Source organism: Capricornis sumatraensis, chromosome 16 (assembly GCF_032405125.1).
Source record: "Capricornis sumatraensis isolate serow.1 chromosome 16, serow.2, whole genome shotgun sequence".
Classification (NCBI taxonomy): domain Eukaryota; kingdom Metazoa; phylum Chordata; class Mammalia; order Artiodactyla; family Bovidae; genus Capricornis; species Capricornis sumatraensis.
This window is the reverse complement of record NC_091084.1, coordinates 17260626-17332714: the sequence shown is the minus strand read 5'-3', so window position 1 is coordinate 17332714 and position 72089 is coordinate 17260626. Positions and strand designations below refer to the sequence as shown.

General features: G+C 45.8%; 1 protein-coding gene across 1 annotated transcript; it reads left to right on the top strand.

Annotated features, from left to right (window-relative positions):
* Positions 1-12228: 12228 nt before the first annotated feature.
* Positions 12229-43853, top strand: ENDOD1 (endonuclease domain containing 1). Its single transcript, XM_068988707.1, has 2 exons — positions 12229-12528; positions 42651-43853. The coding sequence occupies exons 1-2, from the start codon at positions 12229-12231 to the stop codon at positions 43851-43853; spliced, it is 1503 nt and encodes a 500-aa protein (XP_068844808.1).
* The last annotated feature ends 28236 nt before the right edge of the window (positions 43854-72089 follow it).

Sequence of the window (72089 nt, the reverse complement as noted above, 5' to 3'; positions counted from 1 at the left end):
AATATGAGGTAGGTATTATTATTCCCATTTTACAGATGAGGGATTTAAGGCTCAAGGAGCTCAAGCAGCTTATAAATGGCAGAGCTTAGATTTAAAATCAAAGTCTCCTCATACCCAAACCTCTGCTTTCTCCATTTATCTGCACTTCTGGAGTTCTTTTGCAATTGCCAGATGCTGTTACCTTCAGACTAAGACAGACACACATAGACAGAGAGAGGACTGCATGTTTTTCTTAATATTTTCTGCAGTGAAAAAAATAAACAGCAATTATTTTAGATATATAAGTAGTTACAATGGAATAGATATTTAGACACATAGATTTCTGAAATGAAAGCTTAAAGTTCCATGTTAAAAATCGAGATGCCCTGGTAGAAAGCTGAGATTGTGATCTCCAGGACAGCTGAGACCATGTTTTATACACTCTGCGCTCAGTCGTTCAGTTGTGTCTGACGCTTTGCAACCTCATGGACTGTGGCCCACCAGGCTCCTCTCCACGGAATTTTCCAGGCAAGAATACTGGAATGGGTTGTTATTTCGTACTCCAGGGGATCTTCCCAACCCAGGGATAGAGCCCTCATCTCCTGCACTGGCAGGCGGATTCTTTACAATTAGTGTCACCTGGGAAGCCCCTTGTACGTCGTGTCCCCAGCAATTAGCACTGAGCTTTGCCTATAGTGGGGAGAAAGGCACTCAGTGTTTGTTGAATGACTAAGTAAGTGTTTCCTCTATCCACATCAGTATTTGGAAAAAAAGAGACCATCTACTTAATTTAAATGGACCTCCTTCACATACTGAGCAGACTGTTGCCTTCAGCAATACAGCCATAGACGGAATGTCTGTGTTCCTCCAAAGTTCATGCAGTGAAACTTAAGTGATGGTATCTGGACAAGGTGGAGCCTTTGGGAGGTGATTAGGTCATGAGAGTGGAGTCCTCATGAAACAGATTACTGCCCTTATCAAAAGACCACACGAGCTTTCTGTTCCTCCTGCCATGTGGGTACACAGCAAAAATACAACCACAGGAGCCAGGAGGTTGGTTCTCACCAGACTCTGCTGAACCCTTGATCTCGGGCTTCCTAGCCTCTAGAATAGTGAAAAATAAATGTTTGTTCCTAAACCACAATTATATTTTGTATATCATCCTGAAAGGACTATGACAAATACTAAATGATATTACAGGGTAGGCAAGAAAGCCAAGCCAAGCAGTGTATCCATATCTGAAAAAGGTGGATTTTGGTCATCTTACTTCATCAGAACCTCCTTTTCCTGTTTGTATTATGAGGAAGTTCATGGTTCGTGTACTGTTGAAGCCTAGCTTGGACAATTTTGAGCATTACTTTGCTAGCATGTGAGGTAAGTGCAATCGTGTGGTAGTTTGAGCAGTCTTTGGCATTGCCTTTCTTTGGGATTGGAAAGAAAACAGACCTTTGCAAGTCCTGTGGCCACTGCTGAGTTTTCCAAATTTGCTCACATATTGAGTGCAGGACTTTCACGGCATCATCTTTTAGAATTTGAAATAGCTCAATTGGAAAAGATTGAAGGTGTGAGGAGAAGGGGACAGTAGGGGATGAGATGGTTGGATGGCATCACTGACTCAATGGACATGAGTTTAAGTAAACTCTGGGAGTTGGTGATGGACAAGGAGGCCTCACGGGCTGCAGTCCACGGGGTCGCAAAGAGTCGAACACGACTGAGCTACTGAACTGACTGACTGATTATGAGGAAGAATGACTCTGTGCCTTGGTGATCTATGAACAACCAATGAAAATGAAATACCCTTGTGAGTTTTTCTAAAATGTACACAGAATAAATCTACAGTGGCTTCCAAATTTCAACTAAATTTAACATCATTTGCTTTAAAGAAGAATTTCATTTTTTCTCTTATAAGATAGTTTCTCTGTTTAAAATTTTAAATACACAAAAATAAAATAATTTTATTTACCTCTTATGCAAAGGCAATTATTGAGCTTTCCTCAGTCTTTTATGAGCCTTTGCATATGTTCGCACACTATGATCATACCATACATAATATTTTTATTCTGCTTTCCTAATTATTCTTTATATTATAAATATACTAGTAGAACTTAATTCTCCATTTTTCCTGGAAATTAAAAAAGCCTTTCATAATACAAAGGCAACATGCTTATTTGTTCTAGTTAAATAAAACAGTACAAGTAAAAAATACATGGATTATTCAAAATGACAAAAATGTAAAATGTGGAAGTTTAAACCAGAATGTTCTGCTTTCTCCCATTTTCAGTTGAATACATTTTGAAAGGGAACATGTACTCAGCAAGAAACGAAAATCCAGGGAAGCTCCTTTTGATCCCCTGTCTAAATATATAAAATTCACTCATGTCTGTGTGTCTCTCATCTGAATAAACTCCTTTTGTAGCCCATAAATGGAACTGAATTAAGGTTCTCTAAGCAATTTAGGGGACTTCCCTGGTGGCTCAGTGATGAAGGATCTGCCTGCCAATGCAGGATGTGGGTTCAGTCCCCGGGTTGGGAAGATCCCTTGGCAACCTGCTCCAATGACCATTCTTACCTGGGGAATTTCGACGACAGAGAAACCTGTCAGGTTATAGTCTATGGGGTCACAAAAGAGTTGGACATGGCTTAGCGACTAAACAACAAAAGCAACTTAGGAGACTGGTTGCTTATAGAACCAGTCTCCAAGGTTCATTAGAGAGAGCATCACTGGAAATTTGATGATTTTTTTAAAAAATGTATAGTGAATCTTCTCTTTGGTATAGTGTAGTCTGTGATTGGAAAGCAAGACTTTCATTAGCCTCCTGGGGAAGTGTAGCCCAATAGTCACTGTCCTCCTAAGAAGAGTGATTGGTTAATCTAGGGCGTTGGATTTGCTCCCTGGTGTATGCAGGCTCGGGGTGAGAACTGGATTTCTGAGCTTCATCATCAGAGGTCCTATTTCTCTGCTATGTCCAGAGCAGCACTGTCTCTACTAAATGAGTAGGAGAAGAATATCCATTTAAAGAGACATCAAATTTTTAACCTGCCCAAAGTACCCACATCTCAGTGGGTCTCAGTTATATCACCTTTCTGATCTTGGCTAAGATAAAGGGAAAGCCTCCTCCAACTCCAAGCCCAATACTAAGAGCAGCTTCTCTCTTTTCTTGGAAATGGGTCAGTCATGTTACTATTTACCATTGCTATTTGGACATTTGTTTAAAAATGAGCTTAATGTTGGCACTGATGAGGTCAGAAGAGCTATATATGTATATTATCTCTATATCACCTAGTAAATACTAATTTAGTACTGTCTCAGTTCAGTTCAGTTCAGTTCAGTTGCTCAGTCGTGTCTGACTCTTTGCGACCCCATGAATCGCAGCACGCCAGGCCTCCCTGTCCATCACCAACTCCCAGAGTTCACTCAGACTCACGTCCATCGAGTTGGTGATGCCCTCCAGGCATCTCCTCCTCTGTCATCCCCTTCTACTCCTGCCCCCAATCCCTCCCAGCATCAGAGTCGTTGCCAATGAGTCAACTCTTCGCATGAAGTGGCCAAAGTACTAGAGTTTCAGCTTCAACATCAGTCCTTCCAATGAACACCCAAGAGTGATCTCCTTTAGGATGGACTGGTTGGATCTCCTTGCAGTCCATGGGACTCTCAAGAGTCTTCTCCAACACCACAGTTCAAAAGCATCAATTCTTTGGCACTCAGCTTTCTTCACAGTCCAACTCTCACATCCGTACATGACTGCTGGAAAAACCACAGCCTTAACTAGATGGACCTTTGTTGGCAAAGTAATGTCTCTGCTTTTCAACATGCTATTTAGGTTGGTCATAACTTTCCTTCCAAGGAGTAAGCGTCTTAATTTCATTGCTGCAATCACCATCTGCAGTGATTTTGGAGCCCCCCAAAATCAAGTCTGACACTGTTTCCACTGTTTCCCCATCTATTTCCCATGAAGTGATGGGCCCGGATGCCATGATCTTCATTTTCTGAATGTTGAGCTTTAAGCCAACTTTTTCACTCCCATCTTTCACTTTCATCAAGATGCTTTTTTAGTTCCTCTTCACTTTCTGCCATGAGGGTGGTATCATCTGCATATCTGAGGTTATTGGTATTTCTCCAGGCAATCTTGATTCCAGCTTGTGTTTCATCCAGCCCAGCATTTCACATGATGTACTCTGCATATATGTTAAATAAGGAGGGTGACAGTACACAGCCTTGAAGTACTCCTTTCCTGATTTGGAACCAATCTGTTGTTCCATGTCCAGTTCTAACTGTTGCTTCTTGACCTGCATACCGATTTCTTAAGAGGCAGGTCAGCTGGTCTGGTATTCCCAACTCTTTCAGAATTTTCCACAGTTCATTGTGATCCACACAGTCAAAGGCTTTGGCATCATCAATAAAGCAGAAGTAGATATTTTTCAGAAACTCTCTTGCTTTTTCAATGATCCAGCGGATGTTGGCAATTTGATCTCTGGTTCCTCTGCCTTTTCTAAATCCAGTTTGAACATCTGGAAGTTCATGGTTCACGTATTGCTGAAGCCTGGCTTGGAGAATTTTGAGCATTACTTTGCTGGTGTGTGAGATGAGTGCAATTGTGTGGTAGTTTCTTTTTTATTGACTATGCCAAAGCCTTTGACTGTGTGGATCACAATCAACTGTGGAAAACTCTGAAAGAGATGGGAATACCAGACCACCTGACCTGGCTATTGAGAAATCTGTATGCAGTTCAGGAAGCAGCAGTTAGAACTGGACATGGAACAAAAGACTGGTTCCAAATAGGAAAAGGAGTATGTCAAGGCTGTATAATGTCACCCTGCTTATTTAACTTATATGCAGAGTACATCATGAGAAACGCTGGGCTGAAAGAAGCACAAGCTGGAATCAAGATTGCTGGGAGAAATATCAATAATCTCAGATATGCAGATGACACCACCCTTCTGGCAGAAAGTGAAGAGGAGCTAAAAAGCCTCTTGATGAAAGTGAAAGAGGAGAGTGAAAAAGTTGGCCTAAAGCTCAAAATTCAGAAAACGAAGATCACAGCATCCAGTCCCATCACTTCATGGCAAATAGATGGGGAAACAGTGGAAACAGCATCAGACTTTATTTTTTTGGGCTCCAGAATCACTGCAGATGGTGACTGCAGCCATGAAATTAAAAGACACTTACTCCTTGGAAGAAAAGTTATGACCAACCTAGATAGTATATTCAAAAGCAGAGACATTACTTTGCTGACTAAGGTCCGTCTAGTCAAGGCCATGGTTTTTCCTGTAGTCATGTATGGATGTGAGAGTTGGACTGTGAAGAAGGCTGAGCACCGAAGAATTGATGCTTTTGAACTGTGGTGTTGGAGAAGACTCTTGAGAGTCCCTTGGACTGCAAGGAGATCCAACCAGTCCATTCTGAAGGAGATCAGCCCTGGGTGTTCTTTGGAAGGAATGCTGCTAAAGCTGAAACTCCAGTACTTTGGCTACCTCATGAGAAGAGTTGACTTATTGGAAAAAACTCTGATGCTGGGAGGGATTGGGGGCAGGAGGAGAAGGGGACAACAGAGGATGAGATGGCTGGATGGCATCATGGACTCGATGGATGTGAGTCTGAGTGAACTCCGGGAGATGGTGATTAACAGGGAGGCCTGGGGTGCTGTGATTCATGGGGTGGCAAAGAGTCGGACACAACTGAACAACTGAACTGAACTGAACTGAACTTGAGCATTCTTTGACATTGCTTTTCTTGGGGATTGGAATGAAAACTGACCTTTTCCAGTCCTATGGCCACTGCTAAGTTTTCTAAATTTGCTGGCATATTAAGTGCAGCACTTTCACAGCATCATCTTTTAGGATTGACGTAGCTCAACTGGAATTCCATCACCTCCACTCAGTTCAGTTCAGTCGCTCAGTCGTGTCCGACTCTTTGCGACCCCATGAATCACAGCACGCCAGGCCTCCCTGTTCATCACCATCTCCCGGAGTTCACTCAGATTCATGTCCATCGAGTCCATGATGCCATCCAGCCATCTCATCCTCGGTCGTCCCCTTCTCCTCCTGCCCCCAATCCCTCCCAGCATCAGAGTCTTTTCCAATGAGCTTTGCTCATAGTGAAGCTTCCTAAGGCCCTCTTGACTTTGCACTCCAAGATATCTGGCTCTAGGTGAGTGATCACACTCTCGTGATTATTTGGGTCCTGATGATCTTTTTTGTATAGTTCCTCTGTGTATTTTTCCCATGTCTTCTTAATATCTTCCATACTGTCTCTGGTAGGGGTCCATCAATGGTCTATACCATTTCTGTTCTTTATTATGCTCATCTTTGCTTGAAATATTCCCTTGGTATCTCTAATTTTCTATTCTAGTATCCAAAAGATGGCTAAGCAATCTGAGTTCTATGGACCATGCGTCTTTTTTTACTGCAGGCTCATGGGTTGAGAGCATGCATGTGAACACACGGTTTCTTCTATAAAGTTGTCTAGTGTTATTTCTAGACCTCATCCAAGGTTTAACTTTGCTAGAAAGAAGACCGTTCTGCCCACAGTTTCAGGAGAGCATGACTCAGCCTCTGACTGGCTTGGGTGTTAACCACTTTTGACTCTGAGTGCTTCTGACTCCCAACTTGAGGGTTGAGCAGGGAATGCTTTCTTAGGTTTAGTGATTATTAGGAAAATAACTCATGCATTCTCACCCAAATAGGAGCTACTTCTCAGCCCCCTCACCTCTGTTTGCAATCCAGGTAGGATTAGTTTTCTTATTACTTGTCAATTTCATACATGTGTTAGACACTCAGCAGAGATGAGAGGTGAAGAAGCAGCTTCAGGGAACCAGAAATTTAGTTACTATTCTAATTTATGAGCCACGGCTTCAACACATCTCCTCAAGTAAGATTTTACACCATTGCTACTGTCTTTATGGAGGTGCTTCTCCCAGATTAGCTTTAGTAACCCTTCTGTGCCCTCATAGCACACAGCTCCCTGAAAGAGCACCTCTCACACTGCATTGTAATTGCTTGTGTGTCTGTCTGTCTGTCTTCCCTACCTACTTTGAGTTCTGTGGTGCAAAGATCTGTGTCAGTCTTGCCCTGAACTAGAGCTGACCCAGCATGAAGTCTACATTACAGAACTCATTAGTGGCATGAAAGGTCCCCAGCACTGCCTTCCCTGTCTAAAGCAGAGCGTCACTTACCTTCTGCCTTCTGCTCTGGTTACCCATGGAGCCCTGTGTGGTGCTGGTGTGAGAGCAGGGACCAAGGTTAACTTTGTTCCTCCATGAATTCTCGGCATCAAGCCAGCTCTCAAGGCAGATTTTTTAAAAATTATTTTACTTGGAAGATAATTACTTTACAGTATTGTGATGGCTTTTGCCATACATCGGTATGAACTAGCCATAGGTAGACATGTGTCCCCTCCTCCTGAGCCCTCCTCCCAGCTCCCTCCCTGCCCTGCCCCTCCGGGTTGTCACAGAGCACCAGCTTTGCGCGCCCCAGGTCATAGATCATATTCACACTGCTCATCGATTTCACATATGGCAGTATATACGTTTCGGTGCTATTCTCTCAAATCATCCCACCCTCTCCTTCTCCCACTGAGTCCAGAAGCCTGTGTCTTCTTTACATCTTTGTTTCCTTTGCTGCCTTGCCCTTAGGATAGTCAGCACCATCTTTCTAGATTCCATTTGTATGTGTTAATATACGGTCTTTGTCTTTCTCTTTCTGACTTACTTCATTCCGTACAATAGGCTCTAATAGGTTCATCCACCTCATTAGAACTGACTCAAATACATTCCTTTTTACAGCTGAGTAATATTCCATCGTGTGTATGTACTGCGACTTCCTTATCCATTCATCTTCATGGCAGATATTTTAAAAACAGTTTGAAAATGAATGAATGAATGAATGAATGAATTAGAGCCATGAGACTTCAAATGGAATTTCATGTAGGGATTTTTCCTCTTTCATTTACTCACTTATTGTATTGAATACCTACTGTATAGCAGGCACTGTATTTATGTCTGAGTGGGGAGGTAGCAATTAGATACAGGGGGGAAAACTAGGTTGAAGAGGTACAATCAGGGAATTTCCTGGTGGTCCAGTGGTTAGGATTCTGAGCTTCCACTGCAGGGTTCAGTCCCTGGTTGGGAACTAAGATTCTGCAAGCTGTGTGGTGTGGCCAAAAAAAGAAAAGGCACAATCAGAAAGGGCCTGTAACTGGGCATAGTGCAGGAGGAGGGCATGGGGTGAGCATATGCTTGTTAGAAAGATGGATGACTTGAGGAAGTAATGTTTAAAAGAAGCTAAATGAAAGAGATGAAGGGATGGGAATACAAGGTGAGAATTCCAGGCCAAGGGAAGTATTTTATGATGCAGAGTCTCAGGGAGAAGAGATAGGAACTCTGCTGTAGAAACTGCAAGAAGCTGAATGGTACTGCTCAGAGCACAGAGGGCCAGGTGGCACCTGTCAGAGGTGAGACCCAAGGGGGGCAGATCTCAGTGGTCTCAGTTGTCAGGTAGGGAGTCAGGCTTTACCCCAAGGCAGATGGAGAGTGATTGATGGGCTGTGAGAGTGGGATGACATCATCAGGTTTATTTTTAGGAAGCCACTCCAGCTGCAGAATGAATTGGAGGAGGTGAAGAGATTAAAGACTGGGTATGAGAGGTGAGGCGGTAGGGGCTGCAAAGTTGGAGAAGGGTCTAGTGTGGCTTATGTTTTCAGACAACCTGGAACAGAATCAACCGAATCACTGAAGTCAAGTAGCATGTCGTTTTATTCCACATTAACCATTATTCTTCCTCTTTGGGCCTTTCTGGAGGATATTGACAGGGCTTCCCTGGTGACTCACATGGTAAAGAACCTGCCTGCAATGCAGGAGACCCAGGTTCAATCCCTGGGTTGGGAAGATCCCCTGGAGAAGGGCATGGCAACCCACTCCAGTATTCTTGCCTGGAGAATTCCACGGACTAAAGAACCCGGAGGGCTACAGTCCATGGAGCTGTAAAAAGTCAGACATGACCGAGCAACTAACACGCATTGACAGATGCTGGATTGGCACGGGTGTGAGTGTTGAGGTCTAAGACGATCTGCTGTGAAACCTCCCCAGTGAGAAGAGTCAGTGGCAAAGAAAAGGGACCTCCAGTGGAGAGAATGAATTATCACTCATAAAGATGCTGTGAAAGACAGTCTTCCCTTGGAATATGCTGTCAGCAAAAACTTTGATTAGACCAAGGTACTCCCACGATGTAGTATGTTCCAGAATCTTGGCATGTGGACATTTGTAATTTGCAAAAGTAAATTCAATACCATAGTATACTTTATCTTTGGAAAGCAGGCAAACAAAAAGAAGCTCTCTTATTTATACTATAAAACTAAAAGATACTAAAGTAGACAGAATTACCCCAGCTGTGGGATATGCAAATATTCTGTGTATTATGTGTGTTGGTTCCTGACCAGGGCCTGGAGAAAAACTAGAATCTGTTGTAGGGTGGAGAGGAGTAGTGGCAGAGATAGTTATGCTTGGAGGGGTGGGGGGAAGGATCAAGAAAGTTTGAGAAACAGTGAATTAAGGTCATATAAATGCCTTAGTCATAAAACTGAGAATTTATTTTTATATTCTGCATTTATTCAAATACAACAAAATTGCATATTACATCTATTATTCCAGACTCTGGTAGCCAGTGAGACCCAGAGACTAAGAAGGGACAAGCCTGTCCCCAGGAGTACCTGACTAGTACAGAAGACAGACATGGGAACGATTAATACCCTAACATCCAGGGTCCGCGACCTCTGGGATCTAATCCCTGATGATCAGAGGTGAAGCTGATGTAATGAGAATAGAATCCGCTTGCCAATGCAGGAGATGTAAGAGATGCGGGCTTGATCCCTGGGTCAGGAAGATCCCATGGAGAGGGCATGGCAACCCACTCCAGTATTCTTGCCTGGAGAATCCCATGAACAGAGGGGCCTAATGGACTACAGTCCATAGGGTCACAAAGAGTCACACGTGACTGAAGTGACTTCGGAGGCATGCATGCATGCACAATAGAAGTAATGCACTTGAATCATCCTGAAACTAATGCCCCAACCCCATGGAAAAATTGTCTTCCACAAAACTGGTCCCTGGTGCCAAGAGGTTAGGGACAGCTGGTCTAATGTGATAAGTAGCATAGTGAGCAGGTACAGAGAACCCAGAGAGGAGAGGGGCTGATTTCTAGTTGTTTAATTGTGTTTAGAGTTGACAACACGAATCGCCACTGGGGAACATGTATAATCCTGTATACTAATGTAAATATTAAAAAATCCCACGAAGCCTATTATCCTCACAGCCTCCCATGGGGGGCGTGGTAGAGGTGTACAAGGGGGAGACGACCTGGCTGAGGGACAAGCCCCATTTGACCAGCGTCATCAACTCCATATCAAAGGGGATTTCGAGTCTAGCCATTTCTGTGACATCACATTACAGGTGTTTGTCTTTTTTTTTTTTTTTTAAGTAAGAAGCAAGTTTACGTTTCATTTCAGGGACCAAACCTAGTTAACATTTTGAGATATTGAAGCCCATAGGAATTTGTTAAGAACAGCAGCTTAAGATGCTTCAAAATGTGTTCTGACAATCTGTCTCCTGTTTTACAGGCTCACTTTACCAATGTGCCGAGGAAAGGCCAGGCTTAGGAAGCAAACAGGCCTGGATCAAACCCGTCTCCACACTCACAGTCATCACAGGCAAGCATTAGAACACTCTGGTCCAGGTCCCCGTGTGTCACACTTAAGAACTAAAATTAAACAGTAAGATGTGACTGAAGGCGCCTTAGTAGGCATTCTGACTGTCTCTAGAACCACCCCAGTCCCAGCTACCATCTCTCATCTGTGTGCTTATTCACTCAGTCTTGTTCGACTCTTTGTGACCCAATGGACTGCAGCACGCCAGGCTCTGCTGTCCATGGGGATTCTCCAGCCAAGGATACTGCACGCCCTCCTCCAGGGGATCTTCCTGACCCAGAGATCGAACCCAGGTTTCCTGCATTGGAAGCACATTCTTTACCATCTGAGCCACCAGGGAAGTCCCAGCTTTTATTTTTCTCAATATGAGTCCTGTCGGAAAATGGTTGACAGCCTCCAGCCTATGACACTCGGAATGCTATGTCCCCTGCCTGCTTTAACCCTATTTCTCATAATCTAGTTCACTGCTCTCTACCCACACCCATCCTCCTTAAAAAACTCCAGCATATCCTTTCTGCTGGGAGACTCCCTTAGCACATGGTACTTTCATCTTTGCCTAGCTCCTAACATCCTCTTGATCTCACTTCAGACAACACTCTTCAGGCAAACACACCCTCACTCCCGGAGGGGCAGTTTCTCACAGCTCCACGCTCCGTGTTTCATTATTCCTTTAACAGACTGCTTCTTTGATTAACGACAAGCTTTCCCACTAGCTTTCGTCATCCGGACCGCAGGGATCCTATTCTTGTTTACCATTGTACGCTGTCACCGAACCCAGCTTGGCACAGAGACACTCAAAAGAGAATAATGAACCAACCGACCTACCAACCAGTGAAATCAGCCGGTCTTGTTCCTTTCTTGGTTTTGGTTTTGATTCCAAGTAAACCACAGAGCTGAACTGTCTACCTAGGTTAGGAATTTCCTACAACAGGATTTCTTAACTTGGGTGTCCCCGCTTCTGACCTGCTAAAACTTCATCTCTGAGTTATGTCCATGTGCGGGCGGATGGGAAGACTTCCACTGGGAAAGCGAGAGACTGATTTGAGTCGGATTTCACCGGGGGGCGGTCTCTGCCCATCCGCCCCAAAGACCCACAGTTGCTGTGGGCATCTCACGCCGCCTTTTGGCATCCTTGAGGATCCCTGGGGCGCGCTGTCTCCGGAGGCTTCTAGGCTGGCGCCCCGGGGACGGTCCCCGCACCCCCGGATGAAGCCGACCTGGCTCAGCCCTTTCCGCCGGGGCAGCACGCGTCCCGGAGCCTGCGAACTCGGACGGCAGAGTCCAGGCGGTGCCAGGTGCGGGCCCGCCGGGGGCGGGGGACGCGGCTGGCATCCCCGAACCCGCGCGCCCAGCGGGAGGCGGGCGGGCGCCGGCGTCTTCGGAGAGGCGGGCGCGACGGGGGCGCGGCTTCGGGACGCGGGCCCGCCCCCGCCGCCGGGGCCGCCCACCCCGGCCGGCCGAGCGCGCCCCACCCGCGCCGCGCCCGGCTTCCGACTTCCCGGCTGCGAAGCTGTGCGGCCTCGCGCTCCGCCCGCCCGGCCCGCAGACGCGCCATGGGCCCCGAGCGCTGCCTGGCGCTGGGCGGCCTCCTCGCCCTGGCCGGGCTGCTGGAAGGCCGGCTGGTGCGCCAGGAGGAGGCCGGCTTCGGCGAGTGCGACCGCTTCTTCTACGCCGGGACCCCGCCCGCGGGGCCGGCGGCCGCTGCCCACGTGAAGATCTGTCAGCGTTCCGAGGGCGCCGAGCGCTTCGCCACCCTGTACAGCACCCAGCACCGCATCCCTGTGTACTCGGCGTTCCGCGCCGCGCGCCCGGCGCCCCTGGGCGCGGAGCCGCGCTGGCTGGTGGAGCCGCAGGTAAGCCAGGCGCTTCCCGAGCCGGGTCGCCGGACTGGCTTCGCAGGGCGCTTGGCAGCTCCCGCGAGCGGTCGGGAGGGGAACGGCGACCCCGGGCTTCGATGCCGGGGTCCGGAGACCCGCGTTTCCGACCTTCCCCGCCGCGCCCCCGGAATTACAACCTGCCTAGTACCCTGTCGACACCGCGGGCCGGAGCTCGGCCATCTGCGAGCCTGATATGAAGCTACAAGGGTCCGAGGTTCCCAGTAGGCGGTGGCTCTACAGCGTAGACATCTGCAGTGTCTCATTCATTTCCTGAACTGTGAGGAGCGTGAGACGGTGACCCAGGAGATCAGTCGAATCTGCAGGACGCGGGGGCTGGGAGCTTACAAGTTGTTGCCACGATTCTGCGGGATGGGTGGGTAGATGAAGGCTCAGAGAGGCAGCCAAACTGGCGGAAAGATGGGGTCGGTCTTCCTTCTAGGGAAAAGCTTTTCTTCTGCAGAAGCCACCTGAGCCGGAAAAGCATTCCCTTCTGCCCAAGACATCGAGTAAATCCCGTCTGAAGTTGTGTTGGCTTGTGCCATGCGCGCAGTCGTGTCCGACTTTGCGACCCCATGGACTGTAGCCCTCCAGGCTCCTCTGTCCATGGAATTTTCCCAGGCAAGAATACTGGAGTGGGTTGCCATTTCCTTCGCTAGGGGATCTTCCCGACCCAGGGATGGAACCCGCGTCACCTGTGCCGCCTGCAATGCAGGCGTATTCTTCACCTGCTGAGCTTAGGACAGTGAAATAAAGATACAGATGTTTTAGAAATGGGATGGGAGAGTTACAAGTAGTAGGCATCCACTGACTGCCTCCAGCTAATGGGAGGGACAAACCAGTTTTTCTTGACTCTTTATTTATATCTATTGATATATTATCGGATTCCCTGGTGGCTCAGACAGTAAAGCGTCTGCCCACAATGTGGGAGACCGGGGTTCGATCCCTGGGTTGGGAAGATCCCCTGGAGAAGAAAATGGCAGCCCACTCCAGTACTCTTGCCTAGAAAATTCCATGGATGGAGGAGCCTGGTGGGCTAAAGTCCAATGGTTGCCTATTGCCTCCAGCTAATGGGAGGGACAAACCAGTTTTTCTTGACTCTTTATTTATCTCTATTGATATATTATCAGACCGCTTGGAAAATCAGGTGGTCTCTCAGGGGGTTTGTTTGAGTTCTGTCTGGTGAGAGTGACCAAACATTCCGAGAGGTCCCCAGAGGTCCTGCTGAACCTGCCTTAACACATTCTGCCCTAATCAGCTCAGCCAGCCTCTGTCTAGAAGTCTGGGTCAGGCTCCCCTTCCCAACAACCAAGGGTACTTCATCCATGGGGGGAGGGGGTAGCTGAATACGCAGCCCACCCATTTTTTTTTCTTTTAAAGAATTGGCTGACCTTGATCTTTTTTTTTTTTCTTTTCAATGTTTTCATTGAAGTATAGTTGATTTACATCAGCCTGCCCCTTCTTGATGGCCACAGCTGCCCAGGACCACACCATGAGCAGGGTTTCTGTTGTTTTATTCAGAGTCCTGGGTTGTAATTTCTATCATCTCACTCAGCTATTTCTAGCTCTAAGACCTTGACCAGATCTCAGGCCATCTGCACCTCTGTCCTCTTTACCTTCTCCACATCCAGCTGATGAGCTCAGGCTTGTGAAAAAGCCTTGTTAAATTAGATACTCTAAGGCATACACTGGGGCTTCCCTGATGGCTTGGATGGTAAAGAATCTGCCTGCAAGGCAGGAGACCTGGGTTCAGTCCCTGGGTCAGGAAGATCCCCTGGAGAAGGGAATAGCTACCCATTGCAGTATTCTTGCCTGGAGAATTCCATGCACAGAGGAGCCTGGCAGGCTCCAGTCCATGGGTCACAAAGAGTCAGACATGACTGAGCGACTAACACTTTCACCCTTCAAGGCATGCCTTAATCCAAAGTTAGTTTGCCCCCATCTTCACCCCTAGAGCTCTCTGAGGATCCCCAGCTCCCCATTATGCTTGTGATGGCAGGCCTGTGAAGAAAATAGATGATCTGGTCCTGTCTCCCTGAGGATCTCGTGGACGGCTTGGGGAGCCAGAACATACATGCGAGGAAGGTACCAGGATGCGTGCTGAGCAAAGTTCAGTTAAACCCAGAACTCTCACATTTAGTAGTCACCCACTGTGTGCCAGGGGAACAGAGTGAGACTCCAAGATTCAAAGGCTTCCTGGGTGGGAGAGGTGGCTTTGCTTCGCATTAGAGCCTCAGTTTAAGCCTCAGTTCTCCCACTGGCTCACTGTAAACTCGGGCAGGTTGACTTGAAGGTAATAACAGGGTGATTCTGAGAATTAAATGAATTACTCTATACAAGGTTCTCTGAGAAGTGCCTGATACATCAGCCCTAGCTGTTATTATAACATAAGCCAAACACCCTCTGTTTAAAAAGGTAAGCAAAGTCTTGTTAGATTTATTCTGTCTTGGAGATGAGAGGAGAGAGCCTTTGGGTCAGGGTGACATTTGCGCTGTGCCCAGAAGGATATTCAGAAGGGAGACAGGGATGAGGCCATTCCCAGCAGAGGGAATATGCTTAGTGGGAAGCTTGTGGCTGATTCAGGGATTTGTGTGAAGGGAGTGGTCGGAGCAGCTGAACCAGTACCAGGGGGCAGATGACGGTCAACCTGTGCTCAGGCTGAAGGGGAGTGGTAGAAGGGAGGGGCTGGGAATGGAGTGATCAAGGAAGTTTGAGGGGTGGGGGGCATTTAGGTGCTTAATAAAGAAGCCCAAAGGAGCATGACTCATTCAGGAGAGAAGAAATGGACAGGATTTTCAGGGAGGCGGTGGAGACACTGGGCCCTGGGAAGTGAGGAATAGGTCTGGGGGATGAAATAGGATGGGGAAGGAAGAAGGAGCCGGTGGGGTGGGAGGTTGTTGTTGTTGTTTAGTCATGAAGTTGTGTCCAACTCTTAGCAGCTCCATGAACTGGAGCCCATTGGGGTTCTCTGTCCTTGGGATTTCCCAGGCAAGAATATTGGAGTGGGTTGCCATTCCCTTCTCCAGGGGAATCTGCCCGACCGAGGGATCGAACCTGCATCTCCTGCATTGGCAGGCAGATTCTTTACCTGCCGAGCCATCAGGGAAGCCCAGGGTTGGGGAGGGGGCAGCTTGAGAGGTAGGAGGTGCAGCAGTTCAGAAAAGCCCAGGAGGCCAGGGTCCCCTCCTGGGGAGGTAGGAGTGGTCTGGTGGTAGAGCCCAGCCAGAAGGATGCTTTCATCTGCAAGGCGGGCTTGTGCTGCCCGTCCCTTCCCACCCCGGTGTCTGGCCAAGTCAGCCAGGAGCCAGCGGGTATTAAGTGGAAGGCAAGAAAGGCAAGAGGCGGGGAGAAGCTGCCAGACCACAAGGCTGGCGGGCCCTGGAGCTCACTGCAGCAAATCTGCCTCCCCAAGCCTGCCTCCCCGCCAGCGTGCCTGCTGCAGAAAGATGCTCAGGGTTCAACGTGGACTTCGGCCACTTCCAAGCCCTCTGTAACGCTGAGTCACCTAGTGCCCGTGTCACTTTTTTGTGAGGTCAGCATTACCAAGAGGCCCAGGAGACAGAAGAGGAAGAGGCAAGGACCAAAGGAACTGGGTGTTTGCCTTCGGGTGAGTCAAGCAGGGCTGTTCTGACCCTGGGGCTCCCAGAGTTCAAGGCAGCAGTTCTCAAAGCTGTCCTGCAGTCTCCCTTTGGGAAAAGAAAAGAAAACCTCCTAAATCCAAGGTAATGGAAACTTAGTCACCTGTGTGCTTAGAACCTTTAGGGTGTGGGCTGCCCATTGCCTCTAGGACAAAGTTCATGCTGCAGAATGCACGTTACAAGGCCCCCATTCCCCAGGCTCCTGTCTGCAGCTCCAGCCTGTCTCCCACCCATCCCCACTCCCGTGGACTGTTCTAGCATTATCCAACTGCCTGGAGGACCTCTCCTACACCATTCTGTTGGTCACAGTTGTTCCTTTGCTCACGCTCAGTCCTTTCACCCTGAACACCCATCCTTCACTGTCCCCATCTCACCCTTCACTGCTTCCCCTACTCCATCCTTTAAGACTGTTTGGTGTCACCTCCTCCAGAAAGAACAGCCCACCTGAGTGAGGGCCACCTCCTGAGTTAGACCACCCGCAGCAGTCCCTCTAATTCCTCTATTTTTGTACTTACCACATTGTTCTATAAAGGGCTTCCTAGGTGGCTCGGGCTCCCCTTGTGGCTCAGCTGGTAAAGAATCACCTGCAATGCAGGAGACCTGGGTTCAATCTCTGGGTTCCGAAGATCCCCTGGAGAAGGGAAAGGCTACCCGCTCCAGTATTCTGGCCTGGAGAATTCCATGGACTATACAGTCCATGGGGTCTCAAAGAGTAGGACATGACTGAGGGACATTCACTTTCCCTGGTGGCTCGGTGGGAAAGAATTCACCTGCTAATGTAGCAGACACAGGTTCGATCCCTGGGTTGGGAAGATCCCTTGGAGAAGGAAATGGCAACCCACTCAGTATTCTTGCCTAGAGAATCCCATGGACAGAGGAGCCTGAGGCGCTGCAGTCCTTAGGGTTGCAAAGAGTTGGACATGGCTGAGCATGCCTGCTTGCATGCACGTGTGCACACACACACACACACATACATATTGCTTTATAACTACCTGCTTATGAGTTTGTCTCTCCAGTGTGAGCTTTTGAGAACTGAGGGCTGCATTTTACTCATACTTGCATTTCTAATGCCTAGGACATTAGAAAGCACTCAGTAAGTTCTGGATAAAATCATGTGATGTTTGGAGGTTCAGTCAAGCAGCAGGAGGTGAGATATTCTGCTGAGCTTTCTTGGTGGAGAGCTGCCTGCTTTAGAAGCTTGCCTCCCAGCTGGCCAGCCGCCACTGTTCCAAGCATATTCCCTACGCAGAGCTGGAACCTTCCTCTAAATCCACCCCATCAGTTCTAGCTCTGATGTTTGGAACTACCTCAAATGATTTAGCTCTCTTTAACATCATCTAACTGGAGAAGGAAATGGCAACCCACTCCAGTATTCTTGCCTGGGATATCCCATGTACAGAGAGGAGCCTGGCGGACTATAGTCGATGGGGTCCCAATGACTGGGACAAGACTTAGCGACTAAACCACCACGACCAGGTGTCATGTAACAGGGCCCCACATGTGAGGGGCCTTCTGAGGGACATAATGAGAATTTCAGAAGGAAGCAGAGAAGACAGAGGGGTGTTGCGGGTATTATGTGGAATGTGGTCACCTTTAAATTGAGAATGGGGAGGGGCAAGAAAGAGATGGGATAGCGTGTGAGCCTGTTAGCAGGGTGGAAATGATCTGAAGGGTTTGCAGTCAAAACTGAGGACTGGGTTCTGGTTTAGTACAGGGAGCCTTGACCTTTTAGCCGCTCAACTTACTTCCATTTAATGGAAGAATTTTTGGATAACGTACTAGTGATGTCTTTGCAAAGGATCTTGTCAATTTACAGTAGAAGCCAATGTATAAGACCCTGTCATTTTCTTTTTAAAACATTTTTTTTTTGACATGCAACATGTGGGATCTTAGTTCCCTGACCAGGGATCGAACCCATGCCCCTGCAGTGGGAGCCCAGAGTAACCACTGGACCAGCAGGGAAGTTCCAAAGTCCTTGTCATTTTACAAATGTGACTGTTGGAAGGAATTGGCTTTATAGGCTGCCTAAACTTATTTAGACTTACAAAAATACTGTGAGGTAGATCTTATTCTCTTCATTGTAGATATGAGGCAACTGGCCCAGAGGGGTTCATTAATTGTTGTGCCCAAGGTCACATAGCTTGGACTCGAACTCATGACTAGTTGCTCCTAGTCCGGAGCACTTTTGTTTTCCTGTGGAGATTTTTGACCTCCCGTGGTTCCACTGCTTTAGTGGTCATAGGGCTTTAACTCTCATCTTTCATGGAAGGTGGAAGTGTGGTTGCTCAGTTGTGTTCGACTCCTGCGACCCCGTGGATTGTAGCCCACCAGGCCCCTCTGTCCGTGGGATTGTCCAGGCAAGAATACTGGAGTGGGTAGCTATACCCTTCTCCAGGGGAGCTTCCTGGCCCAGGGATCAAACCTGGGTCTCCTGCATTGCAGGCAGATTCTTTATTGTCTTGAGCTGCCAGTGCACCTTTCACATGGGAATCTTAATTTCTACCCCACTTCTCTTTCCCCACCATCACAGGACAAGTGGGAGGACGTATCTGGCCATGTGAATGTTGTTTAGGTGTCAGTGACTCCAGAGTAAAGAAGATATTTTGGTCAGTGGCAAAAGTATTTTCCTAAAGGGCCCAGTGAAGTCATGGTTCAGATCTTAGTGAATGTACATGAACAGTCACAGCTAGAAGCTCAGTTAAGTCTTTAATCTTTCATTTCCATCAGTACCTTTTTGCTTATATCTTCTGAAGCTGTTAGATGCACCGTTTTGTTTATTCTAACACCAGCCCTCTTTTTATTGTGTCAGAGAACAGATACAAAGAAGATATCATACATTGACATCTCTGGGTAAGGGGCTCAGCAAATGGGACATTGCTGATTCTTTCTTCCTCATTACGAAACCTGACTTTGGATCCTTGCTCTATCATTTACAAGCTGTGTAATCTAATTCTTCCAGTCCTCTTTTTCTGATCTGTCCATTAAAGATAATAACAATGTTGACTTCATAAAGTAGTTATGACAAACAAGATAACACATATAAGCGTGTAGCATAGAACCTGTAATATGATGAGGCCTTAATAGTAATGTGTACACTATTAAGGTCTTCCTCTAATGGGTGTTAGACACGCACACGCACACGAATGGAATGCTGGATTAGACAGGTAACTCCTGCAACCCTGCATGTCTGTCCTAAAACATCCACCTGTGTATCTTCTCAAATGCTTGGTATGTGTCCCACAGTCACATAATAGGTGCTCAGAAGGTATACGGTGAGAGACACTGAATGGAAGATAGATGGATGGGTGGATGGATATAGGCGATTGGAAAAATCGAAACAAAACAGAGTCCAGAGATGCCTCCACCCTCCCTGTCCTGAGCAACTAGAAGATGTATTGTCATAAAGCGAACAGTGAGCAATTGCATTCCAGGCTCCTGTGCCGAGCCCGAGGAGTGCCGGGCAGCGCCTGACTCACAGGGCTGGTTCCACAGTCAGTTGCTCACAATTTCTTCTTAGCAGGTAGTAAAAACAGGAGTCACACATTCTCCCCTTTGCTGCCTTTTTCTCCTTTTCTGGCTTTTTCTTCATCTTTGAATCTAGTGTCTCCATCAGATTCGTGGTTGCTCTCAGGAGCAAGTTAGGGTACTTGCCCTGAACTGGCAGAACACTTGAGTGACTCTTTGTCCTGGAATTGTCCAGTGTGATGGATCTGTATACCATTCTTTCAGTCCAGAATTGAATTTGGGCAGTTTAGGGAAAGGAACTATCATTTATTAATCCCCTACTGTGTGCAAGGATCTTCACAAATTAGCTCATTCATAGAACAACTCTAGGTCTTATGATCCATGGTTTGTGGTTTAGGAAACTGACGTTCAGAAGCATTAAATAGCTTATCCAAGGTTAAATTTGCCAGCTGCTTATGCTGCCTCACTCCAAAGCTCTTAGCTCTCTTTTTGCTCTGTCATGCTGCTTTCCAATGACAATGTCAGTATTTTCTCTCCAGATTCTCGATGGACTGATGTGTTATTTTCATTTTACTGAATTAATCCAGTTCTTTGGATGTTGTCTGGCTGGGCTTCTAACACACTGTTCTGGAAATCTCAGTTGCAATTCATGGTGATTGAATGGAGCTTGCCTTGAGGAATAAAGATTTTATTTGTTGGGTTTCAAATTCCTCTTCCTTTCAAACTGACAACTCTACAAGTGGAAATATGAGAAGATAAATACTCCCACTTGCCAGTAGTATTCATTGCCAGGGATCTGATCTTGCTCCCAGAATTCCTGTTTGGTCAACAGTGTCTTTTCCTTCAAGTTGTGTATCATATCTTCTGAGTGGTCCTGTAGCCTGTTGCTTCCACAGAACCTGACACATATGCAGCAGTAATTCATTGCCTACTGACATAGCGATTTGGCCATTGAAAGGCAGGAGACATAGGAAAGAAAGCAAGTCTTCGAGTGAACCCAAAATAGAAGCACCATTTAGTATTCCAGTCATGCTTTTATTGACCCAGTGCCTGACAGACATGTGGCTCATTCAAAGGAGGTCGAATGAGGGCATTTTATATTTTTAATCAAAATTGAAAAATGAGTACTTCTCCTTTTTCACAGTAAATAGATGACTGAACTAGGGTATGAAGACATAAATTGCATGTTCCAGTTGACTTGCACCTTCATTTTAGGGGTGATTGAATTGACCAGGAGGCATGATGGAACAGGGACCATGTGAGGAGATGGCCACTATTTATGCATCTGAAAGGCTCGGCATCCACCACAGTCTCAGAATACGCAGGAAGCACAGAGAAAGGAAAACTGGGCTTATGAACCATAGAAAGATCTTTTCTCATTATTGAATATTTCTATTGTATCTGAAACCATGGAACCCGTGATGACATCGGATGCCTCCTTCACGGCCAGGTGGGACCGTTTGGGATGGTTGATGGCCTTGCTTCTGTGCCTCACCTGACAGACTTCATCCCTCTAAGCCCTACCATCTGTACCCTGAGGTTCAAGCTGCCACCATCTTCATCCAGGCCTCTGCAAAACAGCTGCCCAACTGGCTGACCCATCTCACCTGGGTCTCCTTTAGCCTTCCTCCACCAGAAAGTCAGAGAAAGTCTTTCAGAACGTTCATCCTGTCTCCAGCGACCTCACTGGAAACCCTTCAAGGGGTCCCCATTTCTCGTCAGATACAGTCCTTATCGGGGTCTCCAGAGTCCTGTGTGGTCGGCCTCCCAGTCCCCTCCCAGCCTTATCTGCTGTCACACGTTGCCAGGCCTTAACCTCTGTCCGCTTTGGCTTCTTGCTGTTTTGTTTTCGTTGTTGTTTTTAATTTCTGTGTTCTCTCGCATCATAGAGACTTTGTACCTACTGGACATATTTGTCTTCCATGATGTTGCCAACTACGTCAGCTGCCAATGAGATGCTAGTCACTCAGTCATGTCCAATTCTTTGTGACCCCATGGACTGTAGCCCGCCAGGCTCCTCTGTCCTTGGGATTCTCCAGGCAAGAATACTGGAGTGGGTTGCCATTTCCTCCTCCAGGGGAATCTTCCCACCCCAGGGATTGAACCCAGATCTCCTGCATTGCAAGCAGATTCGTTACCATCCGAGCCACCAGGGAAGCCATCAGCTGCCAATAATACTCTCTAAAGGCACCAAACACACCTTTCTTTGCTAGCGTGGTACAAATGTACATTTATTTGTATGACTGAGTGCCCCTGACTAGACTCCGAGTTCCATGCATGCAGGATACAGGCCTGTCATGCTCACCATCCTAACACAGGGGCTGGTAACCTTTTCTGTAAAGGGCCACAGAGTAAATAGTTCAGACTTTGGGGCCATTTGGTCTCTATTGCAACTATTCAACTTGGCTTTTCTAGCACAAAGCAGCCACAGACAATGCATAAATGAGTAAGCGTGGCTATGTTCCAAGAAAAATTTATGAAACAGGTGGTGGGCTGGATTTAGTGCATGGACTGTGGCTGGCCAACTCCTGGTCTAACACGATGCCAGCCCTGAGTATGTGCTTATTAGTCAATGTTATTGAATATTGGGCACTCAGCAGGTACGGGTTGAGCCTTGCCAGTGAAATCTGAAAACTGTGCAGTCTTATTCCTCTTAGGGCATGGCAGCCCTAGATTGAGACCTACAGTCAATTTCCAGGAGCTTTTTTAATGTGGTGCTGGTGGTGGTTCTTTATATTAGGCCTTTTTAGGACTGAGAGACTTCACTTTCACTTTTCACTTTCATTCATTGGAAAAGGAAATGGCAACCCACTCCAGTGTTCTTGCCTGGAGAATCCCAGGGATGGTGGAGGCTGATGGGCTGCCATCTGTGGGGTCACACAGAGTCAGACACAACTAAAGCGACTTAGCAGCAGCAGCGGGATGATAAAAGTAATCATGTGCTTATGGGCAAAAAAAAATTTCTGAGCATTTTGGAAGTATATAAAGAAAAAGATCCCTCTTCTAACAGATAGCCAGTCTTCATAGTCTGTGTGTATGGGTTGTGTGTATGAGTGTGTGTGTGTGTGTAACATTCCAGAAATTTCCATCACATACAGAGAGACCTGTGCACTCTCACATCCTTTCTTCTGGTCAAGCATTAGCATCCTTTTGGATTCTGTGAAGCCATGTTTAACTAGCCTCTCAAACAATCAGCACCCTCATGGAGTGGGAGAGAGAAGGGACTTTTGTTGAGCAAATTTGCACAGAAGCATAAACAGTTTGTCTCATGAAGCACTTTCATGTGATAAATATTTAGAAGGCCTGGGGACTTGAAATGGGAAGTCTATTTCATCGCCTTCTTTCACAGCTTTAAAGTCATGTATAACTGACAGATGGCCTGAAATAATGCCTTCTTCGCCCTGCTGAGTAGATGAAGTGTTATCCTCTACATTAAGAAGAGAGTGGGCCTGGGGCGACCCTGGGCTGCCTGAAGTCACAAGGCCAGTAAGATGCAGAGCTGAAGGGATCTCGTCTCCAACCCGGGGTTCCGTCACTGCTGCCAAACAGTCTCACCTTTAGAGGAACTTGAAGCAAAGCACATTCACAAAAGTCTGGAAAGAAAAGAAAGTGAAGTCATATCCGACTCTTTGTGACCCCATGGACTTTAGCCCACCAGGCTCCTCCATCCATGGAATTTTCTAGGCAAGAGTACTGGAGTGTGCTGCCATTTCCTTCTCCAGGGGATCTTCCCAACTCAGGGATCGAACCCCAGTCTCCTGCATTGTGGGCAGACGCTTCACTGTCTGAGCCACCAGGGAATCCCACAAAAGCCTGGAGGAGAGGTCAAAGAAAGGGAAATGATTTTGCCTACTGCTGTTGCTAAGTCACTTCAGTTGTGTCCGACTCTGTGCGACCCCATAGACGGCCTGGGGGCAGACTTACTAGCCTCAGAGGCTGTTGGTGACACAATATGGAGAAGCAGATGCTGTCTTTTGTGCTAAAGACAAGAGATCTTAAGCTACAACAGGTTGAGGAGGATTGAGTAAGTGTTAGTGTTAGTTGTCCAGTCGTGCCCGACTCTTTGCGACCCCATGGACTGCAGCCCACCAGGCTCTTCTGTCCATGAGATTTTCCAGGCAAGAATACTGGAGTGGGTTGCCATTTCCTTCTCCATGAGGAGGATTGAGGTCGGATGCAAATAAATCATTTCCTGATATGAGACCTAGAGCCAGACATCCTGGAATGTGAAGTGAGCCTTAGGAAGCATCTCTATGAACAAAGCTAGTGGAGGTGATGGAATTCCAGGTGAACTTCAAATCCTAAAAGATGATGCTGTGAAGGTTCTGCACTCAATATGCCAGCAAATTTGGAAAACTCAGCAGTGGCCACAGGACTGGAAAAGGTCAATTTTCATTCCAATCCCAAAGAAAGGCAATACCAAAGAATGCTCAAACTGCTGCACAATTGCGCTCATCTCACATGCTTGCAAAGTAATGCTCAAAATTGTCCAAGCCGAGCTTCAGCAGTACGTGAACTTCCAGATGTTCAAGCTGGTTTTAGAAAAGGCAGAGGAACCAGAGATCAAATTGCCAACATCCATTGGATCATCAAAAAAGCAAAAGTTCCAGAAAAACATCTGTTTCTGCTTTATTGACTATGCCAAAGCCTTTGACTGTGTGGATCAGAACAAACTGTGGAAAATTCTTAAAGAGATGGGAATACCAGCCCACCTAACCTGCCTCCTGAGAAATCTGTATGCAGGTCAGGAAGCAACAGTTAGAACTAGAGATGGAACAACAGACTGGTTCCAAATCAGGAAAGGAGTATGTCAAGGCTGTGTATTGTCACCTTGCTTATTTAATTTATATGTAGAGTACATCATGAGAAATGCTGGACTGGAGGAAACACAAGCTGAAATCAAGCTTGCTGGGAGAAATACCAATAACCTCAAATATGCAGATGACACCACCTTCATGGCAGAAGGTGAAGAAGAACTAAAGAGCTTCTTGATAAAGTGAAAGAGGAGAGTGAAAATGTTGGCTTAAAATTCAACATTCAGAAAACGAAGATCGTAGCATCTAGTCCCATCACTTCATGGCAAATAGATGGGGAAACACTGGAAACAGTGAGAGATTTTATTTTGGGGGGCTCCCAAATCACTGCAGATGGTGACTACAGCCATGAAATTAAAAGACACTTGCTCCTTGGAAAAAAAGCTATGACCAACCTATACAGCATATTAAAAAGCAGAGACATTACTTTACCAACAAAGGTCCATCTAGTCAAGGCTATGGTTTTTCCTGTAGTCATGTATGGATGTGAGAGTTGGACTGTGAAGAAGGCTGAGCGCCGAAGAATTGATGCGTTTGAACTGTGGTGTTGGAGAAGACTCTTGAGAGTCCCTTGGACAGCAAGGAGATCCAACCACTCCATCCTAAAGGAAATCTGTCCTGAATATTCATTGGAAGGAGTGATGGTGAAGCTGAAAGTCCAATACTTTGGCCACCTGATGTGAAGAACTGACTCATTTGAAAAGACCCTGATGCTAGGAAAGATTGAGGGCGGGAGAAGGGGCAACAGAGGATGAGATTGTTGGATGGCATCACTGACTCAATGGACATGAGTTTGAGTGAACTCTGGGAGTTGGTGATGGACAAGGAGGCCTGGCATACTGCAGTCCATGGGGTACCAAAGAGTCGGACACGACTGAGTGACAGAACTGAACTGATGTGAGAGCAAAGGGCCCAAGGTCCCCCTCCCTCATGAACTTGAAGATAAAGATAGCACTTTGCCTGTTAGCTTTGGAGCGGGCCATCTCATAGTTATAGTCTTGTGTGGAGACTGGCTATGAGCCTTCCCCAGTTTTCAGATGAAGGTGACACATTATTGAGTTGACAGTGGGACTTTGCAGGCTGCAATTCTGCACCCGGGGAGCTCACTGACCCAGCTAATCGCTGCTCTTGCTTTTCTGCTCTCAATATTGGATGGCCTTCTGCTCCTCCATTCCTGTCCCAGGCCAGTCAGAGCCTGGGAGTTTCCTCTCACTCATTTATATAATAGATGTGGTCACAGCCAATCACGGATGAAAGATTATCTTCAGTTTGTTTTCTGTGAATGAACTGGGGTGTATATGGACAACGGGGGAGACCAGGGTCGGGAAGATCCCCTGGAGAAGGAAATGACAACCCACTCCAGTACTCTTGCCTAGAAAATCCCATGGACAGAGGAACCTGGTAGGCTACAGTCCATGAGGTCACAAAGAATCAGACATGACTGAGTTCACTTTCACTTTCTTTCAGTGGCAGAAACAAGCTCACCCGGTTTGTTATCTGTACCTTCATCTCTTCATTCCTGGGCAGCAGGGGGAGAATGTTAGCGTCTTGAAGGAAGACTCCCCAGACATCAGGCTGCTGATTGATTACTCTAGTAGTGTCTTTATTATTGTTCGCATCACAACCATTTATTGAGTTTTGGGGTCTAAGCCCAGAAATAGGAGTCCATGACGTGGGCCTGGGACGAGACTTAGTCCCTGCCCTCAGGTGTCTTTTTACCTAGTGAAGCAGGTGGATCAGAGGCAAGAAATGCCCCACTGGAAGGGGCAAGGACTGGGCATATGGAGTCATTCAGAAGATGGGTTTTGTAGTGAGATGATTTGGGCTGAGTCCCAGCTCTGTCCCAGTGTCACCAACGCAATGGACATGAACTTGGGCAAAGTCCAGGAGATGGCAGGGACAGGGAGGCCTGGCGTGCTGCCGTCCAGGGGGTGGCAAAGAGTTGGACATGACTGAGCAACACAGCTTAACAACAACTGACTCTGTTAGTTACTGACTGGGTGACTGGATCTCACAGAGCCCGGGTCCCCATCTGTGGCCCAGAGCTCATAAATCACCCCTACCCTATGGATGAGGGCCTCCCTGGTAGCTCAGTCAGTCAAGGTCTGCCTGCAGTGCAAGAGACCCGGGTTCGATCCCTGGGTGGGGAAGATCCCCTGGAGAAGGAAATGGCAACACACTCCAGTATTCTTGCCTGGGGAATCTCATGGACAGAGGTGCCTGGCCAGTTATGAGGTCACAGAGTCAGACACGACTGAGCAACTAAGACTCCCACCCTGTGGATGAGTTAGGAAGGTTCAGGATGACTCTGCGTTGTGTTTGCATACTCAGTACACATATGTTAAGCGTGCGGGATGAATAAGGAACCTTAGCTTCCCAGACCATGCCTTCCTTGGAGACAACCAGGATGGGGGTTCCCATGTCCTTAGGTCTGACCCTGAGGTCAGACATTTCAGAAACACGTCTCTCCATGTTCCTGCTGAAATGCCATTTCTCCCTCTGCCCTGCTTCATTGCCGCCCTGCCTGTGACTGGTCTCAGCTTTTCCTCTGGGTTCAGCTTCTTCTGCTCTGTCCTCTGTATTCCTCTGCCCACTGATGCTCTCCTCTGTTGAAGAATTTAGTAGGAGTGCCTTCTCTCAGTCCTCCGGGTACCCCTCTTATCTGTTCCCAGACTTCTGCAACCAAGGCATATCTCTTCCTTTGTGCCCAAGACTTAATCCAGGTATCTAGAAAGTTCCTGGTCTTCAAGGTCCCTGCCTTGATTCTCTAGGGTTCTCGTAAGAGTAGGACTCCTGAGGTTTCAGGCTTGTTGGTGCATGAATCACAAACTTATCCAAGCTTATTTGCGGGAAGGGTAGGACTGTCGTAAGAAATCACTGGTAAATTCACAGGTACAGGAACAGAGATACACACAGACTTCAAAGGATCCAGAGCCGGGAAACTTCTGAAAAGTCAGCGGTCCCACAGAGCCTTCAGGATCTCTCTCCCACCCTCCTCTGTCTTTTCTCTCTTAAGCAGCTCTTCCATTTTCCCGTGGGTCAGCCTGGCCTTCCTGAAGGCCGTCTAGCAACCTCCCCACCCTGATGATGTTGGGCTCTGAGCTTCTTGGCTCGAGAATCCAAGAAAGCCATCTGGTAGGCTGCCAGCCAGATTGGCTATCATTTAGTTATGCCTGGTAAAGAGGTGGGTGGGAGAGGTCATGTGATGAGAAATAAGTACTAGGTTAAGTTAGACTTAAGAGTTGAGTGTGGCATGCTGGCTGACACGGTTGGCAGAGCTAGTGGTTGCCTGGGAGAGTGCCTACTTGAGGGACCCTCATTACTCAACACAGCCTGGCCTGTGTACCAACCATGCTCCAGAAGACCTTGAGGTGGGTGTCATCCCCCAGGACTGCATGAGTTGGGCTCTTGGGAAAGATCTTACTGAGGCTGTATCAGCCAGGGTCTGGGAAGGAAACAGACAGAACTTTCAAAGTAGTTTAAGTGCAAGAATTGAATGAAGAAACTGCAGAGAATTAAGGGAGTCAACAGGGTGGCTTGTGGCCCTGGTGGCTCAGATGGCAAAGAGTCTGCCTGCAATTCAGGAGACGTGGGTTCAATGCCTGAGTCAGGAAGATCCCCTGGAGAAGGCAATGGCTACACATGCCAGTATCTGTGCCTGGGAAATCCCCTGGACAGATGAGCCTGGAAGGCTACAGTCCGTGGATCACAGAGTAAGACACGACTGAGCAACTAAGCGTGCATGCATGCCCACAAGAAAGTCGTTAAGATACCATCAAGTACCCAGGGCCTGGTTATTGCAGGAAGCTTTCACCATCCCAGGCCTATGGGGTCTGCAGGGAGCCTGGTAAGAGCTGTGACTGCAGAGAAACTCAGCTAGAGTCAGAACTGCAACAGCCAGGTGGGGAGGTTGTTGTTGTTCAGTCATTCAGTCGTGTCCAGCTCCTTGCATCCCCATGGAATGCAGCGAGCCAGGCTTCCCTGTCCTTCACTGTCTCCTGGAGTTTAGAGGGAGCAAGGGAATAAATCGTGTCTTCTCTCCTCCCATTGGCTGCTCCAGTCAGAAGCCAGAGGGCAGGAGAGCTCAGATGATGTGGTCCCTAGAAATCAGGTCCCTGGGACATGGAGCAGGGCATGGAAGAGAGTGGAGAATGGATCTCGGAGGCCAAAGAAGAGCACCCCACACGGGAGCTGTGAGGTTAGAGCCAGGCCTGGGCCCCCAGATAGGACATAGGTAGCAGGGAGGAGTGGTGAAGACACCCCAGCCAGTGCTGACAGGGGCCGCAGCACAGAGGTAAGCAGGGCAGCGATTCCATCCTAACCACGTAACTGACTCAGCTGGGGGACGCGAGTGTACTTTTCTGGTTGATGTATGAGAAGATTTGGCAGGAGGCATTGGAGGGGGCGGGTGGTCATGACTATGCCAGTTTGTCATTTAACCTGCAAGTACAGGATGCTCTTGAAGATGTTAGAAAGAGTAGTGAGACATGGTCCAAAAAGTGCAAATAGCAAAAAGAGGCTCTCACCTCACACGTGAGTAAGGCGCAAAATCCATGTGTACCCGGTTTTGTGATCAGAACATTAGCTGCTGTGATGAGTGGAGGATCCAAATGGCCCTGTAGTACTTATTCTCTTTCTCGGCTTTACCATCCCAGCTCTTGCAATTTGAGGATAACACCTCTCACACAGTATTAATAGGGTGTGAAAAAATCAAGCCCAGCTGGGCCACCACCAGAGCTGACCTCATCAGCGTTTGTGCCTCAGAGTTGTCCATGGACCCTTGTTCCGGCATCAGCCTTACTGGGGGTGGTGGTTAAAAATGCAATCTTGAAACCACCAGAGGCCTTCTGAAAGCATCTCCAGTGTGGAGCCCAGAAATCTGCCTTTTAAACAAGATTTAAGTTGCTTCTAATACAGGCTGAATTTTGAGAAGTATTGGTTTAAGGAAACATCACTAATTTCCTATAGAAGCTGTATAGAGAGGGGCTTATTTCCATTAAAGAGCAAACATGAATCTGATAGTGATCTAGCGCAGGGGTTCTCCATTTGGAATCACCTGGAGAACTTACAAAAAAAAAAATCCTGAACTGATCTCCAAGCACCACCCCCACTCAAGCTTTTTGAAGCTTCCAGGTGGCGCTAGTGGTAAAGAATCTGCTTGCCAATACCGAAGATGCGGGTTCGATCTTGGGGTCAGGAGGATCCTCTGGAGACAGAGGTGGAAATGGCAACCCACTCCAGTCTTCTTGCCTGGGAAGTCCCATGGGCAGAGGAGCCTGGTGGGCTACAGTCCTTGGGACTGAAAGGAGCACACACACAGGTGATTCTAAGAGCCTCTGATCTTGTCTGCACGCCGAAGGTGGAAAAAATTAGAAATGGGGATGTCTCAATTTAACTGACTTTTCTGAATTCTGTAGCACATAGTCAAATGCTAAAAATAATTGCGCTGGAAAAGAAAGCAACAGTGGAGTGGAAAACTGGCTTCAGCGAGTAAGGAGGAATAGGACCAGGGGTGTTGTAATCCGAGAAGGTACCGCAGGTCTAGAGAGGCCTTAAAGGCGCAGGGGGCTATCTCGGGCTCCCGGGGAAGGGGCGGGAGACGTCCCACGGGAGTTTCCCTCAAGGCCTCCCTTGCCTGCACCCAGTGCCAATTTAGGATTGGGTCTTTTTTTCTTTTTCTTCCACTTTCTCTTTTTTTTTCTTCCACTTTCTTTCCTTTTTAAAAAAATTATTTTTAATTGATTAATGATTACAATATTGGTTTGATCTCTGTCACACGTCAACATGAATTCACCGCAAGTATACCTAGGTCCCCTCCCTCTTGACTCTCTCTTCCGACTTCCACCCTCTCCCGCCCCTCTAGATTATTACAGAGCCCCCCATTTGAGTTCCCTGAGTCATACAGCAAATTCAGGATTGGATCATTTTTTTCACCCCGCCCCTTTTATTTGCATTTGTTCAGATTTTGAAGAGAAAGGAAGGTCTCACATGCAAGGGCGCCATCCTTTCCTCCCCTCTGCTGTCCCACCGTCTTCTGACCTAGGAGGGTAGAACTCCTAGGTCGCGCACGTCTTTGCGTCTGCACGGCTTCCCCGACGCAGATGCGTGCCAGGCGCCTACAGTGTGCCCAGTGCCGGGGCAGCTCTTCCCGAAGGCAGGGGGGAGTGTGGGCAGCCTGGAGGAAGGGTGACTCAGGGCAGGAAGGCTGTTCAGGAAATGAAAAACCCTGCATTTCTCATCCCCTAAAAAAAAAAGGAAAAAGCATCCTTCTCATTCTTCTAAAGCTGTTTCTACTCCCAAGAGGATAAAGAAGAGTTTTGATGCCAAGCAGGGAGGATTTCTTTTTTTCCTGCAGTGGGTGGGTCACAGCTGTTTATGCCTTTCCTGAGGAGCTGAAAGGCCTGGCGGTTTACTCCTCAAAAATCCTTTCTCACCTCTTGTGGCCCCACTGGCCTCCACTTCTGTTTTGAAACACGGCTTTTCTGAAACCCCAGCTGGGTGTTTTCCGTGGTGAGTCCTCAGATCAATTCATTCTGACGCTGGGAGCATGCAGAGGCTCGGTCCGCAGCCTCCAGCTCTGATAAGGTTAACTGATGTTCCGATGGTCAGCTACACTCTTGGTTTCTTGCAAGGGGGGGGCCCTCTCACCCACCTGCTGATGGGCCGTGGGGTGACCGCGTTTCTTTAATATCCGTGTCCGTGTTCGTGCTGTTCAACTCATCCATGGACCTAACTCTGGTTGAAAAGCAAAACACCCCCAGAGGAAACGTCCTGTCCCCGTGGCCACAGTTCGATAGGAGTTGGCGAGGTTGCTTGCGACCGGAGTCTGGTGTGAATCATTATCAGCGTGTGCTTATGGAGACTGAGTGGGGGAAGGAGACTCCAGCCTTCCTAGGGCGCATCAGTGCGGAGCTCCAGCACCCCTTTGATCATCCTTCTCCATGACCAGCTTTCCCAGGGAGAAATCCTGGAGCAGAGATAGAGGTCGGTCCGTTCTTCCTGGAGCCCCTCCTTCCTTGTCTGCGAGGACATCGTATGCGCATCTGTGGCTCACATGGGAGATCATTCTTTCATCGTGTTGAAACTGTCTCCCTGGCGTCCTGGGCTGACCCTTCCCCACGTTGTCCTTGGGGTCAGCCTGCCCAGCACCGGATTCCCTCGTGTCCCGCACCCCTCAGCCCTGTCTGTACTCCGGCCAGCCCCCATCAGCCATGGGCCCACCTGCCCCATCCCCGAGCCCACCCCGCTCCTCTCTGCTCCTGCTCTGTGTGCTCCCAGCAGTGGTGCCCTGAAGCTTGCCTGGACTTCACAGCCCAGGAGCCCTCTGGGACAGGGCCCCTGCTTAGGGACTCCCTGGCCCTCTAGCCCATTGCTTTGTTATCGTCTCCCTGAGATGCTCCCCAATGCTGCATGTCTGGAGACCTAGGCTGTCCCACACTCCCAGTGCCCTTTCTTCCTTGGAGGTTTGTAGGGGGCTGGTGGAATATCTTTGCTCACCCCTGTGGGCCCTGCTTCTCCTGCTGAGGACATGTTCCTCCCCTGCCTTTACGTAAAGTCAAGTCACTCAGTCGTGTCTGACTCTTTGTGACCCCGTGGACTGTGGCCCACCAGGCTCCTCTGTCCAGGGGATTCTCCAGGCAAGAATATTGGAGTGGGTTGCCATTTCCTTCTCCAGGGGGTCTTCCCGACCCAGGGATCGAACCTAGGTCTCCTGCATTGCAGGAAGTTGCTTTACCCTCTGAGCCATGAGGGAAGACTGCTCGAATGCAGATCTGTCTGCAGCCTCTTGCCCAAACCCAGCCACGTCCACCACCTGTCTTCCTTCCTGAGCCCGCTGGGGAAATTGCCCTCTGAAGCCTCATGAATGACTCTCATCATCACAGCCCTCGGCCCTTGTCTCCATCCTTCCTTTTCCTCTCTGTGCAGGTGGCATGCACTGCTGATCCTCCTCTAGCCAAAGCTCTGTCCTCTCTTGACTTCAACGTGATACTGGACGATTGATTCCCCCGCGGCACCATCAGTTTCCCAGTTGCCCCTCCTGTCCACCCTCCATCCCATCCTCCAGTGTCTCCTTCCTCACTGCTCTTGCTCACCTAGAGGCTGGGCTGCTGATGGGTGGGGCTAGGACCTTTTGAATCTGAGAATGCCCAGCATGGCCTTGGCTGTGCCATTGACAAATTGAGTGGCCTTGTACCTGCCCCTTACCCAAGTTTTAGTTTTTCTGTGTGTAAAGTGGACATGATGATACTAGTTACCTGGTGGGGTTTTGTCAAGAGTCAATGAGTTGATGACTCATTTGAAAAAACCCTGATGCTGGGAAAGATTGAGGGGAGGAGGAGAAGAGGACGACAGAGGATGAGATGGTTCGATGGCATCACCGACTCAATGGACATAGGTTTGGGTGGACTCCGGGAGTTGGTGATGGACAGAGAGGTCTGGTGTGCTGCGGTTCATGGGGTTGCAAAGAGTCGGACGCAACTGAATGGGTTGCTGCACAGCAGTGTTTTCTAAATGATAGTCATTTGCACCCCTGCTTTGCCAGAGTCCCGCTTATACTGCTATTTACTTGAGATTTGGTCTTTACATTGACTTTAAATAAAGTTATTGGAAAACAAATTTAGTCTTATCCTAAATAATCATATCCATGAAATTGTGTGTAGGAATTACTGGTTATATCTTCGCAGGAGAAATTAAACATGAATGCATAGCTATTAAAATAGAAGCATCTGTTGGTTCACTTCTCACTGTCCACAAGAAACACAGAGTTACATGTACGGTCCTGCAAATCTTACGTGAGTCATGCCCCAGTACCCCGACCCCAGGATGCGTGTGCACCAGGATGAGCCTTTATCTCTCTGTGGCCAACCTTGCTTTCATGCCCAAGCTCCAGTTCTGTATCTCCAGCTGCTATAAAATGTTTCTGCCTGTCAGCTTGGTCCCTTTTAGAGGTCGGCCTGTTCACTTTCCCTCCATTGCCCTTCATTTTCGGGTGACCTGGGCTCCAGAGGTGGACATCATCTTTCACCTTCCAGGGACCCTGCTGGGTCTGCCTCCACGTCCTGGGGCACCTTCCTTCCAAAGTTACGCACATGTCCTTTCCTTTCCATTCCCTCAGCTACCTCACAGTCTTTCCTGCCCAGTGTGGGTAAGTGTATATTTCCCTGAAATTTACACATTCCTAATGAAGCAACAGTTAGAACTGGACATGGAACAACAGACTGGTTCCAAATAGGAAAACGAGTATGTCAAGGCTGTATATTGTCACCCTGCTTACTTAACTTATATGCAGAGTATATCATGAGAAACGCTGGGCTGGAAGAAGCACAAGCTGGAATCAAGACTGCCTGGAGAAATATCAATAACCTCAGATATGCAGATGACACTACCCTTATGGCAGAAAGTGAAGAGGAACTAAAAAGCCTCTTGATGAAAGAGAAAGAGGAGAGTGAAAAAGTTGGCTTACAGCTCAACATTCAGAAAATGAAGATCGTGGCATCTGGTCCCATCACTTCATGACAAATAGATGGGGAAACAGTGGAAACAGTGTCAGACTTTATTTTTGGGGGCTCCAAAATCACTGCAGATGGTGACTGCAGCCATGAAATTAAAAGACGCTTACTCCTTGGAAGGAAAGTTATGACCAACCTAGATAGCATATTGAAAAGCAGAGACATTACTTTGCCAACAAAGGTCTGTCTAGTCAAGGCTGTGGTTTTTCCTGTGGTCATGTATGGATGTGAGAGTTGGACTGTGAAGAAAGCTGAGCGCCGAAGAATTGATGCTTTTGAACTGTGGTGTTGGAGAAGACTCTTGAGAGTCTCTTGGACTGCAAGGAGATCCAACCAGTCCATTCTGAAGGAGATCAGCCCTGGGATTTCTTTGGAAGGAATGATGCTAAAGCTGAAACTCCAGTACTTTGGCCACCTCATGCGAGGAGTTGACTCATTGCAAAAGACTCTGATGCTGGGAGGGATTGGGGGCAGGAGGAGAAGGGGACGACAGAGGATGAGATGGCTGGATGGCATCACTGACCTGATGGACGTGAGTCTGAGTGAACTCCGGGAGTGGGTGATAGACAGAGAGGCCTGGCATGCTGCGATTCATGGGGTTTCAAAGAATCGGACACGACTGAGTGACTGAACTGACTGATGCTCTGGCCTTAGGGAATGTACAGATCAAGTCCAGACTCGGAAACGCAGCATTGAAAGGACCCAGAGAGCAGAGAGGAGCTGGAGCACCTTATAGTTGCTGAAGTCAGACCACGTGGGTTTGCAAACTCAGCCTCCCCCACTGACAGCGTGATATCCGCACGCTACTCAGTGACTGAGCCTGCATTACACGTTCTACAGAGGAGGCAGTAGGGATCCTGTTAGGATTAAGAAGGTGTGTCCTGTAACACACTTACATGGTGCTCACTACCTAGAGAGCACTCCGTGAGCTTTAGTTGTAATTATTCTATGAGGAGTTATCTGTATATCAGATCATTTATAATCTGGTCCCCTGCTATCCCTCCCAATTAAAGCTTTTCCTTTCTCAGAGTCCCATTTTCACAGACTCCCCATCTCTCAAGCCTTTGTGCAGATGTCTCCTTAAGTCATACTGACCTTTCTGTTTCTCTAAGTTTATCAAAACCTTGCATATCCTTCTAACCCTGCCTCAACTTTTGTTTTCTCCAAAAGCTAAAGATATCTTATCTTCTCTGACTGTTTATGGTGTCCTTCCTTCCTCTGGAATCTGGTTGCTCTTTTTCTTCATAACATTTATTTGGCACTTAAGTTTATCTGGTTTTTCCTTGGTTTCCTATTTAGTTTTGTATGTGTCTGTGTCTTGCTTCTCTAAGTAGATGGTGAGTTTCTTGATGCCATTTGGAGGTATGTGAAGCAGGGATTCAGAGCAGCAGCTGTGACATCATCACTCACCAACTGTGTGACCTTGAGTATGCTACTTAATCTTGATATGCCTCAGTTTCTCCACCTGTCAAAAAATGATAATAATAGTACCTAGTGTTTGTGGGTTTAGATGAGTGAGTACTTGGTGCAGCTACTTACTGATTTAGTACGTGTGAAATTCTTAGAATAGCGCCTGCCATGTGGTACTCACTAAGTGTTGCTGGTTATTATTGCTATTATTACCATTCCTCCTGTTTCCTCCTACAGTAGCAGTCACACATAAATAGCCTCAATACATATTGTTGAATGGGTGCCTATTTCCCCTCCAGTTCTCCTTCTCAATTTTCTCCTAATCTATTTTTCTTCCATGCATATTAGCAGGAAAATTGAAAGTCTCCTTTTTTTAATTCCAAAGGAGGGGAAAAAAATCTCATGGGTTTAAGTAGCTTTGGCTGTCTGCTAAAGTAAACAGACAAACTCATTGAGAGAAACAGGTTTTTTTCTTGGCATTAAATTTGAAAAGGAATTTATTATAAAGTTGTTTATGGGGCAGGATGCTGGTGGATGGGGAGTGCTCATTCTTCTAAAACTTACCTAACATGTTGTGATTAGGAAAAAAAAAATTCCATTAAACCCAGAAGCTGTATCAAATAACACTGGCAGCCCAGGAGGACTAGGTCAATAGCGAGGTAGGTTACACAGAGAGCTTTGTACCTGTCCCTTCACCCAGGGAGTCTGCTGAGAAACCGAAGAGAAAGGTTAGTGGTGCTTGCAAAAGGGCAAGGGCAGCCCAAAAACTGTAATCTGAAATTACCTCTTACATCATAGGTGTATTTTTGTCTTTAGGGAGCAGTGTTGTTGGTAATTTAGTGTAATTGCAGTAACCAGCTCATTAAACTGTGTCTGCAGAGAGCCTGGAAAAACACAAAAAACACCTGCCCTTTATGGGACAGTGTCTCAAAGAATGCATTCGACTTTTAAATCAAATATTCTTATTGTTTTCAGTACAGTTTCCCATACATGAGTCAGAGATTTTAGTTACACACACACTTGGCTGTTCCTTCAGAAAGTGAGAGCCTACTAAGATACAGTGGTTGTTTCATAGAGTTTAGTAAGCATGATGAGGGGGAAGCTGTTATATCTGATTTTATTTAGACTTTCAGATGATTCTTTAACAAATGACATTAGAACCACAGTTATCTTGAGATCAAAACAAAGTTTTGTCATAATTCAAAGACAGGTTAACTTTTGTCATAAGTTAAAGCAGCTTTAAGACAGGAAGTAGAAATCGTGATAGACGTTTCTCCCAGTAGAGATCAGTTAGCAGACCGTTTTAAGGCCCTGGGTTTTAATATGTTTTATGTTGAGATGGTAGAGTGATTTCATAATGGAATATCCATTTTTAATGACTCCAAATTGCAAATACAAAATCAATGAAAATGAATTTGAATAATACAGAAATACCTATATGAAGAGATGAGAGAATTATAGCTAATAGATAAAGCAAAGGAATTAGTAAAAAATAAAGAAAAACCAAACAGGTTGTTTGTAAGCTGGCTGGTGTGTTTTGGCAAAGGGCTGGGAGTCCTTCTGTCTTATTCTTAGTGAGAGAGTTCAGCCTGTAAAGTTCTTAACACATCAGAGAAAGGTCTGGGAAGGTACTGTTCTACTTACACCACACAGGAGGTGGCCTAAATAGAAAAGAAGGAGATTTAAGCAAAGTAAATAAATTTGGGGATGATAAATCTATAGTGAGTTATAAAAGTAAACAAGGCATGTTTTAGCAGAAACTTTATAACATTAGACAAAGTTCCTGGGCAGGTGTGCAGTTCCTCACCTTCCATTGCAATCACATAGAAATATTGAATTTTAAAATTATTTATATATTTAAATTGAATTCATATTTCAGCAAAAAAGTAAGAAGAAATTTTCAGGTGCCAGAAATATATGAGAAATCAGTAGCCAAAGCTGTGTGTGGGAGGACACGTGAAAGCTCTAAACTGCCTGTGGACAGACCTCAAGGTTACGTAATCTATCCATGCCATGGGTCTGGAGCTGAGCTCTCCAGGTAAAGCTAGGGGCTGGCCAACTGTTGCAGCTTTGGTGAACCAGGCAAGAAAGGTACTTGCAAGTTGTTATAGGAAGTAGCTGCCTACACCATGTCATTAGTGGAAACAGTCAACCTCCAGAAGTAAGCCTGAAGCTGTCATTTTTCCTTTGTATGGGTCCAAATGTGCACTGCTTTCTCCATGTGGAAACCCTAACCTATGAAAAAACTCAGAAGCTAGTCCAGATTCAGGTGAACTCTTTAGAGCTCCAGAAGAAGCAACTGCAAAGGCAGTCCTATTAGATTTGTTTTTGTTTCCATTTTTGTCTTTTTTGTTTTCAACAGACCATCATGGACCTTTTATGAAGACAAGCTCATGGGCAAAAATTGCAGAGCACTTAAGTATACACATGACCCTAAAGTCAAGCAATAGGAGCAACAAAATAAACTGAAAAGCCAAATAAAATAGACAGATCTTAAAGGGAATTTAAGAATATCTAAGAAAGATGAAAAAAAAATTTCTCAAGAGAAAAAAAAAAAACCAGAATTTTCAATAGAACCAAATAGAAATGCTAGGAAAGAAAGACGGGTCATTGAAATGAGAAACAAAAGGAAAAAAAGAAAAACACCTCAACAAAGTAGGTATTAAACTAAACATACCTAAGGAGAGACTTAGTGACTTGGAAGATAGATCTAAGGACTCACCTGGAGTGCAATATAGAGAGTTAATAAGATATAAATGGCTCATATGGTAAAGAATCTGCCTGCAATGCAAGAGACCCAGCTTCAGTCCCTGGGTTGGAAAGATCCTCTGGAAAAGGGAATGGCTACCCACTGCAGTCTTTTTGCCTGGAGGTGTCCACAGATAGAGGAGCCTGGAGGGCTACAGTACATGGGGTCTCAGAGTCAGACCTGGCAGAACGACTAATGCACAACACTATGAAAAAGAACGTTAAGTCACAAAAAAAGGATAGAGAGGCTTTGATGTGATTGGATCCTCGGAGGAGAGAATAGAGAGTTCATTGAAGATCAGTATATGGTCTCATAAAACATTCTTTGGTATTTTGGTCAGAGATTTAAGACTGTGTTCCCTGGTGGCTCAGACAGTAAAGCTTCACCCTGCAATGTGGAACACCTGGGTTCGATCCCTGGGTTGGGAAGATCGCCTGGAGAAGGAAATGGCACCCCACTCCAGTACTCTTGCCTGGAAAATCCCATGGACAGAGGAGCCTGGTAAGCTACGATCCATGGGGTTGCAGAGACAGACTGAGCAACTTCCCTTGTAAGACTGTGTTAGGTAAGCCTTGAGAAATCTATTATTTATTTTCTGTTTTGATTTTGACTGGTAGCATCCATACTGATTTATGTACAGTATATACATCACTGTATTGAACTGTGACCAGGCAAGACAATCCTAGAATGCCTGACAGTTTTTCTCCATGACGTTTCACTGTGCTTACTGTTCTCTGTTATAGCTGCTGGTGTAGAGAAAGAAAGCAAGTAGCCAAGTAAGGTGCTAATAGAACCAACGTCTCTGGGAGACCAGCCAGCTGCCCACTTTTTAAGGGTAGTAGTATGCTTCCTTCATAGCTCAGTCGGTAAAGAGTCTGACTGCAATGCAAGAGATGTGGGTTCGATCCCTGGGTCAGGAAGATCCCCTGCAGAAGGAAATGGCAGCCCACTCCAGTATTCTGGCCTGGAGAATCCCATGGACAGAGGAGCCTGGCAGGCTACAGTGTATGGAGTCGCAAGAGTCGGACACGACTGAGCGACTAAGTGCAAGCGTGCAAGCTGGAAACTCCTCTGGCCGGTTGCTCCTGCCTGAGCTGCCACCTTCCTTGGCTTGTGAAGCTGGCGGCTGAGCTTCCGTGTGCTCTGGGCGAAGGCAGAAAGGAAGCCTGAGGGCCGGTCTGCATGTGTGCCCATTCACCTTCCTCTTTCCACTCTCCCTTCTTTCTGGGGATTGCAACCCCAGGGCGCTCAGACCGGCTTCTCTCCCTGTACATTTAAGGAATTTTATTTATTCTGTGTCATAGCGAGAAAAGGAGACTGTGATTTCTTTTTCTGTTTGGTTTTCTACTCTCTGGCGTAGAAAACTGGTACAGCAGTGTCCATTAATATGTGGAAAGCATGGCTTAGTCATAAAGAATGTGTGCCTTAGGAATAAAATGACTGACCTCAGTTCAAATTCTGTCCTGCTAATTTTTGGATGACTTTGGAAAAATTCACCTTTCTGTGTTTTAGTTTCCCCACCTGTAGAATCAGGTAGGAAAAAAAGACCTTCTGTAACATTATATTGAAATCATTTAATTGGTAGTTAAGGAAAATTAGTCCTTGACCTCCTGCTGTATTGCTATATAGGTACCGGATACAGACATTCTATCTTCACTTCCAACACTACATTCTACCCTGTCGTCAAACCATAGAGCCAATTTGGGGTTCATAACAATACAGTGACCATGGATGTGGGGTTCTGAAGAAGGCCAGGAAAAGGGAAAGGAAGACGTGCTCTCTCCTGCCTGTGCATCCGGACCACATCGTTTAGTCTCTGCTTTGCCTGCAGAGGCTCAGGGCAGGGAGGTGCACAGGGCCCCCTGCGGAATTAGGTCCCGACCTCCGCAGTCACCTCGGTTCATCCTGGCCGGTTCCCATGTACCTGCGAGCTGCGGGCAGGAGAGACTCCGTTATGGCAGATATCTGGAGCCCACTGAACTCAAGTGGCCTGAGAGGACGTGGAAGCCCCCGCCTTAGTCTCCTCTGACCTTAGCCACGGGAGACCATGCTCTGAAGTTTGGGAGTAAATCAACCCACAATTCTGGTTTCTAAGAGCAGGATGTTGTAGGCTGTCTCTTACACACATGCACACACACCCAATCTCACTCTCTTCTTTTCTCCCCCCTCTCTTTTATCCCTCCCCTTTTCTTTCCCTGCCTGGCCCTTTTTGGTTCCTTCCCCTTCTTTATCTAAGAATCTCTTTTCTCTGCTTGTGTTCCAGCCTGCCTTCTGTCCTTGCAGGCATTATTTCACCCCTGGGTGGCTCTTGGAAAGAAGATGAACCAGTGTGTTGCCCTATGCTCTGTCACTGGCTACCAGTAAAAAAAAAGAACAAAAAAAAACAAAACCCAGCTCCAGGTTTCCTCTAGTTGGGATAAAGAAGCCACACCAGGCTAAATGCAGACACAGTACCCTAGTAAGCAGGGAGAATAAACAGGCACCCTAAAATTCCTGGCCTTCCACCCAAGACTCTACAATCTTGGCTCTGCCATACCTTAATCTCATGATTCAGGAATGAGGCAGATATTTCCATGAGTTGTATCTTCTGGCTATAGGAGAGCAAGGGCAGCTTTACAAAATGGATGAGTGTCTTATCGCTGTCCTCTAGGGGTGTGGTGGGAGTGGGGACCATCCAGGATCATTTCTAATTCGAGTCTGGGGGCAGGGACGGAATGACCTTGAAAGGTGAGGCTATGGAATACTCCATTCGCTTTCATGACTATTCCTGCTTTCACACCACCTTGCTCATTCGTTGCCCTCACTAATGCTACACATGCGTGCATGAGCATGCCTACATTTGCTGTTGCAGAGCTGGAGAAATGCAGAGTGGGTTGCCCTCCCACGTGAGGTACAGCAATCCACATGGCCTTGGCCCCCTTGGGTTTAGCAAGTAGCACCAACTCTAGGGAATCAATTAGTCAGAATTTACTTCTTTTAATTCATTTCTTTTTTTCCTTTTGAAACTAACATATAAATCATCTGTGGGTTAATGTAGGTAAGAGCTGAACCAAGAGAAACAAGAAAACAAGGGAAAAAATGTATCACTTGTATCCTTGGGAGTTGATCAGCCATAATGGACATTTTCATGCATTTCAAACTTTTTTCTTGCTCATTTTTAGGCTTAAAAAATTGTTATCATTTAATTTTATAATCTGCCTTTTCCTTTCAAAATTATAGCACATATTTCCCTATCATTACAAGTGCTTTTTAATGGCTTTGAGATATTTCCTTGATGGATATAAGACCATTTATTTAACTGTTGCCAGTTTTTGAAAATGTAGGTTGGTTCAGCTCCCTGCCATTATAAATACTGCAGTGATCAGTTAATACTGATCTCAGATTAACAAGAGTGCCTTGAGATTCTCAAGTGGTAACAAATCTCCCTGCCAATGCAGGACACATGGGTTCGATTCCTGGATTGGGAAGATTCCCTGGAAAAGGAAATGGAAATTTATTCCAGTATTCTTTCCTGGAAAATCCCATGGACAGAGATGCTGGGCAGGCTACAGTCCATGGGTCACAAAGAGTTGGACATGACTTAGTGACTAAAAAACAAGTTGAGATTCTAGTATGTGTCTGTCCTTGACTGGGTCCTATGTACAGGATCCATGGTGTCAAGAAATTTATAGTCTAATTTGGGAGCTAAAAACAGAGTTTGGGGTCAGTCCTGACCTATTTCCTTTCATCTTTTCAGATTGGCAAAGTGACATATATATTATACTGCTGAATTTAAAATGAATAGAGCAGAACTAAGAGGGATATATATATATATATATAGTTATTGATATTTAGCAAATAGCTCAATAGGCCTAGACAGAAAATGCATTGTTAATAATAGCAAATATTATGAGGAGATGAAGATCGAAGAGCAGCTGGTCAAATTCTATCTTGGCCTGGGAAGTATCTAATATAACTGACAATAATCTATACATGTCCCTCTATTTGATTTAAATTCTCTGATTAGAGTTGATTGCTCTTTATATATCTCAAAATATGCAAAATTCACTTAAGACTACGTTCTTTAAATTGCAGCTCACATTGGTGGCTGATTATCTGAATTCAAGTTCTGATTTTTACAGGCCTGCTGAGATTTACTTGTCCGCTTGCTTTCATTTTTGCAGTCAATTTGAATCTCATGGAAAAACATTCCCGGAAAAGGGCATGACGTTTATAAAACCACAGCAGATTGAAAACTGGTGTTCTGATAGTGTATTTGTGTGAGTGTGGGATAGGTCATTACTGTAGGTCGAGAGTGGAATAGACGCAGAGAGTGGAAGAGGATATAACCAACTTGAAAGATGCTTTCAGACACTAGGGTTGTGGGGTATTAGGATGAAGTGTGTGTGTACTTTCAGACCAAAGGGTTGGAAGTGTCTGTATAGTAGGGACTTCACTAGAGTCTGGGCAGAATGGTCTGAGGATCCCCAGTCTGCTGTGAACAGGGACGCATCTCAACCTCGCTCTCTCCTTTCAGATTGATGACCCCAACAGCAGCCTGGAGGAGGTGATGGATGAGGCCGAGGCCATCAGGTCTGTGAACAAGCTGGGAAGCAACCAAGCCTTGAATGCAGATTTCCTGGGTTCTGATTACCGGACCGGGCAGCTCTACCCGTTCTCCCTCAGCACTGACCCCAACTCGGCCACCTTCACTCTCACAAATGCAGCTCCAATGACCCCGTCCTTCCAGGAAAGGTGGTACATGAATCTCAACAGTCTGATGGAGCGAGCTCTGACCCCGCAGTGTGGCAGCGGGGACGAGCTCTATATCATCACAGGTGCCGTGCCCTCAGACCTCAGGGTCAGCGACAGAGTGAGCATCCCGGAGTTTGTTTGGCTGGCGGCCTGCTGCGCGGTCCCTGCAGGAGGCTGGGCCATGGGCTTTGTCAAGCACACCCGTGACCAGGAGGTCATCGAGGATGTGATGCTGAGGGACCTGGAGAAGCTGCTTCCATTCCACCTTCAGCTGTTCCAGAACAACTGTGGGGAAACTGACCAAGACACAGAGAAGATGAAAAAAATCCTGGAGGTGGTTAACCAAGTCCAGGATGAGGAGCGGAGGCTGGACTCTGAGGGTGGCTCCGAGACGCTCTCCAGCGCGAGGGGAACCAGATCTGCCCTGCCACCTCTGGAGACATCTGGGGAAGGGAGTAGTCTTCTGGGAAGACTCCTGGGCTTTGTCGTTACCCCGTTGATCAAGCTCTGCCAGTTAATTTATTACCTTGCCTTTGGGATCCTGAAGTACACTGTGTATTTCCTCTGGTATGTCACTAAGCAGGTGATTAACGGTCTAGAAAGTTGCCTTTATCGCCTGGGGTCAGCCACCATCACCTACTTCTTGACCATCGGGGAGGAACTGGGCAGCATTCCCTGGAAGGTCCTCAAAGTCACGGTCAGGGTCACCAGGGCTGTGCTCCGGATCCTTTGTTGCCTGCTGAAGGTGGTCTGCCGTGTCGTGGGTGTCCCTGTCCGGGTGCTTGTGGACGTGGCCACGTTCCCCGTGTACACCATAGGCGCAGTTCCGATTGTCTGCAGGGACATTGCCATGGGCCTTGGTGGCATCCTCTCTCTGCTCGTTGACATGGCTTTTGGCACCATGGGTGGTCTATTTCAGGTCATCTTTACTGTCTGCAAGCGGGTTGGCTACAAGATTACTTTTGACAATCCTGGGGAGTTATAGGAAAAAAAATTATGAGTGCCCTGTCCCAGTGAATTTGGTTTCTTTTTAATAGAGAAAGCTGGAATATTTTGTCTATACTATGGGTTTCTGTTCACTGTCAATTATATTTTGGCCTTTGGTGGGGGTGTCTGCCTGTTCCAACCTAACCCAAGAGACGTGTTCAGGGTGGGATTATGTGTAGGTTGCCTGTTGGGATGTGGGTGAACTTCCAAGCCGTCCCCTTCAGTTAGTCACTCTGATACAGGAGACCTTGTGATAGATGCTAGTGTTCATTTGTGATCAGTAAAAATTACAGAAGAAGAATCTGGAAGAGGACCACTTTAAACCAAACTGTCTCTGAGAAAAGTAGAAAGGAATTTATTCCTGCTATTACTCTCTGAGACTCAAGACAAAACTGATATAAGTATTCCTGGCCAATTTGTTATCATTTTGCTTCTCTTTCTCCCCAGCTCAGCTGACTTGGTGAGGTACAGACCACTTCCTTGTTGAAATAGCTCTCTTAGGATATAGAATATGTTACGTCCCTTAGCTTTCCATGACTCCCCAGGATCTGTAAGGTTGTTTTGTTTCTCCAAAGTTGAATTTTGCTACATTTTTCCTTTGAGTTAATGGTAAGCATTATATGCAAATATGGCATAACAAATTCTGAATGCAAGGGCTAAGATTGTTTGCCCCTTGAATGCTACCCAGATATTAAAAAGGGAGTGCAAAGATCAGACCTCTGCTCTGAATAGGTGCCGTAGGTCTGAGGATATCCTTAGCCAAGCTTGGATTAACGACATATATTAAATCTCTGGCTGAGAAGATGGAGCTCAAAGACCTACATGTTAAGCTAATACGAAAATTCATACTCTGCAAAATACTAGATCAGTCTTTCTTAAACTTCCAGCAAGTACCCAATAGAGTAAAATGTTCTGACTCTGTCCTTAAATGGTGGTTTTAGTATAAAGGTATAAAAAAATAGTCAGAAAATTATAACTCTTCTGGCCATCTTGGAAAAAAAAATTCATAGACACATATATCTAAGTTTATATGTATATAGTCTTGATTCAGAATCATTATCTCAGGAAATTATTTTTATAGTGTGTTTGATGCTAGAAAACATAACTCTCCCATTAAAGCAAGTTATTTATGAGAGCTAATCTCCAATTTATTGATCAAGCACTTGTCATTTTAATTCTTGCACTGAAAAATGATAACAGGAAGAAGCTGAAGCTCCCAAACTTTGCTCTGCCTTCTAGAGCCAAGAGGGAATCACCTGGATTTTTCTGAGTGTTCTAAAGAGTTCCTGTGAGGTAGAGTAGGACCCAGTGTAAACTGCTGATTTGGAGGTGCAGGCCACCATGCATCTGAAAGTTTATTGCAGAGACCTGGGTCCAGAAAGGCAACGAGGAGAGAAGGATGGGCGAACCATTGGCATCAAGTTGATGCCCAAGAAATGTGAGTGTGATGAGAGTTACTTTTTTTGCAGAAGAATAATGGAATTGGACCCGAAGTACCAAGGCAGCCGGCAAGCTGCCGTCCTGATCAGTTTCTTACGTGAGGTAGGATAGTGGGACACCAGACCATGAACCTGTCATAGGAAGTAATACACTAGATTATCTAAGACTCTCAGGCAGTATTTTACCAACACTTCCACTGGTGACCGTAAAAATCTGTAGTCAGGCTTTCCTTCATTTCAGTAGCGTGAGGAGCCATGGAGGAGAAGAGTGTGCCTTGGTACTGATGGGTCAGGTAGTATCCTGGCAGATGAAAGAAAGGGAATTTCAGAGGGGACCAGAGAGATGGTCTGGCCAGAGACAAGCTCAGCCTGACCAAAGCCGCCTCTGATGAGGAAGCTGACACCTGATGCCAACTGATGGTAGACCGGGAGCTGAGGTCTTCTGCTCGGGTCCTATCCGAGGTGACATCCCACACCTTGGATGTCAGATCTGTGCCTCCCTGGTCTAGGGCCAGTTTTTCTCCATCATCCATCGAACAAACTGGACTCTGATGAATTAAATGGGTTTGGCCCATGTGATGAGGCAACTAGCCGTCCATGCCCACCAGTAAGCTTGCTGCCTCCCGTGGAATTAATGTCCCCTCAGAGTACCTATCTGCACACCGAAAGGCCCACGGGGGCCATCCATGGCAGCTTGAGCCCCTTGGCACCATGCAAGGAGCAGGGCATCTGAACTTTTATCGAGAACCATTCGAAAATGTCTTCCTTTTCAGTTCTAGTTGTTTAATGTCTTATTTATTTATTATGGTGTGGCCTTTTTTGAAATCTGGAAAGGGATAATAAAGCGAAAACGAGTCCCCAAGGTTGGGTGGCTGAGAGCCTCCACTCTGGACTGTGGGTCTTTGTGCCTGTGGCTCACCAGCCCCAGAAGGTGGCCAGACTACTGGCCCGCCCCAGTGAGCCACGTTGGCCTTTGGGGTGGGATTTTGGGTTGATGAGCCGCGTCTCTGGCTGGAAGGTTTTTCTGTGGCTCTGCTATGTTCTCAGGCCCTTGGAGAGGTCAGCCAGCTCTTCATCATTGCAGAGCTGACTTTCTAGTCTGGATCAGCCACGCCTTTGGACACTCCTCTGTTCCACTGTGCCTTTTGAGTGTTCGCTTCAGCATCAGCACTTGCCCCTAAATGCAGATGAAGGGATCTGAAGAAGGAGCTAGAGTGAAACACTGGTCATTCATCCATCCAATGTGCATTTGAACATCTAAGTTGCAGAGATTGACAACACGTGCATCCCATCTTTGAGGAGTTCAGATATCTAGTGGGGAGGATGTGGTGAGCTGATCCATGGACCACATCGTCATAAGCCTGCAATGGTACTAGCATCCCTGGAGCACAGCAGGAAAACCCACAAAACATGGACATTGGAGAAGCCTTTATAAAGGGTGTGATGAGTCAATTTGACATTTTCAAGCTATGTACAATGCTGTGCACCTTGCAATGCTCAATAAAATAATTGTTGACAACTCATCAGCTGTTCTGGAAAATATATAAAGGGGAGAATCTTGGAATGAGGTTTGGAGGGTTATCTTTGATTTTTTTTTTTTCCATTTTCTTCTTGATTGAGATTAACTCAAGCCATTTCCACTCCCATCTGGATTTTTTGTTTTAATTTTTTAATCATATATGAGAAAACAGGTTAGATCAGTGAAACAGGCCCTGAACCTTCTTTTCCACGTTATTTCTCTGAAAAGCTATTTGGGACATGAAATATTTGAAGCACCCAGGAACCTACTGCTTCACTGCTTCTGAATCATGTAGGAAGTTATAGGAACATTCTAAATTTTTATTCCTTAGGAACACCCCCACCCTCCCCAGTGTGAGATATGACACACAGTCTCTGGAGGGAGGTAGGCTTCTGTGGCCTTTAGTAGGGCACTCAGCCCTGGGGTGGAGATGGCAGTAGCTCTTGCCTTCCCAGTGTGGGCTGGGTCTTATGTGTGATTTGATGTCTTGTTCAGCATTTCACCTAAACTTGTCACCCACTGAGGTTTCAAAATGTGAACGCTAGAAGCCATGTAGTGTGGACTCCTTGGCCTTCGTAAATGGGCTCTCAGAATTCTCATTGTTTCTCTCTCTAAGTATTTTCTCCCAGATGATGGCTTGATTTCTAATAATTACATTCCAAACCATTTTTTTTTTTAATTTGGAGTGTAGCTCATTAATAGCACAGGTGGCTATGACCTGAACACTAAGCACGGCCGAGAGGAACTACCCCACGTCCGAGGTCAGGGGCAGAAGCCGGGAGGATCCCATGCCTGAAGGGCGGTGGCCAAGAGGAGTTACCCCACGTCCGAGATCAGGGGCAGAAGCCAGGAGGACCCCATGCTCGAAGGGCGACGGCCAAGAGGAGTTACCCCATGTCCGAGACCAGGGGCAGCGGCTGGGAAGAGCAACCACACGCCCAAGGAGCGGTGGCTGTGCGGGCGCAGGAGGGCCTAGAGGAACTATACCACGTTGAAGGTCAGGAAGGGCAGCGGTGAGGAGATACCCCTCATCCAAGGTAAGGAGCAGCGGCTGCGCTTTGCTGGAGCAGCTGTGGAGAGACACCCCACGCCCAAGGTAAGAGAAACCCAAGTAAGATGGTAGGTGTTGCAAGAGGGCATCAGAGGGCAGACACACTGAAACCATACTCACAGAAAACTAGTCAATCCAATCTAATCACACTAGGACCACAGCCTTGTCTAACTCAATGAAACTAAGCCATGCTCTTGGGGCAACCCAGGGCGGGCAGGTCATGGTGGAGAGGTCTGACAGAATGTGGTCCACTGAAGAAGGGAATGGCAAACCACTTCCGTATTCTTGCCTTGAGAACCCCATGAACAGTATGAAAAGGCAAAATGATAGGATACTGAAAGAGGAACTCCCCAGGTCAGTAGGTGCCCAATATGCTACCGGAGATCAGTGGAGAAATAACTCCAGAAAGAATGAAGGGATGGAGCCAAAGCAAAAACAATACCCAGCTGTGGATGTGACTGGTGATAGAAGCAAGATCCGATGCTGTAAAGAGCAATATTGCATAGGAACCTGGAATGTTAGGTCCATGAATCAAGGCAAGTTGGAAGTGATCAAACAGGAGATGGCAAGAGTGAACGTCGACATTCTAGGAATCAGCAAACTAAAATGGACTGGAATGGGTGAATTTAACTCAGATGACCATTATATCTACTACTGCGGGCAGGAATCCCTCAGAAGAAATGGAGTCGCCATCATGGTCAACAAAAGAGTCTGAAATGCAGTACTTGGATGCAATCTCAAAAGTGACAGAATGATCTCTGTTCGTCTCCAAGGCAAACCATTCAATATCATGGTAATCCAAGTCTATGCCCCAACCAGTAACGCTGAAGAAGCTGAAGTTGAATGGTTCTATGAAGACCTACAAGACCTTTTAGAACTAACACCCAAAAAAGATGTCCCTTTCATTATAGGGGACTGGAATGCAAAAGTAGGAAGTCAAGAAACACCTGGAGTAACAGGCAAATTTGGCCTTGGAATGCAGAATGAAGCAGGGCAAAGACTAATAGAGTTTTGCCAAGAAAATGCACTGGTCATAGCAAACACCTTCTTCCAACAACACAAGAGAAGACTCTACACATGGACATCACCAGATGGTGAACACCGAAATCAGATTGATTATATTCTTTGCAGCCAAAGATGGAGAAGCTCTATACAGTCAACAAAAACAAGACCAGGAACTGACTGTGGTTCAAATCATGAACTCCTTATTACCAAATTCAGACTTAAATTGAATAAACTAGGGAAAACCACTAGACCATTCAGGTATGACCTAAATCAAATCCCTTATGATTATACAGTGGAAGTGAGAAATAGATTTAATGGCCTAGATCTGATAGAGTGCCTGATGAACTATGGAATGAGGTTCGTGACATTGTACAGGAGACAGGGATCAAGACCATCCCCATGGAAAAGAAATGCAAACAAGCAAAATGGCTGTCTGGGGAGGCCTTACAAATAACTGTGAAAAGAAGAGCAGTGAAAAGCAAAGGAGAAAAGGAAAGATATAAGCATCTGAATGCAGAGTTCCAAAGAATAGCAAGAAGAGAAAAGAAAGCCTTCTTCAGCGATCAGTGCAAAGAAATAGAGGAAAACAACAGAATGGGAAAGACTAGAGATCTCTTCAAGAAAATTAGAGATACCAAGGGAACATTTCATGCAAAGATGGGCTCGATAAAGGACAGAAATGGTATTTACCTAACAGAAGCAGAAGATATTAAGAGGTGGCAAGAATACATGGAAGAACTGTACAAAAAAGATCTTCACGACCCAGATAATCACGATGGTGTGATCACTCATCTAGAGCCAGACATCTTGGAATGTGAAGTCTAGTGGGCCTTAGAAAGCATCACTACGAACAAAGCTAGTGGAGGTGATGGAATTCCAGTGGAGCTATTTCAAATCCTGAAAGATGATGCTGTGAAAGTGCTGCACTCAATATGCCAGCAAATTTGGAAAAGTCAGCAGTGGCCACAGGACTGGAAAATGTCAGTTTTCATTCCAATCCCAAAGAAAGGCAATGCCAAAGAATGCTCAAACTACCGCACAATTGCACTCATCTCACATGCTAGTAAAGTGATGCTCAAAATTCTCCAAGCCAGGCTTCAGCAATACGTGAACCGAGAACTTCCTGATGTTCAAGCTGGTTTTAGAAAAGGCAGAGGAACCAGAGATCAAATTGCCAACATCCGCTGGATCATGGAAAAAGCAAGAGAGTTCCAGAAAAACATCTATTTCTGCTTTATTGACTATGCCAAAGCCTTTGACTGTGTGGATCACAATAAACTGTGGAAAATTCTGAAAGAGAGGGGAATACTGGACCATCTGACCTGCCTCTTGAGAAATCTGTATGCAGGTCAGGAAGCAACAGTTAGAACTGGACATGGAACAACAGACTGGTTCCAAATAGGAAAAGGAGTACGTCAAGGCTGTATATTGTCACCCTGCTTATTTAACTTATATGCAGAGTACATTATGAGAAATGCTGGACTGGAAGAAACACAAGCTGGAATCAAGATTGCTGGGAGAAATATCAATAACCTCAGATATGCAGATGACACCACCCATATGGCAGACAGTGAAGAGGAACTCAAAAGCCTCTTGATGAAAGTGAAAGAGGAGAGTGAAAAAGTTGGCTTAAAGCTCAACATTTAGAAAACGAAGATCATGGCATCCGGTCCCATCACGTCATGGGAAATAGATGGGGAAACAGTAGAAACAGTGTCAGACTTTATTTTTTGGGGCTCCAAAATCACCACAGATGGTGACTGCAGCCATTAAATTAAAAGACGCTCACTCCTTGGAAGAAAAGTTATGACCAACCCAAATAGCATGTTGAAAAGCAGAGACATTACTTTGCTGACTAAGGTCTGTCTAGTCAAGGCTATGGTTTTTCCTGTGGTCATGTATGGATGTGAGAGTAGACTGTGAAGAAGGCTGAGTGCCGAAGAATTGATGCTTTTGAACTGTGGTGTTGGAGAAGACTCTTGAGAGTCCCTTGGACTGCGAGGAGATCCAACCAGTATATTCTGAAGGAGATCAGCCCTGGGATTTTTTTGGAAGGAATGATGCTAAGGCCTAAACTCCAGTACTTTGGCTACCTCATGCGAAGAGTTGACTCATTGGAAAAGACTCTGATGCAGGGAGGGATTCGGGGCAGGAGGAGAAGGGGATGACAAAGGATGAGATGGTTGGATGGCATCACTGACTCGATGGATGTGAGTGTGAGTGAACTCTGGAAGATGGTGAGGGACAGGGAGGCCTGGGGTGCTGCGATTCATGGGGTCACAAAGAGTCAGACACAACTGAGTGGCTGAACTGGACTGTCATAGCTCATTAATAATGTTGTGATAGGGGGCTTGCCTGCTGGCTCAGTGGTGAAGAATCCACCTGCCAATGCAGGGGATGTGAATTTAATCCCTGATCTGGGAAGATCCCACATGCCAGGGAGCGACTAAGCCTGTGCTCCACAACTACTGAGCCTGTGCTCTAGAGCCCAGGAACCGCAACTACTGAGCCCACGTGCTGCAACTACCGAAGCACCCTTGCCCTAGAGCCTGTACTCTGCACCAGGAGAAGCCAGCACGATGAGAAGTTCACACACCACAACTAGAGGGGAGCCCCTGCTGCTGCAACTAGAGAAAAGCCCTCACAGCAACGAAGACCCAGCACAGCCGAAAACAATCAAGTAAATAAATTATACATATATAACCATGTGGTGATAGTTTCAGGTGGTCAGCAAAGGGACTCAGCCATACCTGTACACGTAACCATTCTCCCCTAAACTCCCCTCCCATCCAGGTCGTCATGTACCATTGAGCAGAGTTCCCTGTGCTATGCAGTAGGTCCTCGCTGGTAATCCATTTCAAATAAAATATTATTTTTAAGCTTAAATTTCAACACAGAACACACTGAGACCACTTGTCTTCGTTGATTGTGTGCCATTCAGTCGGTGTTCATGATGAGACGCTCTCAGCAGAGGAACAAGGTCATTCCTGGAGGGTGTGTTGCCTAATGTAAGAGCCCAGGCCCCGGAGTCAGAGTGACTGAGGCTCCAGTCCAGGCTTCACTGCTTAACAGCCATGCAATACCGGGGAAGCTCCCCCCAAAGCCTCAGCTTCCTCGTCTATACAATGGGGCTAATTATCACTACCCACCTCAGAGAATTATGAGAATTCAATGAGTTAATGAAGACGAAGCGTTATTCCCATGCCTGTCACATGGTGAGCACCCAGTAAATGTTAATTGTTGTTTAGAGCTATTGTTGGTCATAATATCCGTGCATCTTGAGTGAAATGACGAAGTTGCCTTAGATGTCAGGACGTTTCTGGATCAGAGCTGGAAAGGCGAGGGTTAAAGTATAGTCTGGGAGTTGAGGTTGGGAATGAAAATGAAGGAATCCAGAGCCTCATTGGTGGTGTCAGTGTATCTGAAGAGACGGGTGAGGGCTGGAGCTAGAGTCTAGACAGGGGGATTCTGAGAACAAGAGCTCTACTTGTTTTCAGAACCTATTCAGAAAGCGATCCCCAGGTTGCTCAGTGGTAAAGAATCTGCCTGCCAATGCAGGAGACACGAGAGATGTGGGTTCGATCCCTGGGTTGGGAAGATCCCCTGGAGGAGGGCATGGAAACCCACTCCAGCATTCTTGCCTGGAGAATCCCATGGACAGAGGAGCCTGGTGGGCTGCAGTCCCTGGGGTCACAGAGAGTCAGACACGACAGCGCGTGTGCTCAGGAAGGGAGGCACAAGCATCTCTGGTCTCTGAGTAGAGAAGTATTTCCCCTCCAGACCCTTCCTTGCTAAGTCAGTAGTTTTATAACAGATTCAGTTTCCCAGGAACCACAGTACTTCGAAGAGAGTTAACTAGAGAATATATACACATTAAGGCTGAAAAGGATGATGACCTTCCCTGTAAATAGTCAACCTTCTTTATAGTCAGCCTCTTGTGAGTTAAAGCATTATGAATTTGTCCCCAAAGATTAATTGATCCTGGAGCATTGATTAGGTAGGATCGCTGGATCCCCTTAGTTAATCCTTAGATCTCACCCTAGAATGACCAGCCCTTCTCCCCACCAACTCTACACGAACCGGGAACAACCTCCAAGAGGTCCTGCCTGTCAGCTGCAATACCATCCTTGGGTGATCAAGTCCCATCCAAAGTAGATGCTGACAAAACATTTGGACTTTGGAGGCTTGAGTAGGATGTAAAACCACTTGCTATCACTGAAGATCGCATACCTTTTAAAAATAAGAGATTATTTTTATAAAGAAGAATCCATACTAATCAGATGAACCAAGAGATAATTTTGATGAATAACTAAGAAATTTGAAGAGGTCTGTGTACTCTCTGTGTCATAACTTGACCCTCTTAATGGATCACTCTGATTCAAACATTAAAATTAGTCATTCTGGTGGACACCCAGAGCTCGTGGGCTTAGCTCTTGAATGACCCTTTTCATTGGTAAGCCCCACCCCCTCTTCTTGACCACTTTGTCGAGCATATGTTCATCCCTCTGCCTCCCACTGTAACTGAAGCACTGATTAGGTACCTTCCAGGTTTCTAAGATTTGACCTTTCACAAGTTCTGCCTCTTTTAATCTTGATCTAGTTACACCCCCAGAGAGATCACTTTTCCAGCCAGAGCCCCTTCTTCTGGACAGTTGCTCAGGCAGCTCCAGCTGGAGGGGACCAGCCTCCTGGGCACTTACACACGCCCGGAAGGCTCCTGGGCAGTGAGACACGCTGGCCCAGAGTTATATGTGTCTAACAGGCCTGACACACTTCTCCAGGGAAGACCTGTAAAACCTGAGCCAAAGGACTGCTGTACATTTGTTCACTGTGAAAGCAAGAGGAGAACGTGTGATGTACAGTGGAAACATGTACAGAATATAACATAGCTTTGAGAAATAAAAAGTATAGAAAATATAATTCATGCTTAATTCGCTCAGTTGTATCCGACTCTTTGGCGACCCCATAGACTATACAGTCCATGGAATTCTCCAGGCCAGAATACTGGAGTGGGTAGCCTTTCCCTTTTCCAGGGGATCATCCCAACCCAGGGACTGAACCCAGGTCTCCCACACTGCAGGCAGATTCTTTACCAGCTGAGCCACCAGAGAAGCCCTGGTGCTTAATAAAAAAGGGTTATTGAGAAAAAAGAAAATAATTTGTTGTGGGGGGTATAATTTGTAGGCAAGGTGATACCTAGAGGCATTTCAAACCAGTTCTCATTAAGATTCTCATATATGTCTGTAAGTTCTTCCTAAATACAAGTATAGCTTGGACACTCCTTGCCCATCTGAACAAGTTTATTGGCTTTCTTTTCATCTGAAGGTGGGAAACTCACCCACATAGAACCCTAGAATTTGCAGAGTGCTTTCATCTGCAGGGATTCATCTGATCTTCCTAAATACTGCACACACCAGAGTATTGATAGGTATTTCCACAGTCATCTAGCCTTTGACAGCAGGAGTCTAGAGTCCCTTGGGGAATATTTCTTTATCTTCCAGATAGGAAATGGCATACTTGCTAAGGTGGACCAATTAGCAGTTTTAAAAAGTGGAGTTTTTTGTTTGTTTGTTTTTTTTAACTTTGTGGGTACAAAGAGAAGTTCCATCCAGGACTGTATGGATCAGTGCTAAGCTGATTTGGAACATCACTATTTAGAGCCATCCTGAGGACTCTGTGTTATAGGAAAGGCCTTGTCCTTACAAGAGTTTCCAGGATTTCAATCATCTTTGAAAGAGCAAAAAGGAATTCAAGATCAAATTTTCCTGAACTCTACACTACAGTGCTTCTTCTGAGAGTTACGGTATAGGGCTTGAGGGTTTTGTTTTCTTTGTTTGTAAACCTGCACTCTGGATTCTGTATACCTGGGTTCAATTTTTAGTCCACCTACGACACTTTGGGGAAAGTCTCCAAACCTCTGTGAACTTTAATTCCTTATCTGTGAAAGGTGGATCATAAAAATATCAACCTCAAAAAGTTTATGTAAGAATCAAACGAGGGGAATTCTCTGGTTGCCCCGTGGTTAGGACTTGGCAATTTCACTGTCTAGGGCCTGGGTTAAATCCCTGGGAACTAAGATAAACACAAGGTGTGTAGCAAGCCCCCTAGTCCCCTAAAAAAAAAACACCAAATGATATAATATGCTTTGTAAAATATTAAGTATTATAGAAATACAAAGATGTATTATTATAGAAGTCTCCAGAGTTGGTTCTTTTTATCTTAAAAATCAGTACATAGTTCTTTTTTGTAAGAAGGTGAATAAACAGTCATGAAAAATAAAGCAGTTTTCCAGGAAGTGTAAATGGCTTAGCCAAAGCTTGAGTTTGACAATAAGTGTTGAACACCATGCCCTGAAAAGGCTCTTATCTCCATGACCTCAGAATTCTGCCTCCTGTCTGTTCTTAAGTCCTGTGTTCTTTCTTTCTTTTTTTTTTCATTTTTCAATTATTTCTTGTGGGAATATGATTGCTTTACAATGTCGTGTTACTCTACTGCACAGCAGAGTGAATCGACTATATGTTTACATACACCCCTCTTTTGCAGATTTCCTTCCCATTAGGTCACCACACAGCACTGAGCAGACTTCCCTGTGCTCCACAGTAGGTTCTTACTGGTTATCTAGTTTATACATAGTGCTGTATGCATGTCAATTCCAATTAAGTCCAATATCTTTTTTTTTTAAGTGGACCATTTTAAAAGTCTAACATTGCTTCTGTTTTTTGGCCACAAATCATCTGGGCTCTTTGCTCCCCAACCAGGGGTCGAACTCACACCCCTTGCATTACCAGGGAAGTCCCAAGTCCTGTGTTCTTAAACTCAATGAATCCCATCTTCAGTACAGGACTCTGAACTCACCTCAAGCCAGTTTGCTTTCCTCTTGGTATGAATCAGCAGAGTCCCTAAAGTATTAGGCATTAAAAAGAAAATGCCATATGAGTCATAAGCAATAAGGGCTGAACAAGAAACGGGTGCCAGAGTGAAAAGTCCCAGGGGAGCCTCTGAGAAATGATAGGAGAACCCAGACCTCCCCTGGCAGCCTGCCAAGGGGAGGCTAGTCTGGGTCTGCCCCTGAGTCACTGTCCCGGAGAACATCCGCCAGCCACTCCTGCGTTTATGATTCCAGAAGTTGTCTCCAGTCTCTGATTCCCCAACCTATTTGTGGATGAGGCATATCCAGGTGTATCCTGTTCACGACATCCAGAAGGAAACTTCCAGGGAGGTGAAAGTTCCAGGAGTGAGGAATCAGCATGCTGGTCAAAGAAGAGGATGCTTGTGGTCCCCAGGAGACCCAAGTTCACTTCCTCTGAGTCACTGCACCTTTTCTGGATGCTATCACAGGACCGTCTTTAGGATCTTGTCAAATCGCTGGTTAATACATCTTTGCTCTTCACCAAGCACTTTCACATCAGTGCCTCACAGAGATTAAGTTCCAGCCATTTCTCTCTACTCTTTGAGCCTTTGCCCAAAGTCAGAGAAATCTCCTAGGACATTATGGGACCGACAGCAGACCGGCATTAACACTGTCATTGTTATCACCATCACCATTGTTATTTTTGTCATCAGTTCTGCCCAGGCTTGCAAAATTGACAAGCAGGGTAACCATTAGGTGGCACCCAACCTGAGAGCACTTAAGTAATTAGCCTCCAATTAAAATAAATAAATTAATTTTAAAAAAGAGAAATATAACACTCATTGTTTCCAAATAACACCTCCCTCCCCCGAGCAGCCTGCAGCATTGCCAGAAATCTCACCCCTTGACTCTCTTCCCTTCAGCTGCCTGCTTTCGTGAGAATACAAACAGCCCAAGGAGATTTAGCCCATTGTGTTACTATTAGCAACTTAGAATCGATGATCCTGTGAAATCCTTCCTACCAGCTGGATGGAGTCCCGCACACAGGACTTGTTCTGCCAGGTGAGAGGCGTGGTGGGAACTCTGCTGGAGGATCAGGAGGTTGCTTAGACCAGTTTCCCACAGGGCCGTAGCCTGGCCCAGGCAACCCCTGTGTTTCCAAGTCTGAGGACAGTGTGCTGCCCCTCTGAGGTCTGGGAAATAATACAACAAATCGCTCTCTACTTGTCACATAGACGATCAGCCCATAGTAGATCAAAGTAGAAATATACATCTGAAAGAAACAACAAGGCCCATCACCCACAGTGTGCTAGTTAATGTTGAACCGCCAGCTTGCTGGGCGCGGAGACCACCTTGATGTGGAATATTTGCCAGTTCCTCCAGTATACGCATGCCCACGGTGCCTGATTTCCAGCTGCCTGTGTAACACCACCATGAAAAGCATGGTTAGTTAGTTAGTTAGTTAGTTCAGTCACTCAGTCCTGTCTGACTCTTTGCGACCCCATGAATCGCAGCACGCCAGGCCTCCCTGTCCATCACCATCTCCCGGAGTTCACTCAGACTCACGTCCATCCAGCCATCTCATCCTCGGTCGTCCCCTTCTCTTCCTGCCCCCAATCCTTCCCAGCATCAGAGTCTTTTCCAATGAGTCAACTCTGCACATGAGGTGGCCGAAGTACTGGAGTTTCAGCTTCAGCATCATTCCTTCCAAAGAAATCCCAGGGTTGATCTCCTTCAGAATGGACTGGTTGGATCTCCTTGCAGTCCAAGGGACTCTCAAGAGTCTTCTCCAACACCACAGTTCAAAAGCATCAATTCTTTGGCGCTCAGCCTTCTTCACAGTCCAACTCTCACATCCATACATGACCACAAGAAAAACCATAGCCTTGACTAGGTGGACCTTAGTCGGCAAAGTAATGTCCCTGCTTTTGAATATGCTATCTAGGTTGGTCATAACTTTTCTTACAAGGAGTAAGCGTCTTTTAATTTCATGGCTGCAGTCACCATCTGTGGTGATTTTGGAGCCCCCAAAAATAAAGTCTGACACTGTTTCCACTGTTTCCCCATCTATTTCCCATGAAGTGATGGGACCGGATGCCATGATCTTCGTTTTCTGAATGTTGAGCTTTAAGCCAACTTTTTCACTCTCCTCTTTCACTTTCATCAAGAGGCTTTTGAGTTCCTCTTCACTGTCTGCCATAAGGGTGGTGTCATCTGCATATTTGAGGTTATTGATATTTCTCCTGGCAATCTTGATTCCAGCTTGTATTTCTTCCAGTCCAGCATTTCTCATGATGTACTCTGCATATAAGTTAAATAAGCAGGGTGACAATATACAGCCTTGACGTACTCCTTTTCCTATTTGGAACCAGTCTGTTGTTCCACGTCCAGTTCTAACTGTTGCTTCCTGACCTGCATACAGATTTCTCAAGAGGCAGGTCAGGTGGTCTGGTATTCCCCTCTCTTCCAGAATTTTCCACAGTTTCTTGTGATCCACACAGTCAAAGGCTTTGGCATAGTCAATAAAGCAGAAATAGATGTTTTTCTGGAACTCTCTTGCTTTTTCCATGATCCAGCGCATGTTGGCAATTTGATCTCTGGTTCCTCTGCCTTTTTTAAAACCAGCTCGAACATCAGGAAGTTCACGAATCACGTATTGCTGAAGCCTGGCTTGGAGAATTTTGAGCATTACTTTACTAGCATGTGATTCGGTTGGGAACAATAAAATCTGCTCTCCTTAGCTGGCCACATGGCTTTCCTGGTGGCTCACATGATAAAGAATCTGACTGCGAATGCAGGAGACCTGGGTTCAGTCCCTGGGTTGGGAAGACCCCCTGGAGAAGGGGATGGCTACCCACTCCAGTATTCTGGCCTGGAGAATCCCATGGACAGAGGAGCCTAGTGGGGCTACAGCCCATGGGGTTGCAAGAAGCTGGACATGACTGAGCGACCAGCGTGCACCCACTCAAGCTGGCCACACACACCACAACTCCAGGATCTAATCGAGGGTTTTACAACATATATAGGAAAAAGTGTTTTCCAGCACAAAAAGGAGGTGTTCAGCCATCATATACCAGGAAAAGAAAATCACCGAGACAGACACCGACCACACCCAGAGGAGTACTCACCAGGAGAGAGGAAGGCCTTGCAACTTGAACTTTGAATATTTCCAAATCCAAAGACTCCATCACCTGCCCTGTAAAATGAATGCATCATTATTTTTGGCTTGATGCTGTTAAACGTCAACCTACTAACACTTCTTTTTCTATCCCATTGCCACCAAAGAAACTTTTGATTGTGATAGAGTTTCTGATGTTGTTTTGCCTTTAAGGGAATGTACACTGAACATAGATTTCAACCTCCTTCGACAATGCTTTTTCTTAGCAAATTTTACTAAGTAAGTGTTAATCACTCAGTCATGTCTGACTCTTTGCGACTCCACAGACTGTAGCCCGCCAGGCTCCTCTGTCCATGTTATTCTCCAGGCAAGAATATTGGAGCGCGTAGCCTATCCTTTCTCAGGGGATCTTCTTGCCCCAGGGACTGAACCCAGTTCTCCTACATTGTAAGCAGATTCTTTACTGTTTAAGCCACCAGAGAAACCCAGATTTTAACAAAGTGGCTTTCAATATGTTTTGGTTTCCCATGTAGTTTAAGAACATACTGTATTATGATGTTGATGGAAGTGTTCCAGTCTACAAATCAGTTCTATTTTTCAGTTAACCTTAATAAAGTAATCATAGTGTTGTTCCCCTCAATCTCTCATGTGTCCTAGTATAAATCCCTTTCTAGGAGGCTATCACTTCCAGAAGCTCGTCAGAGCCTGCATATGTGCTTTCAAATATGAGAAAATACCTCAGGGTGTACTTTCCAAACCAGCAGAGAAGTCTACACAGTCCTAGTTAGCTTCCCCTAAACACCATGGTCACCTTTCCATCTCATCTTTCAAGACTTACTTCTTCGTTCTGTGACCTCTCTCCATGAATCAGATATCATGAGGGTGCCCTGAAAATCAGGAAAAACTCATCTGCTGCCATTGTACTTCAAGATGGCAAAATGCATTTGTCAGGATTTCTTTGGTCGCATGCAACAGAAACCACTTTGAAGCTAGCCCAGTCCCACATTTACTGGATCACGTAACAGAAGCTTGGAGAGGGTCTTTGGATGTCGGGGATTCACGTGACGGCAGAACTCTATTACACCATGTTGTCCTGTGTTGTCCCCTAGAGTACATAGTCTTTCCTCACACAGCATGGTCCCAGGCAGCTCAGGATATTCATCCTTATGGCCTCAGGTCTAGAGAGGAAGGGAAGCTTTTTAGCTCTGGCTAGGAAAATCCCTAGGGAATTAATTTTTTTCCTACTTTTTTGCCCAGTTGAGTACAGTCTATTTTGGGTCAATCCCTGTGGCCAGGAAGATATGATAAGATGATTGACCCAGTCTGGGTCATGGAGCTGTGTGATGGTGGTGGTGTCATAAGAAAGATGAAGGAGGTTGTGCAAGATAAATACGTATAATAGACCCTCATAGACTGACTCACAGCTGGATTTAAAACATAGTGATGCCCTTTCAATATATGGGGTGTATTGTGATTTATAAAGCCCTTTTACATTTATCAGTGGACATATGAACAACATCTCTTTTGGAATCTGACTTCTCTTAGAAAAATAGAAGCTCTGATAACTCTGGGCCAGCATTTTTCTAAGGTCATAATCATCTAGAACTGAGTAGATCATTTATCATGGGCCCCATCTTTTTTTGATCATCCCTCTGAACCACTTGGCTCATTTAAGTTACTTGCTTTATCTCTTTTAGCCACCTAGGTTTGCTAATCCCTAACATTGTCTCTTTGGAAGGAAAGTTATGACCAACCTAGACAGCATATTAAAAAGCAGAGACATTACTTTGCCAACAAAGGTGCATCTAGTCAAGGCTATGGTTTTTCCTGTGGTCATGTATGGATGCACGAGTTGGACTGTGAAGAAAGCTGAATGCCGAAGAATTGATGTTTTGAACTGTGGTGTTGGAGAAGACTCTTGAGAGTCCCTTGGACTGCAGGGAGATCCAACCAGTCCATTCTGAAGGAGATCAGTCCCGGGTGTTCATTGGAAGGACTGATGCTAAAGCTGAAACTCCAATACTTTGGCCACCTCATGTGAAGAGTGGACTTATTAGAAAAGACTCTGATGCTGGGAGGGATTGGGGGCAGGAGGAGAAGGGGACAACAGAGGATGAGATGGCTGGATGGCATCACTGACTCGACAGACATGACTTTGAGTAAACTGTGGGAGTTGGTGATGGACAGGGAGGCCTGGCGTGCTACAATTCATGGGGGTGGCAAAGAGTCAGACACAACTGAGCGACTGAACTGAACTGAACTGAGCATTAGCTCATTTCATTTCTGTCTATTCCTGTGAGTACTAATTATCTAAATTGTACAGATTTTAAAGCAATATTCAGAGATTCAACTTACTTGACTAAGATGACACAGTTAGAAGGTGAGACTCGGAACCTAGATCTTAGAGTTTAAGACTATTCAAGGTCACCATACGAGGTTATACAGATTGTGCCCTGCACATCATGTCTGTGTGAATGGAGTCCTTTAGAGTTTTACAGTTAGCACTACATGTGGAAGCCCTAAGACTATTTTCCCTTCTGTTTCATCAGTTATAAAACTGCTACAAATTTGGTTAAAAGACGTCAATTGTTAATTCCTTCAAATGTTTACTATTGAACAAATACTCAGATGACTAAGAGAAACGATGAGTGACCAGGTTGGAACAAAGAGCAGCAAGTGTTAACACAAAATAGATACCTTGTCTACTTTATGGTAATGATGCCCTTAGGTCTGCAATGAAGAACGTGCTCCCAAATGGTCATAATTGTGCTAAGGATGATTTTGTTGTCTTTCCATTTCCCTTGCTTTACAAATAATCCAATCTCTCCCTAGATTTCAGTTTCCACATGATTAACATGAGAGGTTTGCCCTCAGTTTTCCGTAAGATGGTAGTGCTTGATCCTGACTAAGCACTGGAATCACCAGAGAGATTTTATTTATTTTTAACAGATGCTTAGGTTCAGTCCCCAAAGATATGAACAGAAGCTTGACCAAAAAAGATATGCATATGTCAAAAGAAAGAAAGCACATGAAAAGATGCTTAACATCATCAATCATTATGGAAATTCAAACTAAAATCACCGTGAAAGGTACTACACACACACACCCCTGCAAGAAGCATGAGGATGTGGAACAATTGCAACTCTTTATTTTCTGTTGATGGAAATGTAGAATGTGCAAGCACTTGCAAAACTATTTGGCAGCATCTTAAAATGTTAAATATATACTGCTGTCTGATTCAGTCATTCCTCTCCTAGGTATTTATCCAAGAGAAAAGAAAACACGCCTCTATACAAAGACTTGTGCATGCATGTTCAAAGCAGCTTTGTTTGTAATGGTCCCAAACTGGAAACAACTCAAATGTCAGTGACAGATGAATAAAGAAATTTCAGTATATCCATGCAATGGAATGGAATACCACTCATCAGTGAAAGGGAATTGGCACACAACCACATGGGTAAATCTCAAAATAATTCTGAGCGAATGAAGTCAGACAAAAGAAAACAGTATGTGATTCAATTTTTATAAAATTCTAGAAAATGGAAACTAATTTATAGCAGATCAATGTTTGCCTGGTGATGGGATGGGGAAGGGAGAGAAGGATTACAAAGGGCACGAGGAAACTTTAGGAGGTGATGTCTGTGTTCATTATCTTGGTTATGGTGATGAATCAGGATGTACATTTATGCTGACAAATTTTTTAAAAATATGACTGTTGATGTTGAGTCACTAAGTTGTGTCTGACTCTTTGCAACCCCATGGACTTCAGTACACAGGCTTCCCTGCCCTTCACTATCTCCTGTTTATTGTGTATCAATTATATAATGTATACAATATGATGGATATCAATGCAGCTATAAAAATACTGATGCCTGGATCTCAGGTGTAAAATTCTGATTGAATTGGTCTGGGCATCAGTATTTATAAAACCTTCATATGGAATTCAGTTGTACATCCAGGGTTGGCTCTATGATTTTAGGTCATTACAGTTGCCCTGGGCCAGGTTCTTTAGGAGAGCCTTTCCCTACTCTTCCCTACTTTGTGGACTAGAGCAGAAAGGAGCGGTCCCACAGCAGCTGTTTCTCATGCAAAAGGAAGCAAGGTGCTCAAATCCATTGCCTCAGTGCCCAGGGGTCGGGTCTGGCTGCTTTAAAGCTGGAGCCGCCTTGACCTTTCAGAGAATGGAAACACTTCACCCCTGATGTTTATCCGTCTCTTCCAGCCAGGCTGATGTCTTCTTGGGACTTCCTTTCCTTTCAAAGTTTCCTTGAGTAAGAATGTTGATGATACTTAAAGCAGACAAAGATGTCAGGTGGGAGAGTTTGTGTGTGTAGAAACAGTGTGATTTGCCCCAGCGAAGGTGCTTCCTAGTAACACCCATCATCAGTACAATCTCAGGCAGGCTGAGAGACTGATACTAGTTGCTTAGGCTTCAGAATGAAGGCAGCCAAGTATGAATTGCAGGAAGTGAAGGAAAAATCCTCCCCATCCTGGTGCTCCCAGTGATGGCAGGAAGTCTTGGCCAGTGGCATACGCCAGGGAACATGGCAGTCCAGAACACAAACGAGGCAGATGGTCTTTTTACCAAGACACTTTCTACTCAGCCCAGAGACACAGCGAGAAAGATATTGCTTCAAGTCCCAGGGTACTTATTATTAGTTTGGGAAAGTCATTGAACCTCTTTTTACCTCACCTGTAAAATGGAGCTACAAGGTCGTTTTTGTTCATTTTCACAGAGTTGTTGTGGGGGGGGGTCACATAGGGAAGCAGACGTGATCATGTCTTATAAACACAAAGAGGTTGTTACTTATCGTGATTATTTCAGTGTTTCACAGAATGGTGACACAGAGGGGGAGACTCAGTTGGCAGGAAACCACATAACGCTGAGGAAGGACATGACTGCACCTTCTCCAGAAGCTGGATTTGCTGTGTGCGTGACGTGGGTGGTACCATAATCATAATATAACATTAGCAGCTACAGTTCATTGCACACTTTTGCTCTAGACATTCTGCTGAAGTGCACATCTATTTTTTACAAAGGAATTTTACAAAGGAAGGCATCGAGGATTAGGGAGGTTGATGCCTTGTCCAAGGTCACACAGCCAGGAATGAACTTGGATCTTGACGTGCCACAATCCAGAGCCTATAATTATAACCACCTACTCTTGAGAGTCCCTTGGACTGCAAGGAGATCCAGCCAATCCATTCTGAAGGAGATCAGCCCTGGGATTTCTTTGGAAGGAATGATGCTAAAGCTGAAACTCCAGTACTTTGGCCACCTCATGCAAAGAGTTGACTCATTGGAAAAGACTCTGATGCTGGGAGGGATTTGGGGCAGGAGGAGAAGGGGACAACAGAGGATGAGATGGCTGGATGGCATCACGGACTCGATGGAAGTGAGTCTGAGTGAACTCCGGGAGTTGGTGATGGACAGGGAGGCCTGGGGTGCTGCGATTCATGCGGTCACAGAGTCAGACACGACTGAGCAGCTGAACTGAACTGAACTGAAGCTTTCTCCTCTAAGGAGGTCTGTCTCCATTCAATGTTTTAATAAATGTTTCAGGTGTTCTCTGCAGGTGTTCTCTCTCAATCCCCAAGCAGGCAGGGCTCTGCCAGGAACATTTGCTCTAGAATTTTCTCTGCTATCCAGAGATGAGATGTGTTTGTGACCAGGTTTTCAATACAAATATTGTCCCTTAGCATCTGAAAATAAGCCTAATGAAATAAGCTTAGGGTTTTCAGTTAGGTTACAAAATGTAGGATGATCTGGCTTTAGAGTTTCTGATTAATATTCATCTGCTGAATACTTCACGTCCTCTAGGCTACTTAGTAGGCTCAGCTGGTAGACCAAAGATACATTGTGTATTTATACACCTTACAGTACAAATTGGATGGGGGTGGGGGGAGAGTGACACATATAACTTGGCAGAGAAACAGCAAACACCCTTCAGTTCAGTTCAGTTCAGTTCAGTCACTCAGTCGTGTCCGACTCTTTGCGACCCCATGAATCGCAGCACGCCAGGCCTCCCTGTCCATCACCATCTCCCGGAGTTCACTCAGACTCACGTCCATCGAGTCCGTGATGCCATCCAGCCATCTCATCCTTGGTCATCCCCTTCTCCTCCTGCCCCCAATCCCTCCCTGCATCAGAGTCTTTTCCAATGAGTCAACTCTTCGCATGAGGTGGCCAAAGTACTGGAATTTCAGCTTTAGCATCCTTCCTTCTAAAGAAATCCTAGGGTTGATCTCCTTCAGAATGGACTGGTTGGATCTCCTTGCAGTCCAAGGGACTCTCAAGAGTCTTCTCCAACACCACAGTTTAAAAGCATCAATTCTTCGGCACTCAGCCTTCTTCACAGTCTAACTCTCACATCCATACATGACCACAGGAAAAACAGCCTTGACTAGACGGACCTTAGTCGGCAAAGTAATGTCTCTGCTTTTCAATATACTATCTAGGTTGGTCATAACTTTTCTTCCAAGGAGTAAGCGTCTTTTAATTTCATGGCTGCAGTCACCATCTACAGTGATTTTGGAGCCCCCCAAAATAAAGTCTGACACTGTTTCCACTGTTTCCCCATCTATTTCCCATGAAGTGATGGGACCAGATGCCATGATCTTCGTTTTCTGAATGTTGAGCTTTAAGCCAACTTTTTCACTCTCCTCTTTCACTTTCATCAAGAGGCTTTTTAGTTCCTCTTCACTTTCTGCCATAAGGGTGGTGTCATCTGCATATCTGAGGTTATTGATATTTCTCCCGGCAATCTTGATTCCAGCTTGTGTTTCTTCCAGCCTAGCGTTTCTCATGATGTACTCTGCATAGAAGTTAAATAAGCAGGGTGACAATATACAGCCTAGACGTCCTCCTTTTCCTATTTGGAACCAGTCTGTTGTTCCATGTCCAGTTCTAACTGTTGCTTCCTGACCTGCATACAGATTTTTCAACAGGCAGGTTAGGTGGTCTGGTATACTCATCTCTTTCAGAATTTTCCACAGTTTATTGTGATCCACACAGCCAAAGGCTTTGGCATAGTCAATAAAGTAGAAATAGATGTTTTTCTGGAACTCTCTTGCTTTTTCCATGATCCAGCGGATGTTGGCAATTTGATCTCTGGTTCCTCTGCCTTTTCTAAAACCAGCTTGAACATCAGGGAGTTCCCGGTTCACGTATTGCTGAAGCCTGTCTTGGAGAATTTTGAGCATTACTTTACTAGCATGTGAGATGAGTGCAACTGTGCGGCAGTTTGAGCATTCTTTTGCATTGCCTTTCTTTGGAATTGGATACATATTAGAAAAATGCCTAAGAAGAACATTGTTGCAATTTACTGTTACATAAAGTCACAGTTTATCTTTTTTAAGGAATAAATTCATGGAAAGGAAGATTAGGAATGCAGTTTTCCCAAATGACATCTTTTATTGATATGTAATTTTACTGTCAAATTTTTTTTAAATGGGCAAAGGATCTCAAAGTAACATAAGCGCCTGTTTTGAAAAGTGAAATGATTTTTTAATGCAAAATCATTACCAAACAACTTATTTTTAAGAAGGGGCTGATTTATAAATGTCTTCGACCATTCTGACTAGAGGTGAGGTTGTAGAACGGGGTTTTACCCATTTCAGTTTTCTGGTGTGAAACCCCCATCATTGTGGACAGGTGCTTAACTCCTGCCATTTTCTCTGAGCAATTCAAGCCCCTAAATTTGAGTTGTTTGATTTCCAAAGACCATAAAGAGTCCTCTGCATGAAAACCAAGGTTGAGTATCTCTGATCATAAGTATTGTGGGGACCCTGAATGTATTAGAACTGGGTTCCTTTAAAAGAGAGACTGCCCAGGTCGTCTTGGGGCAAGAGACTTGCCAGACATGTGCTCAGGACTGGGCTCATAGCCTTGCCAATTTGCAGCAAAGTGGTACAGATGGAAAATTCAGAGAAACTGTGGAGAAAAATCCAATCTTCCTTTGAGAAGGACTAAGGACTTTGGCTCAACCGGCAGCCTGTGTTGCCTCCTAAGCCCCTTTGGTTCCCTTCAGCCTGGAGGCATGTTTAACCTGCCCAGAAACTGTCCTCTGAGTCTTCTAGTGTTGCAGTCTGCAGGGATTAAACTGAGTCAGATGAGGGATTTCCCGGGTGTCTAGTGATTCAGAATCCACTTTCCAGTGCAGAGAATGTGGTTCCATCCCTGGTCAGGGACACTAAGATCCCACCTGCCGAGGGGCAACTAAGCCCACACACACCATAGCTAGAGAGCTCTTGTGCTGTAACTAAGGCACTACTCAGGCAAAAAAAAGAAAAAGAAAAAAAAAAGAATTGCTTTCTTTAAAAAAAAATTGAGTCAGATGAGGAATTCATCCTCAGAAAACTCATGGTCGGGTTGATCGATCAGTTCATCAAGAGCCCTTGCCTCCCAGCCTGTTTACTTACGTGTTACCAGAACAACGTGACCTTGGAAATCTATTCATTTACTACCAGCTAGTATTGCATTGTAAGAGTGAGAAAATGGATGAAAAATGCTCAGTCCATTGCTGGACACATAGAAAGTGTTTCTAAAACAGCCTCTGTTATGCCAGAGGAGTTGTGAGCAATTGTGTCATCCTTCCTAACTCCATGGTAGGCAGTGGATGCCCGGTGTGAAGCATAGCTTTGGAGTCCTGTTGCAAGTGGTCACACGCCACAGACCTTGAGCCATGTTCTTCCTAGGAGAGGCATTTCATGCTACGCCATGCAGGGCTCCAACTTCCAGATGTTGGACTGAACAAAGAAGATAAAGAAGGTGATCCAACCATTAATGTACATCTCTCTCCAGTGCATTTACCTAAGGACTAAATTTCAGAATCACTTATTTTGAGAAATTCAGTATTCTGTAGAAGTTTCTCCAAATGCTAACATTATGTAAAGACATACCATTGCTTTCTTTGCAAGGCAGAGTTAAAAACAACTTTCGGGGGTTGGTTTAGGCCGAGTCAGTGAAAAGAGCAAAGAATAAATCAACTTTCAATAATAAGAAACTATGTCTATCCCCAGGAGGGAGCTAGTGTTTTAATGAAAATGCAAACTGATCAGTGAAAAAACCCTCACAGCCTATCTGGATTTAATTATTGAACAATGTAAGCAGATTTTATCCCTGAAAACTATTTTACTCCTAACCCTCATCACACAAATAATTTTTTCTTGAATGAGTATCTCAATCAACTGGACAATGACAAATACCTAGTCGGGCTTAGCTGGATGTAAGGAAATCCTGTAATCATGGCTAAGCTTCTTTTTTAATTGAAGTTTAGTTGATTTACAATATTGTGTTAATTTCTGCTATACAACAAAGTGATGAACTTATATATTTATATATGCACATGTATACAGACACACACATTCTTTCCTGACATTCTTTTCCATTATAGCTTATCATAGGATATTGAATATAGTTCCCTGTGCCATACGGGAGGCTTTCCTGGTGGCTCAGAAGGTAAAGAATCTGCTTGCAGTACCAGAGACCCAGGTTTGATCTCTCGGTCAGAAAGATCCCCTGGAGATGGGACTGCCACCCACTCCAGTATTATTACCTGGAGAATTCCACGACAGAGGAGCCTGGTGGGCTACAGTCCATGGGGTCACTAAGAGTCTGACATGACTGCGGGACTAACTCACTCACTGTGCCGCATAGTAAGACCTTGTTTATCCCTTCTACATGTAATAGCTTACATCTGCTAATTCCAAACTCCCAGTCCATCTGTTCCCCCGAGCCCTGCCTCCTGGCAACCACAAACCTGTCCTCTATGTCTGTGAGCCTGTTTCTCTTTTGTAAATAGATTCATCTGGATCAAGGCTACACTTGATCTTAGCAACCCAGGGAATGAACCTGGGTCTCTTTACCAGGCTGATTCTTTACTGTCTGAGCCAACAGGGAAGCCCAAGCAAGAATGAAGGTCTGAGTTTTCACAGGCCTTCTTGCCATGACTCCATGCCTCCATCTCTCTAGCAGGGGTACTTCAGTTTCCCAGTTTCTTCTCATTCTAGGAGGCCTTAGAAAAAGTGTCTCAGACCCGTCCCCCTCAAAGGGGGTCCATCAGGGCCCTCCAGACACATCTCTGTCTGAGAGGGCTCTTGACTCCTCAGAAATAGTGTGAACTGGGAGAACATATCAACATTCCCCAGATGCCTCTCTTCCTAGGAGAGCTAATGGTGACTTCCTAGGTCCATCTCTCTCTCCAGAAGGACCCATCCTACTATCCAGACATGTCTCAATCCAGGAAGGTTCGTGACTCCTCAGACACTTCCTTGCAAGTCAAGGGGACCTACCATGATTCCCCAGTTTTAACTTTTCATGTCCATCACTTCCTGCCCCAAATCAAAAGTGGTGAGATACTAGAAAGAGCCTCTAGTAAGTCCTTTCCACATTGGAAGAGCCAAAGACTCTCTCATCAGTCGTTTCCAAAGGACAGTAAACATAAATACAATAGGGCTTCCCAAGTGGTACTGGGGTAAAAAACCCAGCTGCCACTACAGGAGACCCAAGAGACATGGGTTTGGTCCCTAGGTCAGGAAGATCCCTTTGAGGAAGGCATGGCAACCCACTCCAGTATTCTTGCCTGGTGAATCCCATGGACAGAGGAGCCTGCCAGGCTACAGTCCATGGGGTTGCAGAGTGCAGCACGGCTGAAACCACTTAGGACAGCACACAGAACCCTGGTTGCTTGGTGGTATAGAATACATCCACAACGCAGGAGACATGGGTTCAGTCCCTGGGTCAGGAAGATCCCCTGGAGGAGGAAATGGCAACCTGCTCCAGTATTCTTGCTGGGAAAATCCCACAGAGAGAGGAGCCTGGCAGGCTACAGTCCATAAGGTCACAAGGAGTTGGATACTGAGCAACTGAGCATGGGTTCCATGGGGGAAAAAAAGTAAGCAAAATCCTAATCTGCTTCCCACCATAATGAGAGCAGGATGGCCTCTCACCCAGACCCCTCTCCATGTGGAATAGACCTTAACTATGGAGCTTGGATTCTGACTCCAAGAGGAAACAGAAGACCAGCTCTTCTGATGCCAGTTGGACCTCCTTCACTCCAAATGGGTCCACCTCCTGGGCACAGGTTTTCTGGGGCCCAAATAGACTTGGTATTAACTGACACACAAGGAGAATCATAGAAATGGAAGAAGCAAGATGAAGAAAGCATGGAGTTTGAAGCTGAATTCTAAAATGCCAGAGTCTAAGATGAGCCCAGACAGATGAGGAACTTGAAACTTGATTGTTTGTATTAAAAAAGGGAAGCAGAGAAGATGGGGTGTTTGCCACATGGGGAAAGGGGCCAATCAGAATGAAAGAATGCAGAGGGGAAAATGATGGATAAGCAGAAGCCACTGGAATGTTCCTCTGATTGGATGCTCAGGGGAAAAGAGGGGGATCAGTGGCCAAATTCATTGAGAAGAGTAAGACCAAGGAGAACAGGAATAGGGACGGGAAGCTTTGTAGCAGTGTCTTGGCATGTCTTCCCAAAAGATTTGAAATCTACCCTGGGTACCACAGGATGGAGTTGACAGATCCAAAGCATTTGAACCAAAGCATTTTGCAAGCTTGTAAGCAAGAAGTTCAGGAAGATCCCTTGGAGAAAGAAATGGCAACCCATTCCAGTATTCTTGCCTGGAAAATCCCATGGACAGAAGGAGCCTGGAAGGCTACCATCCATGGGGTTGCAAAGAGTTGGACATGACTTAGCAACTGAACAACAATAGCAACAAGCAAGAAGGTAGTGGAAGAGCTTGGCGCTAAGGAGAGCGTTCAGTTCAGTTCAGTAGCTCAGTTGTGTCTGACTCTTTGTGACCCCATGGACTGCAGCACGCCAGGCCTCCCTGGAGCTTACTTAAACTCATGTCCACTGAGTCAGTGATGCCATCCAACCATCTCATCCTCTGTCATCCCCTTCTCCTCCTGCCTTCAATCTGTCCCAGCATCAGGGTCTTTTCAAAGGAGTCAGCTCTTCACATCAGGTGGCCAAAGTATTGGAGTTTCAGCTTCCGCATTAGTCCTTCCAATGAATATTCAGGACTGATTTCCTTTAGGATTGACTGGTTGGATCTCCCTGCAGTCCAAGGGACTCTCAAGAGTCTTCGTCAACACCACAGTTCAAATGCATCAATTTTTCAGTGCTCAGCTTTCTTTATAGTCCCACTCTCACATCCATACATGACTACTGGAAAAACCATAGCCTTGACTAGACGGAATTTTGTTGGCAAGGTAAGGTCTCTGCTTTTTAATGTGCTGTCTAGGTTGATCATAGCTTTTCTTCCAAGGAACAAGCATCTTTTAATTTCATGGCTGCAGTCAACATCTGCAGTGGTTTTGGAGCCCCCCCAAAATAAATTCTCTCACTATTTCCCTTATTTCCCCATCTATTTGCCTTGAAGTGATGGGACCGGATGCCATGATCTTAGTTTTCTGAATGTTGAGTTTTAAGCCAACTTTTTCCCCCTCCTCTTTTGCTTTCATCAAGAGGCTCTTTAGTTCTTCACTTTCTGCCATAAGGGTGGTGTGTGTTGAGGATATGTAACTCTGTGGCAGAAGGTATGGTCATAGGGACGTAGACACCCGGCTGCTCCATCTGTCTCAGCTAACAATCAGGGGTCTCTGGAACCAGCAGCAACTTCTTGGGCATCTAGTTCTTCTACAGACTGGAGCTCTAACTAGGAGCACTCTCAGCTTTTCAGATACTTCAGTATAGAGGAAACACTGGTTTTCAATAGAATATCTAGAATTTGTTATGGTTAGGGTTTTTCTCTCTTTTACTTTTCTTCATTAAACAAATGCACATTTATAAGAGAAAATAATCACAAAGGCCCTCAACTTGTGCTTCTGGCATCAGTGAGGAGCTAGACTCAAAACGAGAATTTGAAGCTGTCCTCCTCTGTATCTGGAAGTTCTGTATAAAGAGCATTGATAGTAAACAAGTTTCACATTTTATGAAGAATAACTCGGGCTCATATGAATGCAAACTCGATCGGACCCTTTATAACAAAAAGGTGAGTTACCTAATACATCAGGAAAAAAGCAAACCAAATTGGTATAGAGATTAGCCAAGAGATCTGCAGCTCAGCTAGTGCTGAGCAAGGTCAAGGTGATAAAGAAGTTAATGAAAATAAGCACTTTGGGCTATAAAATAACCACACAGAGAAGTTTAATGGTGTTGCAGTCTCCCCTTCCAGATTGACTATCTAGAGCTTGCCCAGGGCACCATATTCGGTTGTTGCTTCATTTTGCTAAGGA

Coding starts and splice junctions, on each gene's coding strand:
- ENDOD1 (XM_068988707.1), top strand. CDS start 12,229: ATGGGCCCCGAGCGCTGCCTGGCGCTGGGCGGCCTCCTCGCCCTGGCC. Junction 12,529..42,650: donor GCTGGCTGGTGGAGCCGCAG/GTAAGCCAGGCG, acceptor CTCTCCTTTCAG/ATTGATGACCCCAACAGCAG.